A 72089-nucleotide genomic window follows, 5' to 3' on the forward strand; every position below is an offset into this window, starting at 1 on the left:
GCCCCATTACAACCAAAAAGACCTCATAAAGTGTGTGGAATCTGTTTGTGTAGTGAAGATAGAGTAAATTCAAAATTAAGAGTTGATATTGCATACTTTGGTACTGTGAGTGCAAACACTTTATGCAGTAAAATTATGCAGTAAAATTGAAATTAAACTCTTCTCTTCCCTTGATTTAAGTAGAATTGATCGGTCACCATTTCTATTAAGTTATGTCTTTCATCCAGCACAAATTCATCATCTCGGTAACACATTCGGTTGTTTTATTGCTTTTTAAGTTAAGTTTATCATATTTATTAATTTATAGTATTGCATTGCATTTGGTTTAAAGTTTATGTCAAAAGATCTTCTTTATGCTTCGATTTGGTAGTGTTAGTGTTGCAGGTTGATGCATAGGTTCAAAAGGACTAAAAGCTGAATGTTGGACGCTCCGGAAAGCCAAAAGTTGAAAAATCAGGATCAACACGGGCGCCCATGTTAATCAACACGGCCTGTGTTGATGGACCTGCATCAAAGAAAAAGTTACGTCAATCAATGAATCAACACGGGCACCCGTGTTAATCAACACGGCCCATGTTAATCAACACGACCCGTGTTGATAGGCCTGGGCAGAATTTCAACCTTATGTGAAACAGTAAATCAACACGGGTACCCGTGTTAATCAACACGGCCCGTGTAGATGAATGCGGACAGAAACTTCACTTTTTGATCTGTTTTACTCTGTCTTGTGTTAAGGGTACTTTGGACTTTTTGGGGACACTAAGACTGATGCTAATACTATTTAAACAAGGTTTGTGGAAGGAGAGATTACTTTTGACAGATTAGAGAAAAGAATACAATAGAAGATTGGAGAAAGCAAGGGTTTGGGAGAGAAGAAGACCTTCATGAACGGAAGCAATTGAAGATTCAATCTCCTCCAATTTCTTGTAATGTCTTTATTCATTATTATGTTTTCTTTGATTACTATGAGTAGCTAAACCCCCCAATGCTAGGGGGTGGCTCTGATTTAACTTTGTAATGACTCTGAGTTTGCAATTGCAATAACAATCATGTTTTTCATTGTTGATTTATTCTCTTGATGTTTCTAATGCTTTTCCTTTCGGACGAATCGAAATTGATTTATGATTATCATTTAGGTTGGACCACCATTGATAATGCTTTCATGAGAATATGCTATAATTGATATTACCTAGGACTAGGATTACCTTATAGCAACCGGATATTCTTGATAACTTAATTGCTTGATTTCATTGTAAATCTCTAAGGACTTAGGGTTTAGGATGAAGGATCAAAGGTTTTTTCACTAAGGACGTAGGATCAAACAACCTTAAGAACCGATAATTGATTATTGAAAATAAGTTGTTGCAATAGAAATTTCAGAGTTGTTACATTGTCAATCATCTACTATCCCTAGCATGTTACTCATATTTGTTAAAAAGTTAATTTCATTTACTGCTTATGTTACTTTTCGCTAAGTGATAATCACCAAACAAAACCTAATTGAAGTTTTTGTTTAATTGAACTGTGAATTGAACTCATTATTCCTGCGCAGTCCCTGAGATCGATATTTGGGGAATTTTCCCTATCATTACAAGAGGCAAAATAGTACACTTGCTATTTTACCGATCAAGAACCAAGTGATTTTCGAAGATCTTGATGAATCTCGACCCTGATCCTTCCTTCCCTATCCTCCGGTTGTTGCTAGCTTGTTGAGCGAATCACTGATCCCTCAAACCCTTAAGCACGATTGAATAATTGTGAAGCGAAACAATCGTCAAAAACCCCCAAATCGCATTTGATCTTAGAGGATAAAACCCTAAGATTTTATTCAAGAAAAACCCATTAACTCTCAACTCGAACAAGAATCGAGTTTACCGTCGAACCTTATCAACGCAAGTTCCTCACCTTGATTGATAAAGATTGTTATGTGTGATTATCATTCAATGAGTGAAAGGTTAAAGATGATGAGAACTTTGTGTCTATTTCCACTTTTCTTGTTTTTCTATGAAATTATCAAAGAACCTATTTATATGTTCTCAAACACAAGGCACAATTAACATCAGCAAAAACCATTTTCTGAAGCGGTGAGTCGACCTCCCCCACTGAGAGAGCCGACCTGTGCTGAGTCTGGGCGCAGAATAATTGAAGAAAAAGAACTGGTGCGTCGACATACAATAAGTGTGCTTCGACCTGAAGATGTTTATGTGTCGACCTCAAGGTCGACCTGTGGTGTCCAGAGGCTGCATCAAAGTGTTATGTGTCGACCTGAATAGGGCCATGCGTCAACGGATGCTATTCTATGAAGGATCATAAAATGAGTGGACCCGAGGGTCGACCTGTAGCAACCCGAGGCAAACACAAAGTGACATGCGTCGACCTGTAAGATGCATGAGTCGACCTAAGTTTTCCAACTTTGACAAGGACCCCATTTTTCAGTCAGTGTGTCGACTTATAAATAGAGCGGGTCAACCTATTCCTGTACATTTCCAAAATTACTATTTTTTTGATGTTTCTTCTTGTTTCATTTGTTGGCATGTTGACTTGTAGGTTCACCAATATTGAGTAGCAAGTTTTGTCATCGTTAAAACACATTGTTGTCCTCACATACTCCCCCTTTTTGATGATGGCAAAACTTGTCAACTTGTCCTTATGAGTCAAGCAAAGACACAAGAAAATTTTTGTATCATTCGCTCAAGAAGATTATACACATGGAAAATTTTCCTCCCCCTGTCTTGGTGCACCCTTGAAATGGTCGTTGCATGATTTATTTCCTTCCTTAGCTTTAAAATACTTCTCCCCCTTTGACAATATAAAAAAGAAACCAAGTAATGCGTGAGAGAGAGAGACTACAATATTCATTTATCTATGATCATAACATTTGTGATATGCATTCATAATCTCTAACTATGAATCACATAAAAGGATAGAAGAGAAGAAATTTAAGAAGGGATAATAACATAAATAAAACAGATTTCATATGAGCATAGGCTCGATGTTTTAACCTTACCACAAACACAAAGTAAAGATATGGATTATCCACACATAATATTACAACGCAACAAACAAGCATAAAAGAAAAAAACATAAACAGACAAACAAACAAACAAACAAATGGCAAAGACTCTAGGCATCATCATTTCCATCTCCCTCTTGCGGTGGTGGATTAGTTTGTGCTGGCGGAAAGGGATAGTATTGCATGAGGTTGTTGGTGAAAAAGTTGAAGTTGTTTGCTTGAGAATTTATCATGCCATACAAAGTGTTGTACCAATGTTTTTGGTTGATGGAATAGGCCGTGAATTGTTCACCTTGTTCTGAAACACGAGTGGCCAAGTTGGAGAAACGCTCATTCATTAGATTTTAATTCTCCACTTGTTGAAGAGGCATGGTTTCAAGCAAGTGCACAATGTGTGAGGTATTTCCACCCAGAGTTTCACGTTCATCTTTATCCATAGACACAACATTTTCTTCATTCAATTCATTTTCTTCATCACTAGTCCCCCTTTGAAGGTCAGCATTTGTGCTCCTAACCACAACTGTGTATTCCTTGGAATCCTTATTCCAAAAGTACCCCATCATGTTGATAGTTTTCTGAGTGAATTCTTGTTCGGGAGGAATTTGTAGCATAGGGAGATTTGGAACATTGATGTTGGCTTTGTTAAGCACAAGTTGAATAAAATATGCATAGCATAATGTGGTTCCTCTTTCTGATTCCTTGAAATGAAACATTCTTTTAGCAAAATAGTGAGGCCAATTCACTCTAATCCTGTTTTTGATTAACCAAACCAAATGAACTTCAGATTGATCAACACGAGAGTAGCCACCACTCTTGGGGTGAATGATGCGCGACACAATCCATTGAAGGATCCGATCAAGCGGTCTTAAAAATCCGGTGGTAATGGTTCTTGGAAATAGGTTGCTTTGGACCACATTTTCAGGATAGGGACGCCTTAGCATAGAGTTTAGGGTAACTTTGTAATCATATCCCCCAGCCAGATTGGTGTCGGTTATTTTCACCGCTACTGGGCTTGGAGTGAATAGTCCAACCTCCTTCCAAATACTATCAATAAGAGCATATACCATATTTTCCATTTTATAACAAAAAGTGCTACCTTCAAACTCATCCTGCATGCTATTGTAGAACATTTTAACTAATTCTTCATTATAATCATGACACAACTCTAAGAAAGTACTCAATTTTTGAAAATTCAACAGTTCCATTATCTCATGAAGATGTAGTCTTTCTAAAGTTCCACTATAGAGCAAGAATTGTTTCACAACCTTCCTTTTCCTAAAATCAGATCCATATGAATCTACCAAATCATCAGAGAGTAAAGAGAGATCATTTACCGGTTCGTTTCGATGATTGGAGGTGCTACCCTTCATTAATCTCCTCTTAGTTTCCCTTTGTGCCACCATTGTTGAAGGTTGAAAGTAAGTTTGGAAAGGGATGAAGATTTTGAGTTTATAGGGTTTGTGGTGAGTGGACGGCGCAAGAAGAAGAGTGGAATAAGCCAAGAGAAAATAACCATTTATTTTTAAAAAATTGGAAGTCTACGTACGATGCGTCGACGCATAAGCCTAAAATTTTTAAAAAAATTTCTTCGAATGGGTCGACCTATAGAAATGGGAGGTCGACCTAGGCCTGTCCAATTTCCAATTTTTGTTTAGGAAAGAACATTTATGCATGTTGCGACATATATAAGAACTCAAGCAAGTATCATATAACACAAGACATAATAAAAACAAGTATACCATAGATTGACATGTATCGGTATTGATTTTACCATTTTTAAGAGTCAAGCAAGGGATTTTAAGTTGAAACGATATTACCTTAGCATTAGGAGATATGACTTTGCCCTTACATATTATAAATATACAACTTAAAAAAATTTATGAGAGCATGGATATGAATAAATAGAGTTGATGCAACTATTATAGTTGCATCCTATCCAATATGTCAAGAACACCGAGTTCCCAACGAATATGTACGAAAGGCTCGGTTGCTAATGGTTTTGTAAAAATGTCAGCAAGTTGATTTTTACTTTCGACATGCTCGAATACAACATTACCTTTCTCTACATGATCTTTAAGGAAATGGTTGAAGGATAGAAATACACTTAGAAAGGGGGGGATTGAATAAGTGTGACTTTAAATCTTGGACGATAAAAATAAATTGCACAATTATTTTTATCCTGGTTCGCTGTTAACGAAGCTACTCCAGTCCACCCCCGCAGAGATGATTTACCTCAACCTGAGGATTTAATCCACTAATCGCACGGATTACAATGGTTTTCCACTTAGTCCGCAACTAAGTCTTCCAGAGTCTTCTGATCACACACTGATCACTCCAGGAACAACTACTTAGATACCCTCTAAGACTTTTCTAGAGTCTACTGATCAACACGATCACTCTAGGCTTAGTTCACTCCTAAGACTTCCCTAGAGTATTCTGATCAACACGATCACTCTAGTTACAAACTGCTCAGCCAACTGCTAAGACTTCCTAGAGTATACTGATCACACGATCACTCTAGTTCCTTACAACTTAATGTAATCTATTCAAGAGTTTACAAATGCTTCTTAAAAGCGATAATCACAACTGTGATATTTCTCTTAACGTTTAAGCTTAATCTCACTAAAATATTACAACAGCAATGTAGTGAGTTGATGAAGATGAAGATTCTGAGTTTTGATTGAACAGCGTTTCAGCAAGTTTGATGTTCACAGAATAGATGTAGAAATTGGTAACCTTGCTTCTCATCAGAACTTCATATTTATAGGCGTTGAGAAGATGACCGTTGAATGCATTTAATGCTTTGCGTGTTCCGTACAGCATCGCATTTAATGTTATACGCTTTTGTCAACTACCTCGAGCCTTGTTCACGCTGTGTCTACTGACGTAGCCTTTAGTAGCTTTTAACGTTCCTTTTGTCAGTCAGCGTAGTCTGCCACCTGTACTTCCTTCTGATCTGATGTTTGTGAATACGACGTTTGAATATCATCAGAGTCAAAACAGCTTGGTGCATAGCATCTTCTGATCTTCTGACCTTGAAGTGCTTCTGAGCGTGATACCATCTTCTGATCTTCAGTGCTTCTGATCTCATGTTCTTCTGATGCTTCCATAGACCCATGTTCTGATTCTGCTTCGACCATCTTCTGATGTCTTGCCAGACCATGTTCTGATGTTGCATGCTGAACCATTTGAGATACAACTTCTGAGCGCTGAATTATGCGTACTCTTTATATATTTCCTGAAAGGGAAATTGCAATGGATTAGAGTACCATATTATCTTAAGCAAAATTCATATTATTGTTATCATCAAAACTAAGATAATTGATAAGAACAAATCTTGTTCTAACAATCTCCCCCTTTTTGATGATGACAAAAACATATATAAATGATATGAATTTGCGATCAGAAAGAGTAGACGGCAAAAGACAAATTACACAGCTATAGCATAAGCATATGAATATGTCTCCCCCTGAGATTAACAATCTCCCCCTGAGATAAATAATCTCCCCCTGAAATAAATACTCGAAGAACTTTGATAAAAGACTTCCCTGATTATTTCGGTAGAGACGATCATATAAGCTTCTGCCTTCAGAGAATTCATAGCTTCTGACTTCTGCTTCCATTGGACAGCTTCAGAACTTGAATTTCTTTAGATCCTTAGAACACTCACAGCTTCTGATTCCTGCTTCCATCGTGGACAGCTTCAGAACTTGAATTTCTTTGATCTTCAGAACATTCACAGCTTCTGACTTCTGCTTCCATTCAGGACAGCTTCAGAACTTGAATTTTCTGGATCTTTTAGAACATTCACATCTTCTGATTTCTGCTTCCCTCGGATAGCTTCAGAACTTTGAATGTCTACCAACATCACTTCATGCTAGATTTGTATCAGAACATTGTTGAATGTACCAGAGCATCATCAGAGCATCTCTACATCCTGAAATGTTACAGAACAAAAACTAAACGACAAAAGTCAGCATGAACGAGTTAGAACATAAAATGTATGTTTGAACACATTATATGTATCAGAGCCATATAGGCTGAAATAATGTATCAGAGCAAATAATGTATCAGAGCCATAACATTATATGTATCAGAGCAAATAGAATTTTGTCAGAACAGGATAGACAATGATATTTAAATTCTATTATCAGTGCTTCTGATTCATTCTTCTTTCTTGCTTCTGATCTCTGAAGCTTGACAGCACTCAGCTTGCTTCAGTTTCCATGGTTTTGCTTCTTGTGTTTGCTTCTGAAGATTCACTTCACTTCTGTACCTGCAAAACACTCAAACCATATAGAACTTGTAGTTCTTGTTAGTGAATGTGTGGGAGCCTTTACCCAGCAACTGATAGATTAATCAAATCATTTATCATTTATCTTCTCCCCCTTTTTGTCATAACATCAAAAAGAAAATTTAAAAAGATTCAGATGTATAAAACGACAAATAGAATCACTGGAATGTAAATCAAAGAAACTTTTTCATTGATAATCAAAAGATATTACAAAAGGTTCCTATGTTTATCAAGATGAAAAACATTCCTAGCAAATACAAAGTAGAATTTCCAAAGAGGAAATCACTACAAAAATTAAAAACAGAACCCTAGCTAGACACGCTCTGTGTCAACCCATCAAGAATCCCGGAGGACTTCTTGTCTTCCAGACTGAAACCTCCACTGAAGGAGAGATCCCAGAACCAAGGAGGAAGTGAGGGACAGTTCACAGACAGAGAGCTAATGTTGCAAACGGGGCTTTCCCTCAACATAGAAGTCAAGAATATCATTCTTAACCTCCTCCCATAACTCAAGAAAGTCTTCTGTCTTTGGATGAAAGTTGATAACAACATCAAAGAAGAGTCTGACTTGAGCGGTATTAGAAGAGCCATCCCGAGATGCACAGAGATCTGTCGCCTTTGAGTCATGGAGCTTCAACAGACTTAGAGTGAACGCTAGGTTTTGAGAGAAGAAATGAAAAACGAGAGAGAGAGAGAGAGAAGAAAAAAACTTTAAGAGGAAAACAGAGAGATAGGAAACCAAAAACCATTTTGAAGAGTATTTAAAAAGAATTAAAATGAAACGAATGATGACTAGCATTTAATGTTACGTGAAAAGAGGAGAGATAATAAAGACAAATGAGGTGACTAGCACAGTTACCTATGGACGGCGTCCCTTCAACTGCACGCACGTTTATCCATGAATAGTAACGACAGGTTTACCATCCCGAGATAAAACGTAACAGCTGTTTTGCTTTAAAAGAGGTTCTGAATCAACTTAGACAATGAAACGTTAGTAATAACCGAATCATAATTTCTAAAAGATTTCAATCAGAACTTCTGACTAAAAAAATGTTCCACATTCATTTCAGAAGATACTCATACATGAGAACTTCTCATCTTCTCATTCTGGGCATAAATCCATACTGATGTTCTTCAGAATGAACTTAAACCTATCTTCAGCCAGGGGTTTTGTAAAGATATCAGCCCATTGATGGTCTGTATCAACAAAGTTTAAAGATATGACACCCTTCTGAACATAGTCCCTTATGAAATGATGTTTAATCTCAATATGTTTAGCTTTTGAATGAAGAATAGGATTCTTAGATAAACATATAGCAGAAGTATTATCACAGAATATAGGAATGTTACTCTCAAATATCTGATAATCTTCTAACTGACTCTTCATCCAGAGCATCTGTGTACTACAACCAGCAGCAGCTACATATTCTGCTTCTGTGGTTGATAGAGCAATAGTTGCTTGCTTCTTGCTGTACCAGGAGATCAAATGACTTCCAAGAAATTGGCAACTTCCTGAAGTACTTTTTCTTTCAATTCTGTCTCCAGCATAATCAGCATCGCAGAATCCTACTAAGTTGTATTCTTTAGATTTTCTGTAAACTAAGCCAACATTAGTAGTACCTTTCAGATACCTTAGAATTCTCTTAACAGCAGTTAAATGAGATTCTCTAGGATCTGATTGGAATCTAGCACACAAACAAACACTGAACAGAATGTCAGGTCTAGAAGCAGTCAGATATAGAAGAGATCCAATCATACCTCTGTATAACTTCTGATCTACCTTCTTACTTACCTCATCCTTACCTAGGATACATGTTGGATGCATAGGAGTTTTGGCTTCTTTGCAGTCCAGAAGATTAAACTTCTTCAGAAGTTCCTTCACATACTTGGTTTGGTGAACATATGTTCCTTCTGATGTTTGATTTATTTGTATTCCAAGGAAATACTTGAGTTCTCCCATCATGCTCATTTCAAACTCAGCCTGCATAGACTCAGCAAACTCCTTTCCAAGTGTAGCATTAGATGTTCCAAAAATAATATCATCTACATATATTTGACAAATTAAAATATCCTTTTCAAAGGTTTTACAAAAGAGAGTAGTGTCCACTTTTCCTCTAGTGAAACCATTATCTAGAAGGAAAGAACTTAAGCGTTCATACCAAGCTCTGGGAGCTTGCTTCAATCCATATAATGATTTCTTTAGTTTAAACACATGATTCGGAGACATAGAGTCTTCAAAACCAGGAGGTTGATGGACATAAACTTCTTCATCTATATAACCATTTAAGAAGGCACTCTTAACATCCATTTGATAGAGAGTGATGTTATGTTGAGTGGCAAAAGAAATTAATAGACGAATAGATTCTAACCTGGCCACTGGTGCAAAGGTTTCTGTATAATCAATCCCTTCTTGCTGACTATAACCTTGAGCCACCAGTCTTGCTTTGTTTCTTACCACTTCACCTTTCTCACTGAGCTTGTTTCTGAAGACCCATTTTGTACCAATTATATTGAATCCATCTGGTCTAGGAACAAGATCCCAAACATCATTCCTTGTAAACTGATTCAGTTCTTCTTGCATAGCAATTATCCAGTCTGGATCTTCTAGAGCATGATCAACAGAAGTTGGCTCGATCAAAGATACAAGACCTAATTGACAGTCTGCATTGTTCTTAAGGAATGCTCTTGTTCTGATTGGATCATCCTTCTTTCCAAGAATGACATCATCTGAATGACCAGAGATGAGTCTGGATGATCTTCTGACAGATGGTTCTTCAGAAATACTTAGATCCTCCAGAGAAGCTGATACTTGATCTTCTGGTTCTTTGCTTCTGAGGAGCTCTGCTTCTGATGCGTTGCTTCTTGGCTCAACAACTTCTGATATATCAATATCACAATCTGCAAAATTATCAAACTGCTTTGGTTTTTCAGAACCAAGCTTATCATCAAACCTGATATTGATTGATTCTTCTACAACCAATGTTTCAGTATTGTATACTCTGTAGCCTTTTGAGCGTTCAGAATATCCAAGAAGGAAACACTTCTGAGCTTTGGAATCAAACTTACCAAGATGATCTTTAGTGTTCAGAATAAAGCATACACATCCAAAAGGATGGAAATATGAAATGTTGGGCTTTCTATTCTTCCACAATTCATAAGGAGTCTTATTTAGAATAGGTCTGATAGAGATTCTATTCTGAATATAGCATGCAGTGTTTATTGCTTCTGCCCAGAAATGCTTAGCCATATTGGTTTCATTTATCATGGTTCTGGCCATTTCTTGCAGAGTCCTATTCTTTCGCTCTACAACCCCATTTTGCTGTGGAGTTCTAGGACAAGAGAAATCATGGGCAATACCATTTTCTTTGAAGAATTCTTCAAAGGATCTGTTCTCAAATTCACCACCATGATCACTTCTGACCTTTATGATTTTACACTCTTTTTCAGATTGAATCTGAATGCAGAAATCAAAGAACACTGAATGAGTCTCATCCTTGTGTTTTAGGAATTTTACCCAAGTCCAGCGGCTATAATCATCTACGATGACTAATCCATATTTCTTTCCTCTGACAGATGCTGTTTTGACTGGTCCAAACAGATCAATGTGCAAGAGTTCTAATGGCCTTGAGGCAGAAACAACATTCTTAGACTTGAATGCAGGTTTGGAGAACTTGCCCTTCTGACATGCTTCACAAAGAGCATCTGATTTGAATTTCAGATTAGGGAGTCCTCTGACCAGATTCAGTTTGTTAATCTGAGAAATCTTTCTCAAACTAGCATGACCTAATCTTCTGTGCCAGACCCACTGCTCTTCAGAAACAGACATAAGACAGGTCACCTTCTGACTCATAAGATCTTGCAGATCTGTCTTATAAATGTTGTTCTTCCTCTTGCCTGTAAATAGGATTGAGCCATCCTTCTGATTTACAGCCTTGCAAGACTTTTGATTAAAGATTATATCATAACCATTGTCACTCAATTGACTGATAGATAAGAGGTTATGAGTTAGTCCTTCTACAAGAAGTACATTAGAAATGGAAGGAGAGTTACCAGACTTTATAGTTCCAGAGCCAATTATCTTGCCCTTCTGATCTCCTCCAAACTTGACTTCTCCTCCAGACTTAAGCACCAGGTCTTGGAACATAGACCTTCTTCCTGTCATGTGTCGTGAGCATCCAGAGTCCAGGTACCATGACATGTTGTGCTTTGTCCTTCTTGCAGCCAAGGATATCTGCAATAGGAATAATCTTATCCTTAGGTACCCACATTTTCTTGGGTCCTTTCTTGTTAGATTTTCTCAAGTTCTGATTGAACTTGGGTTTAACATTATAAGCAATAGGAGGAACAGCATGATAATTTTTAATGTGAGTTTCATGATATTTCCTAGGTTGTGTCACATGCTTCTTGGTGTGTGTTATGTGAAAATTTTGAGCATGTGAAGTGTGCCTAATATCATGAGAGTGGCCATACTTGAACTGATCATACAATGGCTTGTATGTAATTTTCATTTCATCAACAGGTTCAAGTTTGTATGGGGTTTCACCCTCAAAACCAATGCCAACTCTTTTGTTTCCAGATACGGCATATATCATAGAAGCTAGCTGACTTCTGCCAATACTTCTAGATAAGAACTTCCTGAAACTTAAATCATATTCTTTCAGAATATGGTTTAGACTAGGAGTGGATTTCTCTGAATCAGAAGGAGATCTAACATTATTGGATAATTTTAAAAGTTTTTCTTTTAATTCAGAATTCTCCAACTCAAGCTTCTTTGTTTCAAATTCAAATTGCTTTTTCAGCTTTTTGTATTTGAGACTAATCTGAGACTTGAGTTCCAGAAGTTCAGTTAGACCGGAAACTAACTCATCTCTAGTAAGTTCAGAAAATACCTCTTCAGAATCTGATTCTGATGTAGATTCTGATCCGTCATCTTCTGTCGCCATCAGCGCACAGTTAGCCTGCTCATCTTCTGAATCATCTTCTGACTCATCCCAGGTTGCCATAAGACCTTTCTTCTTATGAAACTTTTTCTTGGGACTTTCCTTCTGAAGATTTGGACATTCATTCTTGTAGTGTCCAGGCTCATTGCATTCATAGCACATGACCTTCTTCTTGTCAAATCTTCTTTCATCAGAAGATTCTCCACGTTCAAATTTCCTTGAACTTCTGAAGCCTCTGAACTTCCTTTGCTTGGTCTTCCAGAGTTGATTTAGCCTTCTGGAGATCAGGGACAGTTCATCTTCTTCTTCAGATTCTGATTCTTCAGGATCTTCTTCTCTGGCCTGAAAAGCGTTAGTGCATTTCTTGATATTTGATTTTAATGCAATAGACTTACCTTTCTTTTGAGGCTCATTTGCGTCCAGCTCTATTTCATGACTTCTCAAGGCGCTGATAAGCTCTTCCAGAGAAACTTCATTCAGATTCTTTGCAATCTTGAATGCAGTCACCATAGGACCCCATCTTCTGGGTAAGCTTCTGATGATCTTCTTTACGTGATCAGCCTTGGTGTATCCCTTGTCAAGAACTCTCAATCCAGCAGTAAGAGTTTGAAATCTTGAAAACATCTTTTCAATGTCTTCATCATCCTCCATCTTGAAGGCTTCATACTTCTGGATTAAGGCTAGAGCTTTAGTCTCCTTGACTTGAGCATTTCCTTCATGAGTCATTTTCAAGGACTCATATATGTCATAGGCCGTTTCCCTGTTAGATATCTTCTCATACTCAGCATGAGAGATAGCATTCAGCAAAACAGTTCTACATTTATGATGATTCCTGAAAAGCTTCTTTTGATCATCATTCATTTCTTGCCTTGACAGCTTCACGCCACTGGCATTTACTGGATGTTTGTAACCATCCATTAGAAGATCCCATAGATCACCATCTAGACCCAGAAAGTAACTTTCCAGTTTATCTTTCCAGTATTCAAAGTTTTCACCATCAAATACCGGCGGTCTAGTATAACCATTGTTACCGTTGTATTGCTCAGCAGAGCCAGATGTAGATGCAGGTGTAGATGTAGACTTTTCACTTTCATCAACCATCTTTTAAATGAAGCGTTTTTCTCTTCCTGAATCTTTTCTAAACACGGTTAAGTGCTTGCACCTTAGAACCGGCGCTCTGATGCCAATTGAAGGATAGAAAAACACTTAGAAAGGGGGGGATTGAATAAGTGTGACTTTAAATCTTGGACGATAAAAATAAATTGCACAATTATTTTTATCCTGGTTCGCTGTTAACGAAGCTACTCCAGTCCACCCCCGCAGAGATGATTTACCTCAACCTGAGGATTTAATCCACTAATCGCACGGATTACAATGGTTTTCCACTTAGTCCGCAACTAAGTCTTCCAGAGTCTTCTGATCACACACTGATCACTCCAGGAACAACTGCTTAGATACCCTCTAAGACTTTTCTAGAGTCTACTGATCAACACGATCACTCTAGGCTTAGTTCACTCCTAAGACTTCCCTAGAGTATTCTGATCAACACGATCACTCTAGTTACAAACTGCTCAGCCAACTGCTAAGACTTCCTAGAGTATACTGATCACACGATCACTCTAGTTCCTTACAACTTAATGTAATCTATTCAAGAGTTTACAAATGCTTCTTAAAAGCGATAATCACAACTGTGATATTTCTCTTAACGTTTAAGCTTAATCTCACTAAAATATTACAACAACAATGTAGTGAGTTGATGAAGATGAAGATTCTGAGTTTTGATTGAACAGCGTTTCAGCAAGTTTGATGTTCACAGAATAGATGTAGAAATTGGTAACCTTGCTTCTCATCAGAACTTCATATTTATAGGCGTTGAGAAGATGACTGTTGAATGCATTTAATGCTTTGCGTGTTCCGTACAGCATCGCATTTAATGTTATACGCTTTTGTCAACTACCTCGAGCCTTGTTCACGCTGTGTCTACTGACGTAGCCTTTAGTAGCTTTTAACGTTCCTTTTGTCAGTCAGCGTAGTCTGCCACCTGTACTTCCTTCTGATCTGATGTTTGTGAATACGACGTTTGAATATCATCAGAGTCAAAACAGCTTGGTGCATAGCATCTTCTGATCTTCTGACCTTGAAGTGCTTCTGAGCGTGATACCATCTTCTGATCTTCAGTGCTTCTGATCTCATGTTCTTCTGATGCTTCCATAGACCCATGTTCTGATTCTGCTTCGACCATCTTCTGATGTCTTGCCAGACCATGTTCTGATGTTGCATGCTGAACCATTTGAGATACAACTTCTGAGCGCTGAATTATGCGTACTCTTTATATATTTCCTGAAAGGGAAATTGCAATGGATTAGAGTACCATATTATCTTAAGCAAAATTCATATTATTGTTATCATCAAAACTAAGATAATTGATAAGAACAAATCTTGTTCTAACAATGGTGTCTAATTTCAAAGTGTTTAGTGCGCAAGTGTAAAACAGGTATTTTGTTTAGATTGATAACACTTGTGTTGTCACAAAATATGGGAATATGATCGAGCTTTACATTGAAATCGAGCAATTGTTGTTTAAGCCATAATATTTGGGCACAACAATTACCGGCAGCCACATATTCCGCCTTGGCGATTGACAAAGCAACATATACTTGTTTTTAGCTATGGCAACTCACTAAGGAGTTTGAAAAAAAATGACATGTGCCACTAGTGTTTTTCCTATCTAACTTGCAATCGGAAAAGTCGGAATCGGAGTAGCCAATCAAAGAGAATTCACTACCCTTGGAGAACCATAACCCATACTTAGTTGTACCATAAAGATGCCTAAGTATGCGCTTAACGGCTTTTAAGTGAGACTCCTTAGGACATGATTGATATCGTGCACACATACAAACACTAAACAGAATATCAAGACGAGAAGTGGTAAGGTAAAGAAGAGACCCTATCATACCTCTATACCTTTTTACATCAACCAACTTACCATGTTCATCCCGATCAAGATTGACCATGGTAGGCATCGGAGTGTCAATAACCTTTGATTTAGTCATGTCAAAACGCTTGATTAGCTCTTGACAATACTTCGTTTGGCTTACGAAGGTACCTTCCTTTAGTTGCTTTATTTGAAGTCCAAGGAAGTAGTTTAATTTACCTATCATGCTCATTTCAAATTCTCCCTGCATAAGCTTAGAAAACTCCTTGACTAGAGTCATGTTAGTAGACCCAAAAATAATATCATTTACATAAACTTGAACAAGTATAGAGTGTTTTTCATGTCTCTTAATGAAGAGAGTTATGTCTACTTTTCTTCTCGAAAAACCTTGATTGATAAAAAAATTGCTAAGCCGCTCGTACCAAGCTCCAGGAGCTTCTTTAAGACCATACAAAATACGTTTAAGCTTGTACACATGATCAGGATAATCAACGTTTTCAAAACCGGGAGGTTGAGATACATACACTTCTTCATTAATATGGCCATTTAGAAAAGCACTCTTTACATCCATTTGATATAGTTTAAAATCCTGTGAACATGCATAAGCTATCAATAAGCGTATAGCTTTGAGTTGAGCGACCAGAGCGTAAGTCTCCTCATAGTCGATTCCTTCCTCTTGACTATACCCTTGAACAACAAGTCGAGCCTTGTTGCGAGTAATAATTCCATTTTCGTCTAGTTTGTTCCTAAACACCCATTTAGTGCCAATTACTTGATGGTCTCGCGGAGGAGGGACAAGGTCCCAAACCTCATTTCTCTTAAATTGGTTTAGCTCTTCTTGCATAGCTAAAAACCAATGTTCATCGATTAAGGCATCTTTATAGTTCTTAGGCTCAATCTGAGAGATGAAAGAATAATGAAAACAAAAGTTACTTATCTTTGACCGTGTTGTTACCCCTTTTGATATGTCTCCTAGAATATTCTCCATAGAATGGTCCTTTGAAGATTTCCATTCAATAGGAAGATCACTTTTATTACTTGGGTGATCTTCCACTTTCTTTTCCGGTGCATGATCCACTTCCTCCTCAATTTTCTTAGGTAAGAGGCAACCTTTTTCTTCATCAAGCTTAGTATCCGGATCCTTAAGTATGCTCTCAGTTAAGATATCTGCACCATCAATAACACTACCTTTTCCGACTAATTTTGGACAAGACTCATCAAAAGAAACATGTACAGACTCTTCAACGATATGTAACCTTTTATTGTATACCCTATAAGCTTTACTTGATTGAGTGTATCCTAGAAAGATACCCTCATCCGCTTTTGCATCAAATTTACCAAGTTTTTACTTTCCATTATTTAAAACAAAGCATTTGCATCCGAAAACGTGGAAATGTGAAACGTTTGGCTTTCTTCCTTTTAAGAGTTCATATGGTGTCTTGTTTAAAATAGGTCGTATTAGGATCCTATTTAAAGCATAGCACGCCATATTTATGGCATCGGCCCAAAAGTATTTTGGAAGCCCATATTCATTAATCATAGTTCTTCCAAAACATGATTTTTACGTTCCACCACTCCGTTTTGTTGTGGAGTACGTGGTGCGGAGAAATTATGATTAATGCCATGATTTCCACAAAACTCTTCAAAAAGATGATTTTCAAACTCACTCCCAGGATCACTTTGAAGGGAAACTATGCTAGTGTTCAATTTATTTCGAAACATTTTGGAAAACTTTTCAAATGCGGGGAAAGTGTTACTTTTGCTTGCTAAGAAGATCGTCCAACAATACCTAGAGAAATCATCTACTATGACAAACCCATAATAGTTCCCACCTAGAATTTTTATTCTAGATGGTCCAAAAAGGTCCATATGAAGACGTTCAAGGGGTCTCGTTGTGGATACAATATTTTTCGATTTAAACGAGATCCTTGTTTGCTTCCCCATTTGACACACATCACATAAGTGATCTTTGGAGAACTTGATTTTAGGTAGGCCAACTACTAGGTCTTTTGAAACGATTTTATTAAGCAGATCAAAATTGACATGAGCTTGACGTTTATGCCAAAGCCATGAGTCTTCTGTCATAGTGGCAAGACATTTGGCCTCAATCATTGATACCTCATTTAGATCAAGCATGTATACATTATCAACCCTCAGGCATTTGAACACATCATCTTTCTTATCATTGTTTCTAATTGTGCAACTTTCTTTTGAAAAATAGACGGAGTATCCTTTGTCGCACAATTGACTAATGCTAATAAGATTGTGTTTAAGGCCCTCAACTAATAGGACATCTGAGATAGTAGTAGAAGAGGGATTACCTACAATACCTTTTCCGAGTATAGAAACCTTGTTATTATCACCATAGATCACAAATCTTTTCTTCTTAGCCACAAAGTCATAGAATAACGATAAGTCACCCGTCATATATCTTGAGCATCCGCTATCTAGGAACCATATTTTCTCGGACGACTCAAGACATTCCACCTACAAATGTAAACAAGAGAAATAGGTACCCAATTTTCATTGGGTCCTTGTGTGTGAGTGAAATAAATGTTGCTCTTGGGAATCCATTTGAATATGCCTTTAGGTACCAAGAATCTCCTAAAGCGACATTTTCTAATGGTATAACCCGATTTGCAACAATATAGACAAGCCAAGTTTGTATGGTGATTACATTTGCTTGATTGATCTTTTATCACATAATTATATTTTTGATAAGGATTTATCATGCTTTTCCTAAAATGTGATTGATCAATAGCAAAGGTAACCTTTGGTTGTAAGGCTTTGTCTAATTTGGTTTTAAGAGTTCTAACCTCTCTTTGCCAAATATGACAAGATTCACATCCACCCAATTCAAACCAAGGGCCTTTGTCATTCTCGCTTTTGTCTTTGATACCTTCTATCATAGATTCCTTGATAATTTCCACTTCCTTTTTGGAATCGGAAACCTTTTTCTCAAGGTATGAAAAAACTTTCTTATTTGAAGCCAAGCGTTTGAAAGCATCCTTGGCTTCATGATGTAAAGTATCAAAGGCACGTTGTAACTCAAAATAAGACATTTTATCAACATTATTATACTTGTCGTGACTTACAATCTTTTTCTTCTTTTGATGTGCCATGAGACATAGGTTGACCGTCTCCTCTTCATCACTTGAGCTATCTTTGGTAGATGAGTCATTCTTACTTTCCCAAGCAATATAGGCTCTTATACCTTTTGTTGACTTGTTTTGAGTTTTATTCTTTGCCTTATTTTTCTTAAGCGAGGGGCAATCCGACTTGTAGTGACCAGGCTTACCACAGTTGTAACAAGAACCTTTAGATTTAGCTCTCTTACTATTATCTTGCTCGTTAGACTTTGATGGACGTCTATAGTTGACAAGATTGTTATTGGAATGCTTGATTTCATTCTTACAAAGATACCTATTGTATTTTCTCACGATTAGTCCCATATCTTCATCCGGACTATCATCTTCGTCTCTAGATTCACTACCACACGCATCTTTGGTGGATGACTTTGAACTTGAAGCCTTTAAGGCAGTAGACTTCTTTTCGGTGTCCTTTGAATTCTCTTTCTTTTCTTTCTTTTCATGCTTGCTTATATTCATGAGATCTTTCTCATGTTCTTCAAGCAAGATCTCATGAATCTAAGCAAGATCTCAAGATCTCAAAGTAGTAAGATCGTTGGCTTCTTTGCTTGCCGTGACCTTTGGTTGTCATTCCCTACTAAGACATCTCAAAACTTTATTAGTAGCAACATCATTTGGAGTAATATGTCCTAAAGTGTGTAAGCGATTGATAATTTGAGAAAATCTCTTTTGCATTTCCGCAATGGTTTCACCTGGCTTCGTGTGAAAGAGATCAAACTCTTGTGTCAAAGTATTGACTCTAGCTAGCTTAACATCATTTGTTCCTTCATGGGAGATTTGTAAAGCATCCCACATTTCCTTAGCTATTTCGCAATGTGATACGCGAAAATACTCATCAACCCCTAAGGAAGCTATAATCATGTTTCTAGCTTTCTAATCATACGCATAATTCTTTTCATCTTTTTCATCCCATTGTGCTTCCGGTTTAGGTCTTGTAACACCCGCGTCGTTGGTTATGGTTATAGCCACAGGACCATCGATGATGACATTCCAGATTTTTCTATCAACGGTGTCATACCCCAAAATTTTCCCATCTCATTCCATCTTCAATGACTCAAGGCTCAAGGGTTTATTTAAGCAACATTCTCCTAATCGAGGGTCTCTTAAATTAGGGTTTACATTTTATCAAAAGAGCTTGAATCTCTAAGGCCTCAAATGGATCTCCAGGTGTCTCATATGTCTCAAGGCATCTCCATGTCAAAAGTCAAGCTTCAATTCCAAGGACTACTCACTCAATGACTCAGATGACCCACAGTCGACTAGTCTGACCTAAAAGGCAACTATAGCCAAAATACAGTCAAACTTCAAGACTTTTGGTCAACATAAATTATTTAAGATTATATCCATCAGTTAATCAAAGGTTGATCATGATCCATCAATAAAAACTCAGAAATGAACAAATTCAAAAGGTTCAAATTAGGGTTTTCATAGGAGAAAGTCAACTCAACTTTGACTGGCCATAACGTTCACATGGAGTATCAAAAATTTCCCAACCAAAGCCTATTTTGAAGGAAATTTAATTATCTACAACTTTGCCTCTCACAAGCCAAGGCCAGAAATGCTTCATTTGGGAGATATGGTGGAAAAGATTATAGGTCCTCCAAAAGGTCAACAAAAACACCTTTTGGGTCAAAGCTCATAACATGAACATGGAAGCTTAAATTGAGATGAAACCAAAAAGGTCATTTAGAGGACTCTTTAAGCTTTCCAAAAAGTCCAAGAACACCTCCATATGTTAAAAATTAAAAGAGTTATGGCTTGCACAAGTGGGGCAATTTTGAGAAAATGCACTTAACACAAAGTGGCTAATATTAGATTATTAAACTAGTGGTCCTAGGTTTGGGTTTCTGAACATGATCATGAGTGCATTAGATGTAACACCCCTTTTTATACCCCATAATATATAACATATAATCAAAGAATAGCATGCATATAAATCTAAAGGGCGTCACATCGATGCTTTTAGAAGAACTACAAAACCTAAAAAAAAAACTGACAGCATTTATCTACACAACACAATACACCTGGTCATTATAATAACACTCAATATAAAATCACAATTTAACCTGGATATGCATTCACAGCGGAAATATATGATACTCATGTGATTCATAATGATACATGTCCCATACCATGATCATACATCGATTAATGGTCTCAATCCAACATAAGACATAATCAAAGGTTTGGCTTATAAGCCTCTCAAAATGACAAGAATCCAACAACAAGTCATAAGTCATAGCATAATACATTAGCAATATAACATGAGTTTCAATACACCTAGTCTACCCAGTGTTACATGACCAGAACATTGACTCACTACCTAGTCTCCAATAACCAAGGAAGAACCTCCGGCTAAGTCCCGCACGAGCTACTAAACTCAAGAACCTGCATGTCGCCAAACGAGGGCAACATTAAAACAGAAGGGTGAGAATACAAACCATTATGAAGAAAGTATAACAGAATACAATGGTTAAATCAACACATCAAGTAATTAATCATACTATGTAGATAATAGTAATCAATCCATACTTCACATGTTATCGAGTATACAACAAACTTGAATAGTATAATATTTCAATTCTACCACTATATTCTCAATTAAGTACACAATCATAATTATCACATATTCATACATTCAATCAAATATGTTTTCAAACTTGACTTGTTTCAATTATCAATCTCATACCCATATCACAACTACAACAACTTCACATACTCAACTATCGCATAATTTAATGTGACTCAATGCAAAATATGTGACGCTATGCATGTGGTACCGAATTGTGAACCCAAGGTTTCACCGCTTTCCGATTCAATATCTAGAATCCAAGCCACGCTTCCGATCCGGACAAGACCAAAGCCCACCAAAATGTAAACATATAGTCTACCGCTTCCGATTCACTCTAGAATCTAAGCCTCGCTTTTGTTTCAAAGCAAACCACCTTTGTTTCAAGGCACACCATGATATGAATGTATGTACAATGTTAACAACATATGCAATTAAGATCATCTCTACCATCTTAATATTTAGCATATCACAATAATCCACTCTATGAATTATCTACAATATTGTACACCACATTCTCATCACATAAGCATTATTCACATATAATAGCCAACACACACTTTCAATCCGCCATTTCAAGTAATACTAGTAATTAATACTATTACATGTTAACTCACAATTTGTCAATTTTATATGATTTACTCACTTTCATATTAAACTAACAAGTCATTAGGATTTATGCCATCTAGCTATTCAAAAAAAAAATTTAGTTTTAGAACCATAATAGAAGCATACCCATATATCATTTTATCATGAGTGTACTGTTGTTAACATAGAAGCCAATTTCATTAACTATACCCATTGCCAATTAATCTATATATGTATCTATCCAAAGTTATTACATAAACAAAGTTAATATACATTCTAATTAAATAGATTAATATACATTCTAACTAACCTATACATGGTATAATACACATTCTTTGCCAATTAATTACACATGTGTCTATCACCTAATTTCATTAATAATATATAATGGCTATTCACGTTGGAATTTGACCAAAATCTAAAAAAAACAATAGCCAATGAACAGTAACAGTGGCTGCATCTATCTTAAGCATGTTGTCACGTTTTTAATTGGCCTATGATGTAACACCCCAAATCTACCCCGCAATTGTAAGAGAAAATCAGAGTGCATTTAAAATTATTCATCAAACGATGGGATGTCACAATTCGACTTAACCAAACAAACATGCTTATATTGCGTTTAATAAAGATACATAGCATTCGGAAACAAAACTTTATCCAATAACTTCCAATTTCAACTCATAGACATCTTTCAATTCAACTTAACACAAATATCATCATAGAATAACCCAATCAAGTAATAACTACTAATCCCCCCGAGTGCTACGTATCAGAGCAATGAACACCAACTCGACTTGCCATAAAGTAACATAAAGACTTCACATCAATAACCTCGAACATCCATGACTAATCTTGAGTACCTGCCCATTTCCCATGGTAGGGGAAATATCAGCAAAGGGGTGAGATATCTTACAATATAAAGGAATGCATGATAAATAATATAGGAGATATAGATCATACATAATTTCACCACTTCGCATCACAAAACATCTCACAACAAGTTTCCTAATAAAACAACTTATCAATATAATACAACTTTCAAAACGGAAACGATGTCATTAATCACATATTCAAATATACAAGTATGATATCAAATACATCACAACAAACATATCATTATCTCATCACAACAAACGCCTCGTCATCTCAACAATCCAAACACAATTCAAATGCAATTCAAATGCGACTCGAATGTGACTCAAACTTATGCATATGCATGTGGTACCATTGGAGTAAAACTCCCGTCTCAAACAGTTTGCCATTAGGCTGTCTTAAACATTTTCCACAAGGGTCGTCTCAAACATTTGCCACAAGGGCCGTCTCAAACATTTGCCACAAGGGCCGTCTCAAACAATGCAATGGATGCGACTCAAATGATGCACATCCACAAACCCAACTTAAACCACTTAATCAAATTAAACGACATAATCAACTTGAACGACATAATCAACTTAAACAACATAACCACATCAACTAAACAACATCAACTCAATGCCAAGGTTCTATGGCAATAACCGTATAATAGTAATTTACCACATCTCAATCACATCATCACATCATATCGGCATACAACATCTATTCAACTTCATTCTTATCAACATAATACAAATTATCATTAGTGACCATAGGGTCTACAACAACAACAACAATTTCCACATACTAGCGACAACGACAACAAATTCATCATGTTAACAACAACCACAAATTCATCATATAATAACAAACATCAACAATTCATCATATTGCCAACAAAATCAACACGTGCATCATATTCCTTAATTCAAGTAATCATCATAATACGTTATATTCAACTTCATATACATTGTTAATTCATCACATGGCATCATCGTCGACTCATACATATCAAATTCGCACAATTAATCGCATATAGCATACAACATTTTATCATTATGCATATCATCATATACATCATTATCTCAGCATAAGGAAGGTACATATCATCATCTCAATAACATTGTATCATCATAAGAAAACATACATCAAGTTATACTATAACATAGTTATGTCAATTCGTCGTAAAGAGCATACTTCATATGTTAACACAACATAGTTCATCACTTAATCCTAATAAACATAATAGGAAACTATATCATATGGATCATTTTATTGCATCATGGTGTAGTTCATTGCGTTAGCTTTCCAACGCTTCGAACGGCGCCTAAAACGGAGTTACGGATCAAAAGTTATGGTCTTTACAAACGCAAGCTCAGTTAGGTCGACTCAAAACTCCTCTAGGCCGACGCAAGCTCAGTTAGGTCGACTCAAAACTCCTCTAGGTTGACCTAACAGAAGGAAAAATAGATTTTTGGCATTCTGGACTATTTAGGTCGACTCAGGTTCGGCATAGGTCGACTCAGGCTGCGTGAAAACTCAGATTTCACCATTTTTCTTCCCTAATCCCCTCATACAACACCCATTAACCCATATACAATCCATACATCAATTGAAACGAATTTTAGAACACATAGAAGGTTCCTAAACTTATTTCTAATCATGGGCTCACACACAAACATCAACAACATGATTAATGACACAATTTCATGGATTCTATCATAAACCCTAACAATTTCAAACTCACACATGCATGGAGAATAACATACAATCTAACCCACCATAAACATCACCATGCCAACCCTTAGAGAGTAAGAACCCCACCCTTACCTTAGCAAAGCCTCATCTTCAATGGAGTCATCCCTTTCTTCATGCCATAGCTTTCTTCTCTTCCTCTCTTCTTTCTCTTCTTTCTCTTCTTTCTCTTCTTTTCCACAAAATGAGTTATGAGGTTTAATCTCTAAAACCCTAACTCTTACTATCTTTTCTCACTAATGGGCTTAACCCATAACCCACCCATTGTGTTATATTCTTTCCACTTAGGCCCAATTCATAACATCTCTTTAATCACTCAATTAATCCGAATAATACACGTAATTGAATAATCACATAACATAACGAATTTTATTCCCAATAATATTCCCCAAATACAATTGCTCCTTAACTTAATTAATACCAACTCGCAATTGTACTTCTCTGACTAATCCGACTAATAAATCCGACCACAACTTAACTGCTCAAAATAACATATTAATCCAAATTACGCCTTTAGAATAATACCGATAAACCTCTACTCCAACTAATTCCAATGAATAAATCCTCGATCAACTTAATTAAATAATTAATTAAATTCGGGGCGTTACAACTCTCCCCCACTTAGAATATTTTCGTCCTCGAAAATCCATCCGACATAACCGTCCTCAACTTCGCTTCCAAGTCTCCAATTCTCAATTGCGTTAGACAACACTTCGACTACCAAAATAACTCAACCTGACTTAAATCCAGTGTCAATTATTCGACATCTCTACGACATACTCGTTAACAACTTACCAACCATCTCAGGAATCTCTCGACTTATTAATACTTATGGTAGCAACAACCTTAATTCGCTTATACATGGAGATACAATCTCACTTTATTAACTTAGCAACAGAGTCATCACTGCTCAACAATACCTTGACATATGATCCTTAAGGTAGTAACAATCATAATCCTCATATACTTGGGTGTTCAACTCCACACTATCATCATATTAACAACATTCTCAACACCAGAACACATACTTACTTCCTTTCTCATAATAATACATGATAATCTTAAACAAACACCAACAACTCTCTCTCCGCCTTGTTGTGTCACTCCTATAATGATATCAACGTAGCCATCATACTCAACTCAGTCATAGTACAAAAATATCACTTCTTACTTACAGAGTCCAACAACAATATAACGACAACAGAAACCAAATTACTATAGCGTCAACTTAACAAGATTACTCGATGAATACACTCAACTCCACCATCAACTAACATCCCTTATATCATCCTTATAAACTCGGCAAGTATTCACGAGAAAATACCATATTCTGGCACGTCGTCCTTACCTCAATAGCCACCAACTCAAACATGTAGATCAAGACATACCATTCTTCTAGGCTTCTGATACTTGATTTTCTACCTCTAACAAACACACATGCATGACAACTGTGCCACATTACACATCCGCTGCGCAACTCTGATAATCCATCTTAAGTCACCGTCCACGTTAAATCTTTCTATCAATTGTATGGTTCATAACTCTTAATCTAGTTCAGACTTCTTTAAACATCCATCACAAAATCGATGCTCACTCGACATTCTCAATCCTTCACTTTGCGATGCTATCTCGCCTATAAACCAGCTTCTCTGACCTGTTCATTACTTCTCAACTATTCATGGATACTTTTGCGTTAATTCCCACCAACTAGAGAACAACTATCTTCACAACGTAACATTCATCCCTTTATGCACTATCAAGCTAGCAAGACACGTTTATACCGTTCAATCACGATTTCGTCTACTATCAACAAGAGATTAAGGGTGATCAAGTCCTCGATTTGTCAATAGATAGCCGACAACCATAATGGAGTATAAACCATCATTACCAACATTAATAATGTTCTTTTCCAACTTGTACTCATATGATCAGAAGTAATATGATTCCGTAATTCACTAATCTTCCAAAATCATCTGAACAAAACTAACACCGACGTCTTGCAGCTACTTCCTTAAGCACCTCTGACGATACATCAGAACAAAATTCATGTACACCATTATCCACACTTCTTATTATTGAAATCATACTCATCATTTCGCATTACCAATTCTTACTCACGCTTCAAAAAGTTTCGACAACTTCAACGGCTTCTACTACTGCCTCAATCACTTGCATCAATCTTACAGCAATAATTCTTTTAATCACTGATCCCACATCGACATCTTACGCAAGTTTGCTCAACCAATAACTTCACAGTCCATTAGCAGCACTGGAACATCGCACTTTCTAAATTCCATCTTCTAGAATTTATTCTCGTTACTTACAGTTACCTTTAGACATATCAGGAACTTGCACCATGCTCGCATACCAAAAACCGCTACATAGCTCCTCATCCTTCGAGAAGTGAACATCAAAAACTCCTGCTCATCCTCTTCCTCGAGATGCTCCACTTAATTAGCAACAAAAATCTTAAATCCAAGTCATCTTCGATTCAGGAAACAACAAACTCCAAAAACACTTGCACTGTCGCCCTCAGTAGCATACTACATCCTACAACTGAAACATAACCGAGAAGCATAGCTTCTCCCCCACTTAGCTTCAAACCAACTCCTGCAGACAAACGATCAGAAGAACAACAAGTACCGACAGTGTTTCACACACTCGTCGTGTACACGAGAATAAACATCATTAAACAACATTGGCCGGACGGACCGACCTGCTCTGATACCACTATTGTAACACCCCAAATCTACCCCGCAATTGTAAGAGAAAGTCAGAGTGCATTTAATATTATTCATTAAACGATGGGATGTCACAATTCGACTTAACCAAACAAACATGCTTATATTGCGTTTAATAAAGATACATAGCATTCGGAAACAAAACTTTATCCAATAACTTCCAATTTCAACTCATAGACATCTTTCAATTCAACTCAACACAAATATCATCATAGAATACAACAATCAAGTAATAACTACTAATCCCCCCGAGTGCTACGTATCAGAGCAATGGACACCAACTCGACTTGCCATAAAGCAACATAAAGACTTCACATCAATAACCTCGAACATCCACGACTAATCTTGAGTACCTGCCCATTTCCCATGGTAGGGGAAATATCAGAAAAGGGGTGAGATATCTTACAATATAAAGGAATGCATGATAAATAATATAGGAGATATAGATCATACATAATTTCACCACTTCGCATCACAAAACATCTCACAACAAGTTTTCTCATAAAACAACTTATCAATATAATACAACTTTCAAAACGGAAACGATGTCATTAATCACATATTCAAATATACAAGTATGATATCAAATACATCACAACAAACATATCATTATCTCGTCACAACAAACACCTCGTCATCTCAACAATCCAAACACAATTCAAATGCAATTCAAATGCGACTCGAATGTGACTCAAACTTATGCATATGCATGTGGTACCATTGGAGTAAAACTCCCGTCTCAAACAGTTTGCCATTGGGCCGTCTTAAACATTTGCCACAAGGGCCGTCTCAAACATTTTCCACAAGGGCCGTCTCAAACATTTTCCACAAGGGCCGTCTCAAACAATGCAATGGATGCGACTCAAATGATGCACATCCACAAACACAACTTAAACCACTTAATCAACTTAAACAACATAATCAACTTGAACGACATAATCAACTTAAACAACATAACCATATTAACTAAACAACATCAACTCAATGCCAAGGTTCTATGGCAATAACCGTATAAGAGTAATTTACCACATCTCAATCACATCATCACATCATATTGGCATACAACATCTATTCAACTTCATTCTTATCAACATAATACAAATTATCATTAGTGACCATAGGGTCTACGACAACAACAATTTCCACATACTAGCGACAAAGACAACAAATTCATCATGTTAACAACAACCACAAATTCATCATATTATAACAAACATCAACAATTCATCATATTGCCAACAACATCAACACGTGCATCATATTCCTTAATTCAAGTAATCATCATAATACGTTATATTCAACTTCATATACATTGTTAATTCATCACATGGCATCATCGTCGACTCATACATATCAAATTCGCACAATTAATCGCATATAGCATACAACATCTTTATCATTATGCATATCATCACATACATCATTATCTCAGCATAAGGAAGGTACATATCATCATCTCAATAACATTGTATCATCATAAGAAAACATACATCAAGTTATACTACAACATAGTTATGTCAATTCGTCGTAAAGAGCATACTTCATATGTTAACACAACATAGTTCATCACTTAATCCTAATAAACATAATAGGAAACTATATCATATGGATCATTTTATTGCATCATGGTGTAGTTCATTGCGTTAGCTTTCCAACGCTTCGAACGGCGCCTAAAAGGGAGTTACGGATCAAAAGTTATGGTCTTTACAAACGCAAGCTCAGTTAGGTCGACTCAAAACTCCTCTAGGTCGACTCAAGCTCAGTTAGGTCGACTCAAAACTCCTCTAGGTCGACCTAACAGAAGGAAAAATAGATTTTTGGCATTCTGGACTATTTAGGTCGACTCAGGTTCGGCATAGGTCGACTCAGGCTGCGTGAAAACTCAGATTTCACCATTTTTCTTCCCTAATCCCCTCATACAACACCCATTAACCCATATACAATCCATACATCAATTGAAACGAATTTTAGAACACATAGAAGGTTCCTAAACTTATTTCTAATCATGGGCTCACACACAAACATCAACAACATGATTAATGACACAATTTCATGGATTCTATCATAAACCCTAACAATTTCAAACTCACACATCCATGGAGAATAACATACAATCTAACCCACCATAAACATCATCATGCCAACCCTTAGAGAGTAAGAACCCCACCCTTACCTTAGCAAAGCCTCATCTTCAATGGAGTCATCCCTTTCTTCATGCCATAGCTTTCTTCTCTTCCTCTCTTCTTATTCTTCTTTCTCTTCTTTTCCACAAAATGAGTTATGAGGTTTAATCTCTAAAACCCTAACTCTTACTATCTTTTCTCACTAATGGGCTTAACCCATAACCCACCCATTGTGTTATATTCTTTCCACTTAGGCCCAATTCATAACATCTCTTTAATCACTCAATTAATCCGAATAATACACGTAATTGAATAATCACATAACATAACGAATATTATTCCCAATAATATTCCCCAACTACAATTGCTCCTTAACTTAATTAATGCCAACTCGCAATGGTACTTCTCTGTCTAATCCGACTAATAAATCCGACCACAACTTAACTGCTCAAAATAACATATTAATCCAAATTACGCGTTTAGAATATTACCGATAAACCTCGACTCCAACTAATTCCAATGAATAAATCCTCAATCAATTTAATTAAATAATTAATTAAATTCGGGGCGTTACATATGGTACCTCACTATGGCTTTTTTTTATCCTATAGCATTTACTATGACTCACCTTTATTAATTGGACCAATAAGTAATAATAAGTGGCACTTCTATCACCAAGTATATTGGTGCCCCATGTTAATAATTACACTGATAGTAGAAGTAGTCACTTCTATAGATTAAAGTAAGTCAAAATAGTGGTTTTCCATTCAAACAAAAGTGTGTGTTGGTTCATATTCCAATTGACCAAGTGTTAATTACTGTAGCTAAATAAAAAAAAACTATGCATAGAATCTACCACTTAGCAGCGGTAACATTTCTATCACAGAGTGTATGGTGCTTCACATGTTTTTCTTACACCAATAGTTGGCAGCGGTAGCGTGTTCCACCAAGTGACCACATTGGTGACTCATAGTTTCTTTTGACCAAGTAAGAAACAACAACGTTTTTTTTGTTTAGATATAGTAAGTATAATATGTTGGTCAAGTAATACAATACACATGAATCTATATTAATTGTTTCGAAAAAAAAATACTCCCTCCGTCCCACAATGAGTGACCCAGCACACCATTTCACACAGATTAAGAAAAATGTAAAAAAGTAAGAGAGATAATATTGTTTTTACTATAATACCCTTATTATGTATTGTAAATTGTGAACTTTTTAATAATTAGAGGGTAGAATTGGAAAAAGTGTATTGGAAATTGTAATGGGTCATTCATTTTGGGACACCATTTTATTCCAAATGGGTCACTCATTGTGGGACGGAGGGAGTAAACTAATGGAAACAGGGTACGTTCTGTATCAACACGGCAGCAGTACCGTCTCTCAGTGAGTGTTTTCTTTCATTTTCTACTCACTGTTAGCATATACTCTCCGCAAGAGTTTGTATTACACACAAAGGCATCAATTTCCAGCATTAACTAATTAGGTTATCACCATAGTATTTTCATGAAATTAAACCAATAAATCTTAACATGTCAATCTACCCATTATTCCAATATACTAACCCATAATGATTAGGTATTCTCCCCCTTACCTCTTGATTTCTCCTCCAAACCCTAGCTTTTCTCTTCTTGTTCCTCTCCTCCACTTCTATTTCTTCAAAACCAGCAAAATGAACTAATGATTCTCCTACTCCTCATTTCCTCTCTTTCTATCTTTATTTATTATATTGGGCTTTAAAAAAATAACACCTCCTAATTGCTTAACTCCAACAAATAGGCCCAATTAATCTAACTCTCTAATAACTTAATTAACTGTATTAAACACAAATACACTCAAGTTTAATTAATTAAATTAATAATTAAATCTCATAACGATTAAATAATTAATTAACACACCAAAGAGTATAAAATATTATAATAAAATAAATACTAAAAAAAACGGGCTGTTACAACTCTCCCCAACTTAAAAGATTTTCGGCCTCGAAAATTACTTCAAACGAATAACTCCGGATACGATTCCCTCATCTTATCCTCGAGTTCCCAAGTGATGTTGCCATTGGCGACTCCGCCCCATACCACTTTCACCAAAGCGATTTCCTTGCCACGAAGCTTCTTCACTTCACGATCCTCAATCCGCATAGGTGTTGTATCAACTGTTAAATTATCTCTTACTTGAACATCATCCAACTGAACAACATGCGATGGATCCGCAATATATCTCCTCAATTGAGACACATGAAACATCATGGAGATTAGAAAGAGACGGTGGCAACGCAATCCGATAAGCCACTTCACCCACCCTTTCCGAAATTTGGTAAGGGCCAATAAAACGTGGCGCCAACTTACACGACTTCAACGCTCTACCAACTCCCGTTATTGGCGTAACACGGAGAAACACATGATCATCCTTCTCAAACTCAAGGGACTTCATCCTCTTATCATGATAACTCTTTTGACGACTTTGAGAAGCCTTCATCTTCTCTTGAATCATCTTAATCTTATCCGTAGTCTCTTGAATCAACTCGGGTCCAACCACAGCACTCTCTCCCGACTCAAACCAACACAAAGGAGTTCTACACCTCCTACCATAAAGCGCTTCGAAAGGTGCCATTCCAATACTTGAATGGAAACTGTTGTTATAAGTAAACTCGATCAAAGGCAAGAAACTATCCCAATTTCCTCCTTGTTCCAAAACACAAGACCTTAAAAGATCTTCAAGTGACTGAATAGTCCTCTCCATTTGACCACCAGTTTGCGGATGATACGCTGAACTCAAACGCAACTTCGTACCCAACGCACTTTGCAAACCTTCCCAAAATCTCGAAGTGAACCTCGGGTCTCTATCCGAAACAATGCTCGACAGAATACCATGCAAGCACACGATCCTCTCGATGTATAACTTAGCAAGTCTCTCCATCGAATAATCCATCCTCATCGGGATAAAATGAGCACATTTAGTCAACCGATCCACAATTACCCAAATTGCCTCACAATTACTCAATGTCCTCGGCAGACCATAGACAAAATCCATGGATATACTATCCCATTTCCACTCGGGAATAGATAACGGTTGCATCAAACCAGACGGTTTTTGATGTTCAATCTTTGACTTTTGACAAGTCAAACAAGAATACACAAATTCTGCTATGTCCTTCTTCATACCTTGCCACCAAAACATCTTCCTCAAATCTTGATACATTTTAGTAGCGCCAGGATGAATACTCAAACCACTTCTATGTCCTTCCCCAAGAATCCTCTTTCTCAAGTCCGCAACATCTGGAACACAAACCCGATCACGACACCTCATAATACCATTCTCATCAATTCGAAAGTCACCGCCTCTTCCTTGATTAATCAATGTGAATCGATCAACCAAACCCAAATCAGATTTCTGTCCCTCTCGAATCTCATCCAAAATACCACTAGTAAACTTCTACATACCAAGCTTCACACCACTAGAAGTCTCTTCGCATAACAAACTCAAGTCTCTAAATTGTTCCAATAATTCAAACTCTCGAACCATCAACATAGACATGTGTAATGACTTCCTACTTAATGCATCGGCTACAACATTCGCTTTACCAGGATGGTAGTTTAAACTAAAATCATAGTCCTTCAAGAACTCCAACCATCTTCTTTGTCTCATATTCAACTCCTTCTGATCAAACAAGTACTTCAAGCTCTTGTGATCACTGAACACATCAAACCTTGATCCGAACAAGTAATGTCTCCAAAGCTTTAACACAAATACCACAGCTGTCAACTCCAAATCATGTGTAGGATAATTCCTCTCATGAACTTTGAGTTTCCTTGAAGCATAAGCTACAACTTTTCCTTTTTGCATCAGAACACCTCCCAATCCCAACAAAGAAGCATCACAGTATACCACGAAAGGTTCTAACGGATCTGGTAAAATCAAAATGGGAGCAGAACTCAATCTTCTCTTGAGTTCTTGGAAATTCTCTTCACATTGCGAAGTCTAAATAAAGGTTTGACCTTTTCTAGTCAACTGCGTCAACGGTAATGACAACTTAGAAAATTCCTCAATGAACTTCCTATAATAACCAGCCAAACCAAGAAAACTTCTAATCTCAGCAACAGGCTTAGGAGCTTCCCATTGAGATACAACCTCAATCTTTGAAGGATCAACAGAAATACCACCACTTGAAATCACATGTCCAAGAAAGCTTACTTCACTTAACCAAAACTCACATTTAGATAGCTTAGCAAACAACTTCTTCTCTTTCAACACGGACAAAACAACCCTCAAGTGCTCAGCATGCTCTTCCTCACTCTTAGAGTAAATCAAGATGTCATCAATGAATACCACAACAAACTTATCCAGGTAGTCATGAAAGATCCTATTCATATATTCCATGAACACGCCAGGTGCATTAGTCACACCAAACGGCATCACAGAGTATTCGTAATGACCATACCTCGTTCGAAAAGCAGTTTTCTGAATATCCTCAGTTCTAACACGAATCTGATGATAACCAGACCTCAAATCAATCTTGCTAAACACACATGCTCCAACCAACTGATCCATCAAGTCATCGATTCTCGGAAGTGGATATCCGTTCTTAATCGTCACTTTGTTCAATTGTCTATAATCAACACATAATCTCATCGAACCTTCTTTCTTCTTGACTAATTGAACAGGTGCGACCCACGGCGATACACTAGGACGAATAAATCTCTTCTCAAGCAACTCTTCAAGTTGACTCTTCAACTCTTTCAGCTCAGAAGCGGACATCCTATATGGAGCCATCGATACAGGACTAGTTCCAGGAACTAAATCAATCGAAAACTCAACTTCTCATTCTGGTGGTAAATCAATTATATCATCAGGAAATACCTCCGCAAATTCACAAACTATAGGCAATTCCTCAATGGTTCTCTTCTCGCGCACATCTAAGGTTGCTAACAACATAAACAATTCAGCTCCATCTTGAACTGATTCGTCGACTTGCTTAGCGGATAAGAATAAATCTTCTTGAATACAATTCTTAGGAAAGATGACCGTATTATCAAAACAGTTGATATACACACGATTAAATTCCAACCAATTCATGCCCAAAATCACATCGAGTTGTTCTAAAGAAAGACAAACTAAGTCGATCCCAAAACCTCTACCAAAGATACTCAATGGGCAATTCAGACATACATAAGAAGTAGAAACAGAACCCATAGCAGGTGTATCAATAACCATGCTTCTACGCATATCAGATAATACAAGATTCAATCTCCTAGCACAATCCAAGGAAATAAAAGAATGTGTCGCACCGGTATCAATAATAGCAATCAAAGGTGTACCGTTAATGAAGCACGTACCTTGAATTAGCCTCTCATTAGTAGTGGCTCCCGCACCAGACAATGCGAACACTTTTCCTTTTGCTTGCTCCTTCTTTGGCTTGTCACATTTTGTACTAACGTGGCCTTTCTCTCCACAGTCTAAACAAGTCACATTCGAACCACCTCTATAATTAGTAGCTATGTGACCATACTTGCCACACTTGAAACAAGTAGTAACCTCTTTCTTGCACTCAGCAACTTTATGACCCTCAACACCACATTTGAAGCACTTAAGTGAAGTAGAAGATCCTCCCCAACTTGGCTTCTTGCCAAAACCAGCTTATTTCCTCTTGTCATCATACGGTTTCCCACGATGCTGATTCTTTCCTTTCAAACTCTTGTAGAGAGAAGCACTCTCTCTACTATCTTCATCATAAATCCGACTCTTGTTAACCAATTCAGTAAAACGGGTAATCTGTTGGTAACCAATAGCCTTCTTGATATCATGCCTCAAACCATTCACAAACTTCAAACATTTAGACCTCTCAGCATTAGCAGTATTATAGTGAGGACAATACTTGATAAGCTCCTGAAACTTAGCAGCATAAATAGCAACAGTACCATTTCCTTGCTTCAACTCAAGGAACTCCACCTCTTTCTTCCCACGACAATCTTCTGGAAAATAGTTCTCCAAGAAGACATCACGGAAAAGATCCCAAGTAACCTCAATGCCATCTTCTTCAAACCTCTGAAGAGTGTTGTTCCACCAATCTTCAACTTCCTTTTCTAGCATATGGGTACTAAACTGCACTTTTTGAGCATCAGTACAGTTCATAACTCTGAAGATCTTCTCAATCGCCTTCAGCCAAGCTTGAGCTTTATCAGGTTCATGTTCACCCTCAAAGACAGGAGGATTGTTCCTCTGGAATCTCCCTAAAGCACGGTACTCATCATCATCCCCGTTTCGGTTACCCGCATTCGCTAGAGGAATCTGACCAATAGCACCAGCCAACATCGCCAATGCCTCAGCAATAGCATCATCATTCCTGCCTGCAACCATCATCCTAAACAACCAAACCACCATATAAACAGTATTGATCGTGTCAGATACACAAATCAAATACAACAAGATAAGAAAACATTAACGACTATTGACCAACTGGTCAACCAGGCTCTCATACCACTAATGTAACACCCCTTTTTATACCCCAAAATATATAACATATAATCAGAGAATAGCATGCATATAAATCAAAAGGGCGTCACATCGATGCTTTTAGAAGAACTAAAAACCTAAAAAAAACTGACAGCATTTATCTACACAACACAATACACCTGGTCATTATAATAACACTCAATATAAAATCACAATTTAACCTGGATATGCATTCACATCGGAAATATATGATACTCATGTGATTCATAATGATACATGTCCCATACCATGATCATACATCGATTAATGGTCTCAATCCAACATAAGACATAATCAAAGGTTTGGCTTATAAGCCTCTCAAAATGACAAGAATCCAACAACAAGTCATAAGTCATAGCATAATACATTAGCAATATAACATGAGTTTCAATACACCTAGTCTACCCAGTGTTACATGACCAGAACATTGACTCACTACCTAGTCTCCAATAACCAAGGAAGAACCTCCGGCTAAGTCCCGCACGAGCTACTAAACTCTAGAACCTGCATGTCGCTAAACGAGGGCAACATTAAAAAAGAAGGGTGAGAATACGAACCATTATGAAGAAAGTATAACAGAATACAATGGTTAAATCAACACTTCAAGTAGTTAATCATACTATGCAGATAATAGTAATCAATCCATACTTCACATGTTATCGAGTATACAACAAACTTGAATAGTATAATATTTCAATTCTACCACTATATTCTCAATTAAGTACACAATCATAATTATCACATATTCATACATTCAATCAAATATGTATTCAAACTTCACTTGTTTCAATTATCAATCTCATACCCATATCAAAACTACATCAACTTTACATACTCAACTATCGCATAATTTTAATGTGACTCAATGCAAGATATGTGACGCTATGCATGTGGTACCGAATTGTGAACCCAAGGTTTCACCGCTTTCCGATTCAATATCTAGAATCCAAGCCACGCTTCCGATCCGGACAAGACCAAAGCCCACCAAAATGTAAACATATAGTCTACCGCTTCCGATTCACTCTAGAATCTAAGCCTCGCTTTTGTTTCAAAGCAAACCACCTTTGTTTCAAGGCACACCATGATATGAATGTATGTACAATGTTAACAACATATGCAATTAAGATCATCTCTACCATCTTAATATTTAGCATATCACAATAATCCACTCTATGAATTATCTACAATATTGTACACCACATTCTCATCACATAAGCATTATTCACATATAATAGCCAACACACACTTTCAATCCGCCATTTCAAGTAATACTAGTAATTCATACTATTACATGTTAACTCACAATTTGTCAATTTTATATGATTTACTCACTTTCATATTAAACTAACAAGTCGTTAGGATTTATGCCATCTAGCTATTCAAAAAAAAAAATTCAGTTTTAGAACCATAATAGAAGCATACCCATATATCATTTTATCATGAGTGTACTGTTGTTAACATAGAAGCCAATTTTATTAACTATACCCATTGCCAATTAATCTATATATGTATCTATCCAAAGTTATTACATAAACAAAGTTAATATACATTCTAATTAAATAGATTAATATACATTATAACTAACCTATACATGGTATAATACACATTCTTTGCCAATTAATTACACATGTGTCTATCACCTAATCTCATTAATAATATATAATGGCTATTCACGTTGGAATTTGACCAAAAGATAAAAAAAACAATAGCCAATGAACAGTAACAGTGGCTGCATCTATCCTAAGCATGCTGTCACGTTTTTAATTGGCCTATGGTACCTCACTATGGCTTTTTTTTATCCTATAGCATTTACTATGACTCACCTTTATTAATTGGACCAATAAATAATAATAAGTGGCACTTCTATAAGTATATTGGTGCCCCATGTTAATAATTACACAGATAGTAGAAGTAGTCACTTCTATAGATTAAAGTAAGTAAAAATAGTGGTTTTCCATTCAAACAAAAGTGTGTGTTGGTTCATATTCCAATTGACCAAGTGTTAATTACTGTAGCTAAATAAAAAAAACTATGCATAGAATCTACCACTTAGCAGCTGTAACATTTCTATCACAGAGTGTGTAACATCCCAATTTTTATTAATATTTTATTAATTATATTAGTAATTACATTATTTGGTGTTTTTAATAATTATTTGCTTAATTTAGTCATTTCTGATGTTTATTGAAATTTTCGCTTTTTGGGACGATTTAGTCGGTATTAGTTCGAGATAGCGGATCGATATATAATCGAAAATTTTAATATTTTTAGCCTTAGAAATATTAATGAGTTAATATTTAGCGTTTTGAGAATTTTCCGAGTAATTAAGATTTGACCGAAAATATGAGACATTGAGCTATTAGAGGATTTTAGCAGTATTTATTTTATTTTTTATTTAATTAATTTGGTGTGTTATTTATTTATTTAATTAATTGGTGTGTTAATTGATATATATTAATTAACTTGGTGTGTATATTTGTGTCTATTTAATTATTGGTGTTATTTAATTTAGGAACTAAAATAGAAATAATAAATAGTATATATTTTATTGGACTTAATTATTGATGTTAGGAGTAAATAGGGGGTGTTATATTTAGGCCCATTAGGTATAATTAATAAGGGTTAGTGAGTGAGGATACCACATTTTTTCTTTCATTTTCCTTTTCATTTTCGGAGAGAGAGAGAGTGAAGCTGAGAAAGAAAAGAAGAAAAAGGGAAAAGAGAAAAGGGGAAGAACAAAGAGGAGCTAGGTTTTGGAGGAGACATTAAAGAGGTAAGGGGGAGAATCCCTATTATTATGGGATAGTATAATTGGGTCTTTGGGTAGATTAACATGTTAGGGCTTGTTAATTAAATCTAGAAAAATGCTATGTTGATGCTGATTTGATTATTTATGGAAAATAAAATCTGCTATGAATGTTAGAAATGGATGATGTTACTCTTGCGCTGTTGTTTCTATAATACTGGAAATCTGAAAAAATGAGAAAATAGAATGTAACACCATTTTCTTTCATATCACTTAGTTTATTATTAATTGTTCTTTTGAAATGAGAAATAGAATGAATATGAATTAATTAGTATATTTAAAGAATTAATATTATATTATATGTTTCTTAACTTACTGCAGCAGCGTAACAGTAGGGCCAATGTGAAGAGACAAAAATAAGTAGTGCTATTATATTTAAATAGTTCCGTTTAACCGAATAGCGGAATTAAGCGGTATAATTAGTTGTCCGGAATTTGATGAAAATTTACGTGGTAGCTAAGTTTAATTAGTAGATTAACATGGTGGTGTTATTTTGTTGAAAATGTGATATTTACGAATAGACCAAAATAGTGTGAATTGAAATATCTTTTTTATTAAATATTGGTTTTGGAACAGAAAATGAATTAGAAACTTGGAACTAATGTAGTGTAATTATTAATTAGTTGATTTACCTAATAGTTGAATTAATTTCAATAAGTATAATTGATTGGATTATAATAAGTATTGAAATTTATTATTCGTTTGTCGGTAAATTACGGTATTTTGAAAATTTGTCCGTAATTGTATTTTTGGCTCGAATATTTATGTTGAGAATAATATATTGCTATGACAATGATGTTGTTTTGATAATGTGTATATTCATATTTATGTGGTAAATGTGAATTGACATGAGATAATATGGATACTAGTGTTAATTGGACTTTGTGAATCGTAATTGATTAATTGGCCTTTTATATGTGAATGGTATGTATGTGTTGAGAATGTTGTGTACAATATTGTGGATAATTCATAGAGTGAATTATTGTGATATGCTAAATATTAAGATGGTAGAGATGATCTTAATTGCATATGTTTGATTAACATTGTACATACATTCATATCATGGTGTGCCTTGAAACAAAGGTGGTTTGCTTTGAAACAAAAGCGAGGCTTAGATTCTAGAGTGAATCGGAAGCGGTAAACTATATGTTTACATTTTGGTGGGCTTTGGTCTTGTCCGGATCGGAAGCGTGGCTTGGATTCTAGATATTGAATCGGAAAGCGGTGAAACATTGGGTTCACATTGCGGTACCACATGCATAGCGTCACATATCTTGCATTGAGTCACATTAGAATTATGCGATAATTGATTATGTGAAGTTGATGTAGTTGTGATGTGTGTATGAGCTTGATAATTGAAATGAGTGATGTTTGAATGCATATTTGATTAAATGTGTGAATATGTGATAATTACGGTTGTGTGCGTAATTGAGAATATAAAATTGGAATTGAAATATTATACTCTTTATACTTGTTGTATACTTGATAACACGTGAAATATCGATCAATTATTATTATCTACATGGCTATACATAGTGTGATTAATTACTTGAATTGTTGATTTAACCAGTGTATCTTATTATACTTTCTTCATAATGATTCGTATTCTCACCCTTCTGTTTTAATGTTGCCCTCGTTTGGCGACATGCAGGTTCTGGCGTTTAGTAGCTCTTGCGAGACTTAGCTGGAGTTTCTTCTGTGTTTGTTGGAGATTAGATAGTGAGTCGATGCTCTGGTCATGTAACACTGGGTAGACTAAGCGTGTTGAACTCATGTTATATTTGTTTATGCATTATGTTATGACTTGTGAATCTGTTTTTTGTTTACTTGTTATTCGGGAGGCTTTTAAGCCAAATATTATGATTATGGTTTATTTTATGTGGAGATAATTATTGAGATGTGATCATGGTATGGGACATGACTCATTTTATGAAATACATGAGTATTTTTAGTACTTTCCGCTGTGAATGGATATTCTGTATGAATTGTAATTAAATGTTTAGGTGTTATTTGGAATGACCAGGTGTATTGTATATTGTGGATAAATGCTGTCGGTTTTTAAAAGCTTTTAGTTTTTGAAAACGTCGATGTGACGCCCTTTTGAATTATATGCATGCTTATTCTCTGATTATATGCTTATTTATTTTGGGGTATAAAAGGGGGTGTTACAGAGTGTATGGTGCTTCACATGTTTTGCTTACACCAATAGCTGGCAGCGGTAGTGTGTTCCACCAAGTGACCACATTGGTGACTCATAGTTTCTTTTGACCAAGTAAGAAACAACAACGTTTTTTTTTTAGATATAGTAAGTATAATATGTTGGTCAAGTAATACAATACACATGAATCTATATTAATTGTTTCGAAAAAAAATAAACTAATGGAAACAGGGTACGTTCTGTATCAACACGGCAGCAGTACCGTCTCTCAGTGAGTGTTTTCTTTCTTTTTCTACTCACTGTTAGCATATACTCTCCGCAAGAGTTTGTATTACACACAAAGGCATCAATTTCCAGCATTAACTAATTAGGTTATCACCATAGTATTTTCATGAAATTAAACCAATAAATCTTAACATGTCAATCTACCCATTATTCCAATATACTAACCCATAATAATTAGGTATTCTCCCCCTTACCTCTTGATTTCTCCTCCAAACCCTAGCTTTTCTCTTCTTGTTCCTCTCCTCCACTTCTATTTCTTCAAAACCAACAAAATGAACTAATGATTCTCCTACTCCTCACTTCCTCTCTTTCTATATTTATTTATTATATTGGGCTTTAAAAAAAATAACACCTCCTAATTGCTTATAACTCCAACAAATAGGCCCAATTAACCTAACTCTCTAATAACTTAATTAACTCTATTAAACACAAATACACTCAAGTTTAATTAATTAAATTAATAATTAAATCTCATAACGATTAAATAATTAATTAACACACCTAAGAGTATAAAATATTATAATAAAATAAATACTAAAAAAAATGGGCTGTTACATTAGAAGCCCATAATTCCATTCTTCCTTTTTTACTTATTTATTTTTATTATATTGAATTTTTTATTCATAAAAAGTCAATATAAACTAAATGAATGGTAAAAATAATAAAAGATTGGAATAAGATCTTATTGCTATCAAATTTGGAGAAATATATTGAGATCAAATCAAGGAAATTTCGTGGAAAGAGAAAGAGATATGATGGAATCAAAAATAGCATGTTTTGCATGATTTTCTCAATCAAATATTTCTCAAGCCAATCATGGATTTCTTTCATGTTCCCAACCCTAATCTGATTCATATATATACACACTACAAGGGCAGACCCAAGGGGACGAAATTTGGTCAAGAAAAATAGGGTTTTCACAAGAGAAAAAATCTCTAAAACTAGGGCATGATCAAAGATATTTCCCAGCAAGTTTCGAGCCAAGCCAGGTAATTATTCATCATCCTGAGTCCCCCAGGAACGCTTACCAGTCATGATGGAAGCTTCAAAACGCTCAGGACCGTCCCTCTAAACTTGCACCGATCGGTGAATTTTTACAACTTCTAAACTCATGATTCAATCATATTTCGTGGCATGCTAATCATTAATAGAGTTACTATGGACCTTAAGACTGTTTCTGGGCTATGGAATCGTCGTTTTCACGTATGAATAATGTTCCTCCATTAGTGCACCGTGTTTGTGTTTCTGCTCGTATCCCGTTTTGCAGGAGGTTTCAGCCAAAAACAACACCGCCATCGTGTTCGTAGACCTTGATTTAGGGGGGCAGGGTATCCCTTTCGTATTTATGGTGACTATTTGCAGGTGTGGAATTTTTGCAAATCGGAGAAGATGACCGGCGTTTTGCTCCGGCGTCGCTGACTCGAGTGGACCGGCGAAGGCACGCGTGGCAACTGGCCACTGGTTCATTTAAAATGTGAAGGTTTTGGTTTGTGCGCGCGAGACCATCATTGGTGGGTCAAAAAGTCTGGTCCCTCTCTCTCATATTCATTGGCTCGTGTATGTGACTGTGGGTCCCCGGTTGACTAACCCTTTGAAATTACCATTTATTTTTTGTCTTCATATATTTGTTTTCTGGTCCGTTACATTATCAGCGTAACAACATGACACAGTTGGTAAAGCTTACACATAGTTATCCACCAAGTCTTGAGTTCGAGCCTTGCAGATGCCAAAAGGTTTTTTTTCTTTTTTAAGTTGATTGCTTGCAGCTATGAGGGATCCTGCGCGCCCAGCCAACACAAGACTATCACGCACCCTCAGCATCAGCCATAGGATCTTCAATAATCCAGATCTAACGTACACAAAGCTGAAGGTTTACCATGCACCCTAAAGGCCATCCACACAGGATTGGTGCCAGGTTTTTATATATATAATTTTCCATTTTATTATTTAATTGTTTAGATTATATATTAATTAATATGTTTAGTTTAATCAATTAATATAATTATGATTAGGACTATAATTATTTAGGATTTTCCTGATTATTCGATTTAATTTATTTTAATCTAACTTTAATTATAAAAAACCATAAAAATCCTAGGAGATTGTTATCGATGCATTAGGGTTTGCCCAATCCCACTGGCCACTTGGACAAAGTATTAGGAAATTAATTTATTATTCGTTTCGACTGAATCTATTGGTCGTGATGGGTAATAATCAATAATCAATTATTTAATCATTTAATTAAAATTAAAAAATAAACTTATTTTGCTAAATGGTTTTAACCAAATCCATTGGTTACGATGATTAGCATTTCCTCTTCATCAAATTCGTTATTATTTGTAATCAAACCTATTGATTATGGGATAACAATAAATTAATAGTTATTTAAAATACATTTATTTGCTATTCGTGATAATCGAATCTATCAATTAGAATGGTTAGCAATCCTTCATTCAATCTGTTAATTATGGTGATCAAACCTATTGATCATCGCAACTAACGGTAACATATTAAAACCAGGGTTATACGCCATTTAAAACACTCAAAACTCATCTCTTCAATACTGCGATTTCCAAAACTTTGATAAGGTAACTCAAAATACCTTCAAACCACTTCATATCAAATTCTAAGGCGTACAACCCTCCCGCGAACTACGTTGACTCTGATCCTCCATAAGGAGGTACGTAGGCACTTGGCAACAAGGCGAGTCCCCTTCCCTAAAACCTCAATTTAGTTAACTCTCACTTTTCGCCCTGTTCATTTCCTTAGCTATTAAACATGAATATTTTAGCCATAAACCTTTACCTTAGATCAAACCTTAGGAAAGGGTTAAGGGTGCCTAACACCTTCCCTCGACCTGAATATAGTATCTTACCCCGATCTCTTAACTACGTAGGGTTTCCTATTCGCCCTGGTAGAAAAGGTGGCGACTCTAAAAACCTTTATATTTAGGGCAGGTTGCTACAGCTGGCGACTCTGCTGGGGACACACTTAATGGTGAAATACTATGCTCCTATAGGTTTTGGCAAGGTTTAGGTTTTGGCAAATTTTTAGGGTTTGGCTAATTTGCCATTTTTAGGGTTTATGGTTTTTTTATAAATATTTAAATTTTGTTTATTTATTTATTTATTTATTTCTTTTCCATTTCATTTATTTACAGCAATTCCATTTATTTACAACAATTTAATTAAATATTTGTTTATTTGAATATTTGTTATTTCATTGCATTTTGGGTTATATATAAATTGTTGTTAAAACATAAGTGTGGGAATTATCCTTAAGACCAGGGGGACTTGAATCGTCTACGAGTCTTATTGATAATTCCACTCAGAGTGGGTTGAATATCCAGAAATGTCCAAAACGAGGCTTGATTTTGTTGAGGGCAGGACTGGGTATTCAGCTCATCTCTCCGAGAACCTACCCCTAAAATTCGAACCTCATGGATAAAATGAGTTGTTCTAAAATTCAAAGAGACAAAAAAGTCTCGGAGGCTACGAACGACCCCATGAGACCTACTAGAACATACCAATGAGAAGGGTAGACCCCCTAAGCCGTCATGCCGAACCTATGAACTTAAGGCTTATGTGCTTATGTGCTTATTATGTGTGTGCAATTTATATACTGCGAATGTCTTGCGTTTTAATTTTGCAAGTATTCCTACGCGTTCCCCGGCCTGCAGGGACTCTATTTCCAAGACCATGTCCTTCCCACGAAGGACACCTCCATTTACGCACGTCGATTGGCCTCTCGATGGCCATGAGATTTAGTGACTGTCTTGAACGGTCACCCCGTGCTTGCTCCTACGCATTCCCTAGCCTGTAGGGATTCTATTTCTAAAAACGCATCCTTCGTGCGAAGGACAACTTCGTTAGCATTCGTCAATTGGCCTCTCGATGGCCATGAGATCTAGTGACTGTCTTGAACGGTCACCCCATGCTTGCTCTCGCGCATCCCCTAACTTGTAGGGTTTTGGATATTCATTAATGCATCTTTCATTCCTAACCTGTAGGGATTTCACTTTGCCTGATATCATCCGTAGACAGGTTGTGTTCCGCATAGAGAACCTTCCCACGAGGGACAACTTCATTAGTGCACGTCGAACGGCCTCTCGATGGCCATGAGATTTGGTGACTGTCTTGAACGGTCATCAACCGCTACTTTCCGCATGCTCCCTAATCTAAGGGATTTCCTTTGACGTGTCCTAACATATAGCTTGCAAGGATTTCACTAAGGTCTAACGCCACCTCTAAATTCGCATAGGCTATCCTTAGGATTATATCTGTCACACGTCTGCATCGCATTGCATATAAGAAGTCATAATACAAAAAAAGGAGTCTTTTGCATACGCATGCATTCGCATTTTCATGCATTCATACATCTACATTCCCATTTCTATCTTCGCCTGCATCCATACTTACCGTGCTAGCCGATTTCCCGAGACTCACGAAGAAGACCAAAAAGAATCATAAACTATGGAGAAAGGAGGATAAATTATTGGGAATGAGCTTGGTCTTACGAAGAAAAAAAGGATGCCTTTCGCCATGCCAGTTACATGTCCATGCCTTTTTGTAACAAGATTGTAAATACAACAAAGGTTATCATCGAGCAAGGATTAGTTCAACAAAGAAGTTCCCTTATAGACACACTTAAGAGGTATCTAGTCATTAAGGGGTTCATCTTAGAACATAACGAAACTTACAAGGATGCTCTACAATAACTTAAGGGCAAGGGTCGGTCCAACTGGGGTAATATCCTTAACAAAGGTGCATAACCATGATGGAAGAAAGGCAACATATGTTAACCCCCACCAAGGGGCAAAAGGGTCATAGGTTTCTTTATCAATCTACAAACTCTGAAGGTTGCGATTGGTGTGATACTATCCTTAGGAAAACCGGCGCTCGTGATACCACTTGTTAGACGATAAGGTGGATCTAGAGGGGGGGTGAGTAGATCACCGTTTTCAAATGTAGCAAATTTTTGTGTTTAGAACTTTATTGCCCCGGAAGGAAAAATATCGTCTAGAACGACCTTAGTTATTGGAAGCCGGATATGCGTGAACCAATGGACAATCGATGAATTTAGAATTATGCAATTTGACGAAATTATCAATTATTGAAGTTGCACACTAGTGGTTATTACTCACAATATATTGTTTGTTAGAAATGGTGGCGAATGTTGTGTTTGGTATTTCGTCAAACACTTGGTGAGCAGTATGTCACCTACTTCAACTCTTCACAAAACACAAAATTTGCAACACACAAAAGCTTAAGAAAAATGCGATAACGAAAAAGAACACAGAGTTTGTTTAGGCAGTTCCCCTTGTCGTTCTCGCGTAGGGTATGCTGCCCCTAATTCCAAATAGAATTAGGATAAATTGTATTGAATGCAAATTGTTCACAAGAGAAGAAGTTACCAATCACCAACTACAATTATGTAGTAAAATTGAAATTAAACTCTTCTCTTCCCTTGATTCAAGTAGAACCAAGTGATTGTCGAAGATCTTGATGAATCTCGACCCCAATCCTTCCTTCCCTATCCTCCGGTTGTTGCTAGCTTGTTGAGCGAATCACCGATCCCTCAAACCCTTAAGCACGGATGGATAATTGTGAAGCGAAGCAATCGTCAAAAACCCCCAAATCACACTTGATCTTAGAGGATAAAACCCTAAGATTTTATTCAAGAAAAACCCACTAACTCTCAACTCGAACAAGAATCGAGTTTACCGTTGAACCTTAACAACGCACGTTCCTCACCTTGATTGATAAAGATTGTTATGTGTGATTATCATTCGATGAGTGAAAGGTTAAAGATGATGAGAACTTTGTGTCTATTTTCACTTTTCTTGTTTTTCTATGAAATGATCAAAGAAACTATTTATATGTTCTCAAACACAAGGCACAATTAACATCGGCAAAAACCATTTTCTGAAGCGGTGAGTCGACCTCCCCCACTAAGAGAGTCGACCTGTGCTGAGTCTGGGCGCAGAATAATTGAAGAAACAGTACTGGTGTGTCGACCTACAATAAGTGTGCGTTGACCTGAAGATGTTTATGTGTCGGCCTCAAGGTCGACCTGTGGTGTCCAAAGGCTACATCAAAGTGTTATGTGTCAACCTGAACAGGGCCATGCGTCGATGCATGTTGTTCTATGAAGGATCATAAAATGAGTCTACCTGTAGCAACCAGAGGCAAACACAAAGTGACATGCGTCGACCTGTAAGATGCATGAGTCGACCTTAGTTTCCCAACTTTTCCAAGGACCCCATTTTTCAGTTAGTGTGTCGATCTGTAAATAGAGTGGGTCGACCTATTCCTATACATTTCCAAAATTACTATTTTTTTATGTTTCTTCTTGTTTCTTTTGTTGGCATGTTGACTTGTAGGCTCACCAATATTGAGTAGAAAGTTTTGTCATAGTTAAAACATATTGTTGCCCTCACAGTTAATGTATTGGCAGGTGTACTATGGCCCGTAGAGTGACTAGTTACCAAGAGGGTGGTGAGTGGTTATTTTCCATTATTGAGTCTTGCTTTCTTTGTGTATGTATGTTGGCATCCTAGGATTTTTATTTCTTTAGTCATATGCATGTGGCATTTGTGAAAACACCCCTAAGTCTTTGGGACGAATGTTTGAACTCGCTGGTCGTACCCTAGACTCTTCGTTATCTTTCATAATAACAAAGGAAACATATAGTTTAATGAAAAAATTGTCTTTTCTTTTTAATTAAATGATTATAATTCATTATGATCATTTGGTCTTTATAGAAAAAATAACTTGAACTTAACATAACTTAGAATTTAACATAGCCAAATGGTTGTGCTACCACTTGTCGGAAATTAGATTCCCGATAGTGGTTCTCAGCTTTGTTTGAATCTTCCACTTATGCTCATTTGGACGAGACAATCAAGGACGCAATATTGATTTCCAAAACTTTAACATAGACTTTCTTATGACCCAATTAACCTTTCCAGACTAGCGGCTTAAATGCTTCTTTCCTTCATGCTGACGGCCATTAACTCGACAATCTTTATTTTAATTTTTCTCTTGGAGTGGTATCTTGCCTTCAATGAGCCCCCCATTTATGGGAGAAATATACTAATGTTTTACGTTGTTCCATCTGTCTTCCTTGCTGCTTATCTTTTTGTCTTTTTCTCCCTACCATAGAGTCAACAGTTTTCTTGAGGGATTATTTCCCCTTGGGCGAGTCTTATCGCCTCCTCTTGTTGTCCTTGGTATACTCGGACATCCCCTTTATTTATTAGCCCTTCAATTGCAGGCTTCATTTGGATGCAATTTCTATTCATGCGAAGGTGACTCTTGTGAAAAAGACAATATTTGGACATATCAGCTTGTGCATACTCCAAGACACGATATGGGTTCCTTATCCCGACCTCCTTAAAATCCATATTGGCACACTCCTTCGAAGTCCTCTCATGTGAAGTGTTCAAGGGAGTATACATGTCAAAATTAGGGTGGGATCTGCATTCACTTTTTTCCTTGGACCTCCCAAAGTCCTTCTCAAATAGTCGACTATGTCTGGCATTCCTCCAAAGTCGTCTACCTCTGTCACCCATAAGTTTTTCTTCGTAGTTGATGTAGTGTTATGACCTATTGGAAAAATATTTAAGTAGATTGTGCCCTATCACTTTAGACTTTCATATGATCCTCCAAAAACTACTTTCACCTTGATGTAATGATCATTATATCCGTGCAGTGTTTCCATGTTACTGTTAGTGAATCCACTAAGCACGACCATGGTGGTCGGCGTCCTCTTCTTATAAGTGAAATGGCTAGTGAATGCCTCACATAAGTCGAATCAAAAGTCTATACTTCCATCCAAAAGGGACTTTTACCATGCTATGATCGATTCAATTCGGTTTATTGCAAAGAACTTGCGTTTCACGGCTCCGTCGGCATGATAGTAGTCCAACTACTCTACATGCTCGATATGCTTATATGGATCACCAATTGGTTGTAGCCTTGGAGTTTTAGAGGCTTCTCCCTCTAGTTTGGCATTTTACTGCACAAAATGGGGGAAACATGGGGTTTTTCTTCATCTTTTGAACGAGAGCATCTTCCTCATAACTTCCCTCCTCCTATATCGTCGAATACTTGGAGACTTTTGGATCCCTTCTTTGTTCGGGAATGAAAGTTTTATGTGAAGCCTATTTTTGTGCAATGTTATTCCTCAAATTGGTGTTGTGTAAACTTTCTTCAATGCGAGATAATTTCTCCGCCAAGGCTTGAGAACTCTATTGCTGAACCATTTGGTAGATGATTTTCAACAGTTTGTTGGTTCCCGACAACCCAAGATTAGCCCGTAAGATTGAAATTCAAAGAGTATTTCTAGTCCTGATATTATAGGCAGTGATAGAGTTGTGAATGAAGGTTCACCTAGGCAAAACTAGGATGCATATCCGAGGAAAGATATTTGTCGTAGCTTCGGCGGCTACAACAGCTTGTCGTTAGATGACGGAGCAAGTAGCTTTGAAAGCCACCATCATTGACAAATTCAATGGGGGAGACTTGAATTTGAATATGATAGACTTAACCATGAAATAGAGATATGACTAGTTGAAACAATGGTTGCAAAAGAGATTGCCTTCTTGTTGGAAGGAGAAAAAGTTCATATATTTTTCGCCGAAAGTTACCATGTTTCATCATTGGACTTCCGTATTTTTTTGCCTTATTAGCGTTTCACAAACGCATGCACATGCACACATAGAGACTTAATTGTATTTTTGGCACCATTACTTTTTTAAAATTAAGAAAAATAATTTTCTCATTTTATAATTAAAGTTATTAGCCTTTAATTATTATATTTATTGCAATTTTAGTTTCAACTTAGTTAAAAAAAATTGAAAAATGACAATTTTTAATCTTTAAAAGTTGTGATTTTGTTGACCCAAATTCAAATCTCAAGGAAAAAAACATCATTTTTAGGATCAAAATTGATCATTTTCAAAACCTAAAATTATAATTTTAGAGTAAATATTAAAAATTGCAAAAGATAAGATGATTATAAAACTTAAAAAATCAATCTTAAAATCGAAGATTATTTTCAAGTGTATAATTAAATAGAGGAAAAAACAAATAAGTCTTGTATGAAGTTTTCCAAATAAGTATGTAAGCTGAGTAATTTGCTACACACACTTGGAGGAGGAGTTTAGATTTGCTCCATTTGTTAAAGTATCCAATTCTCTTGGAGGACAAGGTGAAAACGAGTGAACATCTTTCCCATTTCCCTATTTCTCTATTTTGTGTAATATTAAAATTTTGAAAATATTAATGTAATAATGTGATATTTGATGAGTGTCAGAATTTTTTGAGTCATACATGTAATAAATTAATGTGTTAGGACCATTATTTAATTAGCCAAATTAAAGTGATCCATTTAGTGTAAGGTTTATGGCTAAGGATGTAATTGTCATGAAAAATATTGTGTAGATATAAAAAGTCTTATTTTAATACCTATTTTCACCCGTGCCATATGGGGTTGGTTCGAAAAATCCCCGCCAAAAAAAGTTGCAAGAATTCCCCTAGCATTTAAAGATTCTCTCGTTTTAAACCTTGTAAAAATTTTATTTTTGAAATCAACCTTGCCACTTGAAGGACTCTATCATTTTGAATCCATTAAATAATTTTTTAGTAAAACCAACCTTGCACGTCATATTCCAAAGGGTTTTAAATAATATAATTTACAAGATTATAGGGTTCAAAATGACCGAATCTTCAAATGGCAAGGTTGGTTTTAAAAACAAATATTTTACAAGGTTTAAAACGAGAGAATTTTCAAATGTTAGAGGAATTCTTGCAACTTTTTTTTTTGGCAGGGGGATTTTTCAAACCAACCCCATATGGCTGGGTTGAAAATATGTATTAACCCTTTCTATTTTTGTGATGGGTAAAATTGGAATAAGAAACCTTGAATAATCATGATCCTTTATGAAAGGGCATGAGATTCTAAATTTGAATAAACACGACTCTTTATGAAAGACATGTAATTCTTATAAATAAGGGATTATGGTCCTCAATTGTAGACACTAGAAAATATCATAGAATATTTATTCTCTTTATCCCATTGAATGAGAAATTAAAGAATTACGAAATCTTGAATTGGAAGGTCATTGTCCTTTCAAGATCATTGCCTTTTCATTAGAATTATATCGATTTTAAAGGTACGCTTCCGCTTTATATTTCATCTTGAGTTGAGTATGGGTTCATAATAAAGTTTTAATTAATTAAGAAAATTTCCAAGAAGTAGTATGAGAGCCTCCCATACTAAATTCATGTTTGAATTTTTTAAAAAATAGATAAATAAGTTTAAATATTAAGATTTTAAAAGGGAAAATTTTTTGTGTTTCAATTTTTTATTATTCTTGTATCCTGGTTGACGAATTAATAAAGAAAACAACTCATTTATGTATGATGGAGTTTCATCTAGTTATTATTATTATGTTTACGTGGCTAACGATTCAGTTTCGTTTTCAATAATGCATGAGTTTTTATACTTTATTTTGATTGTGATTAATTATTATGCTTGCATGATTACAATTAATTATTAATTCTGATTGTAATTATGATAAAGAATGTATTATTATGTTTAAGTATGATTATGATTTTTTTTTTAAAGCAAGATATCATTAACGGAAAAATTAGGGGTTCTTCAACCCGCTTACAAAAGAAGGTAAACTCCGGTCAAAGGAAAGATTACCGACCAAATTACATTTACGAAATAAAGAACACAGGGTCCATATTGAACTCGTAAAACGTATAATTGGGATGAGTAATATTCCCACAAAAAGACCACTTCCACACAAGCATTTTAATATTCCAAATGGCATTGTTGACACTCCATTTGTCCTTCCTAAAACACACCCCATTCTCAAGAGCCACATGTACCATGTTGTCGCAAGCCACACAATCCCCTCCTTCCTATGTCTCACTTTGTTGCCTTCAAAATAAGAGTGCCAATCCATGAAATTAGCTAAACAACCTTCCTCCCTATTTTCCTTCTTGCCCACCCAAATAGCCATCTCCCTCCAAATCCTTTTCACCACTGAACAACTAAAAAAGAAGTGGTTTCTATCCTCCATACAACACCCACACAAAATACACAATAAATCATCATGAGAAAGGGATATACCTCTATTCGCCAAAAGGTCCTTTGTTGGAAGTTTGTTGAGAAAAAGTCTCCAACCAAAAGCTTTGATTTTGAATGGGACATCCATTTTCCGAAGCAAACCAAAAGCTTCATCGCACTTGTTATTCGGGCCTAACGGAATGCACAAATTTTCATAAAAATTGTAGCAAGATGCCACCGAAAAAATCAGACTCAAATTATCTTGCCACATTACTACATCCTTTCCTTCCATCCAACCCTCAAAACCTTCCAACCGCTCCTTTAACGCGCAAAATAACTCCCTTGTACCACCATTCTCCAAAAAGTCGACCGAAATACCAAGATTACTCCAATACCAAGTACCTTCTCTCCACCCTCCCATCGCCGCTACCGAAACATGTTTCAAACAAGAAGCCTTGTATAATTCCGGAAAATAGTCTTTCAACACAGTATCCTCCAACCACCTAGCTTCCCAAAAAGGAGTTTTGTAACCATCATGAATTGTAAACCTACATTTCTCAACAACAGGGTCAAACAAAGACAAAGCACCAATCTTTAATAAATCCTTCCACCAAAAGGAGCAAGAAGAAGGAATATTATAGTCTCTTTCTACACAAAACACCTGTCATACCCCAAAATTTGCCCACACTTTTAAAAAATTCAAAACTATTTCAAAAATTGGATTTTTATAAAATATCGGGTTCATTTACATTTGACATTCTGAATTTTATAAATATTCGGTTTAAAGTCTATTTTAAAAATATAATAGTTTACCCTTAAATTGTTATATTTTAATAAATAGCAAAATGCTGACCGATGCTTCATAAACTTTCAATTGGCTTTTTATTTCGAATAAATAATATAGCACAATTGGTAAGGAGGTAAGGTTTACAAGTACAAGGTCATAGGTTCGAATCTTACAGCTAACATTTTTCCTTTTTCTTTTGTTTTTAACCTTAGTTCTAGCATTTCACTTTTTATTCAAAAAAATCACAAAAAAAAAATTTATTATTTAAATGTCATTTTTGTATTTCTATATTCAGTATTTAAAAAAAAATGTTTTTTCCCCCCACTTTTTATTCACAAAAATAACCAAAAATTGTTATAAAATAAAAAAGAATCAAACAATATTTTTTTGTCACTTTTTCCTTAGTTTTTATTACTAATAGTAGAATTTTTTTTTTATAATTATGTTATTAGTAAATTTCAAAAAACTTTCCAAAACATGTAGAGACAAAATCTCCAAGCATTCCAAAATTCCCAAGACAAAGTGGTACAAGAGCCATATTTCAAGAAACTAACAATTGTGACTTGATTTTGAGACTATAAAAAGAGGTACAAGAGCCATATTTCAAGAAACTAACAATTGACCCTTTCAAATCCTCACACCACAAGTTTATAGATCCCACAATAACAACAATTCTTCACTAAAAAAAAACCCATTCCATTACCATAAGCAAAACTTTCACACAAAACCAATATTCATTATTCTCACCGAAAAATCTATATCGTCAAATCAAACTTCATCAATTCAACCTCTAACAAAACCAACACCTTCAGATCCATTCACACTAACAAACCTTTTACTACAAAACCAACAAAGCCAGCCACATAATCGACACCAAAAATCACTTGCAATTTTCTATTTGTTTTTGTTTTTCAGGACATGAAGAAGAGAGGAAGCATGAAATAGAAGAAAACCAAAAATCTAAAAAAAAATGCTTTTTATTATCTCACGCCTGATGCATATATTGGTTATATTTATTTTGTTTTGTATTCTAAATAATAGCCATGTGTCACGTAACCATTGGTTTGTGGTATAGTTGAAAAGTCAAGGAAAGCATTTTTAAATCCTTTGTTTTTACGAATCGTGGAAGCTACAGGAGAAAGAATTGGTCCTTGTTTCATCTACCTTTTTTTTTCTTCCTCATTTTTTGTTTTAACATTTCTATTATTTATTTCAATTAATAATTTAATTCATTTAATGTGTTTTATTGTAACATTAGTTCTTGCATATCTATTATTCAAAATGTAAAACTTTTTTCCTTTAAATTATTTAGTAGTCATGTAATTAGATACTTTAATTTTCTCTTTATTTCTTTTTTAACATTTTTTAGAGTCTTATGGATTAATTTCAACTTTCTCTTAATTAAATTTTTTTTTTCTTATCAATATTTGTCCGTGTTTTATTTTGTCATTTATTCATCTATTATTTTATGCATTGTCACTAATATTTTATTTTGATTATAAGGTACTACACTTGAGGCTTTCGGACTTTTACAGACATCTACAGTCTCCATTTCATTTTTTGAACATTTGTCTTTTCATTTTCATTTGGTTTTGTAATAATTGTAATAATTTTTATTCCCGTTTGGCAATTTGTAATCCCCCTCCCGAAGCCATGTAATAGTGTAGGAACTCTACTTTCCGTATTTTAATTTTTTGTACAAATATTAACTGTTAGATGTATGGTTAATAGGATTGCATGGAAAGACTAAAATTGAACATAGCTAACTAACTCAAGATAATAAATAATTGAATCTAAAACACGTGATTGCCGCACACACTCACCTCTAGGGTACGCCCCTCTTTGTTGCCTTACAAATTAAACGGTCATGTCCCTCGAATGTGAGGATACTCTTAGCAGGGTTACCTACGAATAAAAATCATCATAAAAGATCATAGACCCTTCGAGTTGCCTACGGTAAAAATGATCTTGTCCCTCGATGTTGCCTTTGATTAAATGATGATAGTCCCTTCGAAATGCTAAAGTATCCTCATAAGTTGCCTTCTATGACCACTTGATGACCCTTCGATGACCCGCACGTCCAATATAACAAGGATTTCCTACTTCTATATAGTATGGATGATCCTGAGAATCGTAAAAAGTTTAGAAAAAGACCAAGTAGTTAGGGTAGTGCTCTTAACCTGCCTAGCTCAATAAAAGAACATCTCTTCAGTACTATTTCAAAAAAACTAAGGCTATGCATTTACGCTAAAGTCCTTATGTTCCTTTCAAAACAAACAAAACATGAGCTAAGCAAGTTAAGAGCCCGTAGATAACTACGGATGAAAAGGGTGCTTACACCTTCCCTTTTCATAACTTACCCCCCCGAGCCCGTTTTCTTTCAAAAGGGTCTTTTTCTGTACTTTTTGCCCTTCCTAACATTGGACAAAATAAAAGTCGGTGGCGACTCATGCTCACCGCAACATTGTTGCATCTTATAAAAATAAAAGTCAGTTCACCGAGTTACAACACCTTAGATGATAAATCTCCATATCGCGATTTTAAAACATCAAACCACAAAGAATTTTGACCTTGAAGAATCCTCCATCTCCATTTATTAAGAAGAGCTAAATTGAAAAAAGCCATATTTTTCACTCCAAGACCCCCTTTAATAAAAGGAAGATTAACTTCCTCCCATCTCACCTAATGAATGGTTCTTTTATCCCTCACTCCCCCCCCCACAAGAACTTACTTTGGATACTCTTGAGTTTTTTTACAATGGTGCTCGGAGCTTTGTAGAATGATAAAGTGAAAATGGCTAAGGAACTAAGCACGGATTTTAAAAGAGTGATCCTACCTCCCAAGTTCAAGAAGCGATTCGTCCATCCTTCCAAGCGATTCTTCAACCTTAGCACAAGAGGGGTCCATGTAGATTCCTTTCTAGGATTGAAACCAATGGGGATGCCAAGGAAATAAAAATTGCTATCTTCCATCCTACATGAAAACAAGTGAGAAACGGCCTCCAAAAAATAACAATTTGAGTTAATACCAATCAATTTGCTTTTGTGGTAGTTTATGCCTAAACCCGAAACAATTTCGAAGGCCCGGAGAACCGCCTTTAACGCCCACACGTGTCTCCAACTACCATCCCCCACCAATAAAGTATCATCCGCAAATTGAAGCAAATCCACCTTACAACCTTTAATATCAAAACTATTAAATTCTCCAAGCTCGATGGATTTTCTCACGAGACCCGCTAGACCTTCCGCCACCACAACATATAAAAAAGGAGATAAAGGATCGCCTTGCCTCAAACCCCGGGTAACCACGAACTCCTTTGTGGGACTACCGTTAACCAAAACCGACATGCTACTATTGAACACTAAGAGCTCCATCCATTGCATCCATTTCTTACCAAACCCCATCCTTTTTAACATATATCTAAGAAAGCTCCAACTAACTTTATCGTATGCCTTTTCAAAGTCAACTTTAAAAAGCATGCAATTTTTACCTTCTTTCCTTGCATAATCCACCACTTCATTCGCCACTAACACGCCATCCAACAATTGTCTTCCGGGAACAAACGCACTTTGACAAGGGGAGATGATGGAATTAAGTACCCTTTTAAGTCTCCCCGTCAACAATTTTGCCACCACCTAATACAAGCATCCCACCAAGCAAATAGGCCTATAATCATCCAAGCTTAAAGGGTTGTTAGTCTTCGGAATCAAAGAAAGAAAAGATGAAGTGATAGCCTTGGAAACGGATTTTCCATAAAAAAAATAATTAAAGAACTTCAAAAAATCGTTTTTAATAAAAGACCAACATTTCTTTATGAAAAGAAAGGAATACCCATCCGGACCCGGGCTTTTATCCTCCCCACACTCCCAAACCGCTTCCTTATTTTCTCCTTCAAGAAAAGGTTTTTCTAAATCCACTGCTTCCTCCGCACTAATGGATTTAAAGAAAATACCTTCCAACACCGGTCTATCCTCCTCCGTTTCGATGAATTTATAGCCAAAGTGATTCCAAACCTCTTCTTTAACCTCCTCCACCGATTCCTTAATACCTTCGGGTGTGTTAATCGGACCTAAATGATTTTGACGTTTTCTTTGTTTCATCACTTTGTGAAAAAAACCACTATTAGCATCTCCCTCTTTTAGCCACTTAGTTCTTGAGTTTTGGATAAACATATTTTCTTTGATCCTAAGGTTCTTCCAAAAGTTTCCATTTGCCTCTTTTCTCAACTCAAGATTAGCTAAGAAGGAAGAACAAGAATCCGTGTCCAACCTATCATCCGCCAAATTTAAATCACGCACACACTCTTCCAACTCCAACTCTATCCTCCCAAACACCTCCTTGTTCCACTCCTTTAATTTATCTTTTAAAAGCCTAAGTTTTTCCTTCAATACGAAATCACCTCTTCCCTCCACCTCCATTCCCTTCCATTCCTTCTCCACAAATGGTATAAAAGAATCTAAGGAGAACCATTCATTGTTGAATTTAAATGGTTTCGGTCCCCAATTAGCAACATCCGTCTTTATCCAAATCGGGCAATGGTCCGAAATATCTCTATCCCCTATCAATTGACCCACCACCTCCCATCTATTGATAATGACACTAGATAAAAGAAATCTATCAATCCTACTCTTCGCCTTTCCATCCCCGCTAAACCAAGTGTATTTTTTCCCTTTACATGGTACATCCACCAAAGAAGATCTATCAATAAATTCCACAAACAATTCCACCTCTCTAATATTTACCATCCCAACCTTGCCCTTTCGTTCTTTCCTATCTTTCACGGCGTTGAAATCTCCTCCCACAATTCATTCCCCATCTTTGTATGATTCCTCCAAAGTTAAAATTTCCTCCCACAAAACCTTTTTTTTATGTAAATCACATGAACAGTACACGTTAATCACATAATAAAGATTATTATTCCACCTCAATTTGATTCCCAAAAAAGCTTCTCCCTTGAAACTAAACAAAACTTCCATGTTGTCGTTGTTCCACAATGTAAGTAAACCCCCCGATCTTCCCATCGAGTTAGAAAAGGAATAACCAACATTCGGATGTGTCCAAAAACTCTTTGCAATCTCTTCTCTCATGCTTGTCACCTTTGTTTCTTGGATTAAAAAAATATCCGTTTTTCCCTTCATGATAAGAGAGCATATCCTCCTCCTTTTGAGTGCATTCACTCCCCCTCTAATATTCAACGATCCTAAAATCATTGATTATCGCAAATGACCTCCTTCCTTCCTCCATCTCCTATGTCCCCCCCTTTTCTAACTTCTCAATTTTGGACTCTAGATTCCTACGACCCTTCCTATCGACCACTCCCAACGCCACCATAGCCGACCATAATTTTTCGGTCATATTGTTCTCCAAAAACTTCAATTGTCTATCGTTATTCCTATCGCTACCGCGAAAAATGGATCAGAGCCGCCACTAATATATTTATCCCATCGAGGGAAAGGAATACCAGGAAACCTAACTCAAACAAGAACAAGGTCTTTCGACCAGAGAATCTAGGTACGGGAGTCGGTTACGCGAGGGGAAGGTACTAGCACCCCTCACGCCCATCGTACTCGATGGTATCCACCTATGTTTGTTTCTATCTAAAGGGTGCGTATCTATGTCTGAAACCTAAATGCGAATGAATGCAAAAGAAATACGGGGAAAATAAGGAATTATTTACAAGTGTGCTCGCTTAGGCCCCGCGACCCAATGCCTACGTATCCCTTACAAGGAATCAGAGCGACCGTAGTTCAGCTCCATAGTTTCCATTTGTTTTGTGTTTTTTAGTTGAACAGAGGTTAAGGTCACAATCCACGATGCTCGACCTTTGGAGACTTATACGCCTACTTTGGAATGGACTCAACATGTTCTTAAGCGTCTAACAAGGCAAAAGAGTGAACTTGGGTTTGTGTTTTTTATGTAACTACATGATGAACAAAACCCAATACAAGGTTTCGCACCACTTCGTCACTTTGTTTTAATTCGAGCCTTTATTAGGTGTTTTAAATGTTTTTGGTTGAGTATTTTTTAAGGGGATTTACTTTGCGATTTGAATCACATAAGAATGTATAATGATCGAGAAGTAGATTAGGGAATGAATCCCACTCACTTCTATCCCATTATATAATGTTCAAGAAACAGATTAGGGAATGAATCCCACTCATTTCTATCCCGTTAATTAATGTTCGAGAAACAGATTAGGGAATGAATCCCACTCATTTCTCTCCCATTAAGTAGTGACCGAGAAACAGATTAAGGAATGAATCCCACTCATTTCTATGCCACTAAGTGATTGAGAAACAGATTAGGGAATGAATCCCACTCAATTATCTATCACTTTCTTAATGTGATTCACATCTCTATTTGTTAATGTTTTAATGTTGAAAAGAAAAAAGAATGAATAAAGGGGAACTAACCTATTCTCTAATCTAAGTTATTCTAATTCCTATTTCTAAAGTTAACATGGTGACTAAATTCTAAAAGGAGCATTAAAATGGTATTAACAAAGTAGGCCAAAAATATGGCCAAAGGCTAAGCAACAAAATCACACAACAATTATACAAAAATAACACAGGAATAGTACAAAAACAATTCAAGCATTAGTACAAAGTTAACCTAAAAAATACTACTATTTTTATGACCTTTTTTTTTTGTGTTATGGGAATTCTAATTCAAGTCTAAATTGTGCTAAAAATCCTAAATTTTAAAAAGCCTAAACTAGTATTTTTTTTTTGAGGTTTTTTATGTCATCTATTACCTAAAAGAAATATGAAGCTAACTAATTAAAACAATTAAATCTAAAATGATTTTTTTCATGAATCAGGGGGGTGAAACACTAGAAATATGGTATATACAGCAATGAGGGCGCTAGGCCCAAGGGGTTAAACCAAACAACATGTTTTTTGTTCTTTCATATTTTCTCTATGTCCAAAACGGAGGTGTGATGGGCCAGGTGGGGTGAAGTATGGCCAATTCGTGTGAAGCCCAAGCTAGTCCATCATCAGATTTTCTAATCAGATCCAATTGACTCAAATCTTATGCTAATTTCTAATTAGTATTCATTAATTAATATCAATCAAATAATTAATTATCTAAATCTCAATTCAGATTAATTCAATAAAAAAACATATGCTAAAAAAATATATAGAATGGGGAATCAGGGTTATATTACCCTGTGACGAATCAGCTTCTCCGAGCTTCTTCTCCCTCACTCGCGAGCAAGCGGCGGCCGGCGATACCTCTCCCTTTCCGATCGAGAACAACTCGCAAACGCGATTGACCTCTCTCTCCTCTCGTCTCTTTCATCTTTCAATTCGTTTCTAGAATCTCAATCTATCTCGTTCCCCTCTCACGTCGCCTCGCTCTCGACTCACGTTATCCTCTCAATCGATTGTAAAACGCACTCAACGAATCGAAGACGGAGGTTATGGTTCACCAATCGGAGTAATTCCGGTGCTTCTCCAAATTGACGAACGGTGAGAAGTCCAGCGAACAGTCTCCAAGGTCTCAAGTATGCTTCGCTTTTAATTCTTCTTCTTCTTCTTCTTCTTATTTTGCTCGTTTCTGGATCTTGACGTGATGCTATTGTTGCTCGCAGATTGAAGATTTGATGAGACTGTTGAAGAACGTTGCGACGTTGCTGAAGATTATGCTGATGAAGATTGTGGTGAGATTGATTGAAGTTGCTGCAGAGGATATGGACGGAATCGGTGATGATATGGAGAATTAAAGAAGCATGTGTGCGAAGCGTGTGATAGTTTTCTTTTTTTTATTTCTTCTGCAGATCAATGATTGAGTGGTGAAGATGCAGTGGTTCGAAGAAGTCTGTTATAGATTGTTGAAGATTGGAGGAAGAGATTGAAATTGATTTTCTAGAAATCTTTTGTATGATGAAGAAGATGAAGAAGGTTGAAGATGATATCAAGGAGTTTGTTATCGGTTCAAGATTTTCAGCCAGAGAATTCTGTTACCGATTTTTGTTGATCAAAGAAAGATGAAGAGAGTGAATTTTGAAGGATGAAGAAGAGATAAAGATGTGTGAATCTGTGGAGAGAAAGTTGGTTGAGTGATGATTATTATGAATGAAGAAGCTCTGTAGATGATGGAGAGTGATAATGGTGGGAGAGAAATGAAGATGAAGGTGGTGAAAATGAGAGAAGGGAGGAGATGGAAACAGAGTGAAGAATGGTTGAATAGAAGAGTGAAGATGATGAATGGAAGTGAAGGGTGTGAGTGAACGATGGTGAAGAATCTTCTGGATTGGAGGGAAGTCTGTTTATAGAGGTTGAAGGTTAGTTCCACTTCTCTTATTTTTCTGTTAGGAATCGGTTGATGGTTAGAAATCAGTTTGAGTCAGTTATGAATTCTATTTTTTTTAGTTTGTCATGTGACTGAAAGTTAGTTAGGGTATGTTATTTCTGTTAATGGTTAGTTAGGATATAGTTGGAGCTGTATTGAATGGTTAAGTGCAGGTTCTTGTTTGAATGTAGATTTTGGTGGGTATCTGAACTGATGTGAATATGGACTATTTTGAGTTGTACGAACATGTATGCCCTTCTTTTCTTTGAATTATGCTGAAGTTAGTAGCTTGTCTTGAATGCAGTATGTAGTTTATATGGTGTTATGAACTTATGTATTGGCTTGAAATAATGTACACTTGATGTGAAAGCTTTAAGTATGACCTGATGCCTTATGTACTTTGGCTTATTCCACCGATTAATTTCTCTTATGTATACTGACATGGCAAATTTTGGTGTCTTTGGTTGCAAGCCTGGTACAGGTACCTGCAGGTACAAATGAAGGTACACTTTGGCCTTCATGGAGATCTTGACATGAATTGGGACTTGAAAACACAGCTTGTGTACTTGCTGCCAATTAATTCGTAGAAGTCAAAAATGAAGATGACAATTGACATGGAATTGGAATTCAGGTGGCACGGGTCAAAGGGTAGCACATTGACTTTGGTCAAAAATGAGTTTTTTCTTGTAATCTTTTCTCGTAATGATGTATTGTTTTTCTTTTAGATTTTGTAATGGACCTTTGAATGTACTTCTTCAAGTAAGTTTGAATGTTGCTCTTTCCCTCCAATTCCTTTGAATAAAAAGATCTTCTTTTTCAAATTTTCACTTGATTATCTTTTAATGTAGACTCACTTCAAATCTCAATAAATGAATTCCAATCACCTTGCATCTTAAGATAACTTGATTCTCTTAACGAAGCTTCACCTCCAAGTTTTAATGACAAAACTTGAATCTTTATTTTTAATTCCTAAAATCCAAGTTAACTTGCAATTGAAGTAACGGGTGTTTGACGAGGATTGAAAGTCATATTGACCAAAACAAGTGAACGGGTCAATTTCCCATGACATTGAGGAATCCTTGATGAGAAGATACTTGAAGCTTAGAGGAACACCTTAACATGAAATCCCCTTGGTTAATTTGGACGAAGAATAGCCTTTGTAGCTTGATAAAGAAGAAATCCATAGTGCCCATACTTCAAACCTTAATTCCACAGCCCAATACTCAAAGAAGAGATAAATGAATCAAGCTCGAATTAAGTAGAAGCTCCAATTTTCCAAATCCTTGGCCAAGTTTATTGATTAGTGATGCATGATATGTTAGATGACCTAGGGAAGAGATGCATATGAATGCGAAGCCTAAACCAATTAGCAATAAATAAGTGGGCAAATTTTGGGGTGCAACAGCTGCCCCTATTCAATCTTCTTGGACCTGAATGTACAAACATCTTGGGTTTCGGACATTTGAGGTGTAAGTGGATTGAATACCAAATAACCCAAAAATTTGCGCTCTGGAGTAATAACTCTGAAGAGAATCTTGCAATTTTGATTTTAAAGGAGGACACCAGTTACCACTGATTCCAAACAAGGGATACTATTAAATGCTTGACATAAAGAAGAAACGCCAGTCAACTACTGGACCTTTGCCGATAACAACTGGACTTTGAAGGAAAGGACTAATAACAGTCAGACCTAACTGAAGGATGCCTCTAACCACAAGACTTTAAGGAAAAGGCTAGTAACCACTAGACTCAACCAAAGGATGCCTATAACCATAGGACATTTTGCTGGTAACCACCAGACTTTTGAAGGAAAGGACCAATAACAATCAGACCTAACCGAAGGATGCCTGTAACCACAGGACTTTAAAGGAACAGACTAGTAACAACTAGAACTGACCAAAGGATGCCTGTAACAACAGGACTTTTGCTGGTAACAACCAGACTTTGAAGGATTAAAGTAACAGACTAGTAACAACTAGAACTGACCAAAGGATGCCTGTAACAACAGGACTTTTGCTGGTAACAACCAGACTTTTAAGGATGCTTGTAACAACAGGACTTTAAAGGAACTGACTAGTAACAACTAGGACTGACCAAAGGATGCCTGTAACCACAGGACTTTAAGGAAAAGGCTAGTAACAACTAGCCTCAACCAAAGGATGCCTATAACCATAGGCCTTTCGCTGGTAACAACCAGAATTTGAAGGATGCCCATAACCATGGAACTTTAAGGAAAGAGATGCCAATAATCATTGGACTTGATAGAAGGAGACTGGCAATGACTAGATTCTATTGGGGATGTTGATGAACTGAAGGCGATGCCAATAACCATTGGGCTTGACTGAAAGAAAAACTAGAATCAATCAGGGGATGCAAGTAAATACTGGGCTTTTAAAAGCCATTAATGCTCGCGAAGCATAAAAATTACATGGATCCCTCAGGCCAAAGGCGGGGTGTAACCTTTCAAGGGTGGCAATCACTCGAATTGCCACACACATAGTATGGATTTCAAATGGTTGAAAAATGAGATGGGTTGAATGCCCACCCTCATTCGCACTCTATTATGCACGCGGCATGCAGGAAAATAACCAAAACAAGACTAGTGACGACTAGACTCGACACGCGGCTGACAGTAACCACTGAACATTCACGGAGATGTTGATGCTTGCGAAGCATAAGAGTTACATGGATCCCTCGGGCCAAAAGGCGGGGTGTACTCTTCAAGAGTGGCAATCACTCGAATTGCCACACACATAGTATGGATTTCAAATGGTTGAAAAATGAGATGGGTTGAATGCCCACCCTCATTCGCACTCTATTATGCACGCGGCATGCGGGAAAATAACCAAAACAAGACTAGTGACGACTAGACTCGACACGCGGATGACAGTAACCACTGAACATTCACGGAGATGTTGATGCTTGCGAAGCATAAGAGTTACATGGATCCCTCGGGCCAAAAGGCGGGGTGTACTCTTCAAGAGTGGCATTCATTCGAGTTGCCACACACCAAGTATGATTACCCAAATGATTGAAAAATGAGATGGGTTGAATGCCCACCCTCATTCGCACTCTAATTTGCACGCAGCATACGGGAAAATAACCAAGGCAAGCTTGCAAGAAGCAAGAGATATCCCTTATGCAAAAGGCAGTAAGGGGACTCACAAAAAATGAATACAAATAGAGGACTGGTGACGACCAGACTCTATTAGATGATGCCAGTAAACACTGGACTCTGAAGGAGGTATTGATTACTTAAGGAACATAAGAACTACATGGTTCCCTCAGGCCAAAAGGCGGGGTGTAATTCTACAAGAGTGACAATCACTTGAATTGCCACACACAAAGTATGGGTTATCCAAACGATTGAACTCAGCAAAAGGGAAATAACCAAATAGACAATGATCTTGATGAAGACTGACTCTATATCTAATCCACATTGGAGAGAAAGTGAGACTTTTTTTGGGGATATATTACCTTGTGCCTTTGGGAGCACATACAAACTTGGCTGATGCATTGATGCATGTTTGACTTTTCCATGGCGTAATGCTCCATATTCATGGGAATGCTACGCGTTTTTGTAGATGCAATGTGAATGCAATGATTACTATATGCAGAGATAATGAGGGCCCTTTAGAGGATATTCCGTTGACTTGCCGATCGAGCTTCGTCTTTGACCTCGGGAGATGTAAACACCAGGGAGAATCCCCTTAGTGTTTAAGAACTCTGTGGGGGCTCCAATAGACATTGGAATTTAACTTGCAAGATATACTTCTTCATTGTTGACTTGAAGAATAGTTTCTGACTTTTCACCATATGCCATTGCTTGGAGAATTTCGGCTTTGAGGAGCTTCCCTCAACTCACCATGGTGGGGATTAAAAATCCGGATAAGGAGCCCTTGTTGGGAGGATTGGAACAACTTCGAGGAGAAATAAACTCCTATGCTTGGGGAGAGACTTTTTCTAGGAGAAATAAACTCTTATGCTTGGGGAGAGACTTTTTCTAGGAGAAATAAACTCCTATGCTTGGAGAGAGACTTTTTCTAGGAGAAATAAACTCCTATGCTTGGGGAGAGCACTTTTCTAGGAGAAATAAACTCCTATGCTTGAGGAATGGAAATAACTCTCAGGAGAAATAAACTCCTATGCTTGGGGAGAGAGTAACTTGCTGGGGGAAAAGCATTGTGATACTTCTTCACTCTATGATGGACAACCGCACCCTACAGGTGAATAATGGTTTCTTCAATACAAACCAAAGGAGTATGCCCCAGGCCGCCTGACTTGTGAAGATATCTGAATTAACGAAGACATTTGCCTCGAAAGGATCCTTACACCACCATTACTTGAGAAAATTCTGCCCCAGCATATTCAAGCGTTTGAAATATTATTTCTCTTGATCAACGGATCCTTGAAGAGATTTTTCGAATCTCGACGTAATTGCCCCAGATTGACTGAATTTTAAGAGAGATGTCTTGACTTCACGACCTCAGATTGATTGAATTCACAAGAGAGATTCCTCGTCATGATTATCCTTGATTGATTGAATTTTGAGAGAGATGCCTCGACATCACTACTTCATATTGGTTGAAATCAAGAGAGAGATTCCTCGACTTGATTGATCCTGATTGGTCGAATTTTGAGATTTCAAACCTCGATTTGATTGCCCCAGATTGGTTGAACTCACGAGAGAGATTCCTCGTCGTGACTGCCCCTGATTATGTACATCTTATCAGAATCCTCAAGTTTTACTTCCCTTAAGATCAAACAAACTGTTGGAGCAACTTTATCATACTCAATGGAGTTTTCAAACTCTTACCCTCGGGGTATTTAATCAAAATGCATCCACTCAACAGCGTATTTAGATTTCTCCCCTCAGGGTAGTCAATCAAAGAAGATATCAAATTGTTCAGGCTCAACAAAGTATTCAACCCTTTCCCCTCAGGGTAACCAATCAAGAACAATATCAAACTGATCAGGCTCAGCGGAGTCTTTAGGAACTTGTCCCTTAATGATCAAACAACTAGGGCATCAAACTGCACATGCTCAATGGAGCCTTCGAACAACTTACTTTGATAATGAATCTCTGAAATGATTGCTTTTTACTCTACGGAGTTCTCAAGTCTATTTACTTTGACATGATCAAGCTCTTCATGGATTCTCATCATGGAAACTTCCTTGATGTTTAAGCAAATGTTTTCATACAAAAGAATATTAATTATAAGAATGACAATCCTAATGCAAAGCCTATGCTAGTCTTGAAGTTTAAACAAAACTTTTTATGCAATGAGGTGGCTACCTCTTGTGAATGAAATGTAAAGCGGGCATACAATACCAACATAGATATGTGTTATGCTTCATTGGGAGTCAGCTAAACGCTATCTCATTGGAGTGCGCTTTCGAAATAAACCCTACTTCAATTAGGACTTTTAAGGGTTATAACTTGGCCGGGTTCATGGTTTTTTGAAACAAAAGATTTTTAGGCTCAAAATTATTTGGTGCCCACCCCCTTCGTGATGTTCTCCACTCCTAAGTTCAATTAACTCAACATGAGTGCTCATCCCTCACAAGGAATTTTAAGATGGTTGAGGAATCGATGAGGTTTTTCAGACATGGCAGTCGCTCACCTTTTATTCTTCTGATTTATTATCACACGACTTTGTTCTTGCTTTATTTTCACCATTATTTTTTCTTTCTATTGTTATATTCTTTTCTTTCATCCTTTTTTCATCATTTTTTTGCCTTTTTTTTGCTTTTTTTTTTTGAACAAGTCGTGTAACCTCGCATTGTCTTTGATTTGTTGGAAGTGATTGTGACTGCCTCATTCCATGATAAATGGAGGATTACCATTGTCCTCTTGGTAGGTGAAGGATAATGATCGGTAAAATAGCAAGTGTACTATTTTGCCTCTGTAGTAATAAAGGGAAAATTCCCCGAATATCGATCTCAAGGACTGCGTGAGATTATAGAGTTAGTCGCACTTCAATTAAACAAAAAGCCTTGGGGTTTTGGTTTTTGTGATTTCAATTTAAATTGCAAATAAACTTAAAAAGGTTGAATTGGCCAAATATGAGTAACATGCCAGGGTAGGTGTGTGCATTAACATGCAACAATTCTGAACCCTTATTTCATTAACAAAGTTCAACTTATCAATTACCGGTTCTTAAGGGTATTTGCTCCTAAGTCCTTAGTGGGCAAACTTTTGAACATTGAAATCCTAATCCCAAAGTCCTTCGAAATTAGTGATCAAATCAAATATTATTATAATCAAGAACAATCCGGTTACTATAGGGTATCCCTAGTCCTAGGTGATATCTACTATAATATAATGGTATAAAAACCCTAACAATGGAGGTCAATCCTAATTGTCAGTCATAAATCAATCCAGTTGGTCCGACGAGGAAAGCATTAAAAACCATATACCATTAAATTGAATGTAAAAGAGAAATATGTTATTGAAATTCGGAATTCAAAATCATCACAAATGTTAATCAGGGACACCCCCTAGCATTGGGGGGTTTAGCTACTCATATCATCCAAAGAAATTACAAAGATATCAAATAAAGACATTACAATCGAGATGATGAACTTTGATCTTCAATGGCTTCCGCTCATGAGAGTTCTCCGTTCTTCTCCAATTGCATAGGCTTCTTTTCTCAATCCTCCAATTCTTCGTGTGGCATAAAGATCCCTAATTCATCTTGGAAACCCTCCTAAATAGTGCAGACTCACTTAAGTTGGTTGGAAATTCCAAAAACACCCCTGCAGGCCAACCACTGAACTAAATAATAAAAATCACTGAAATCAGCGTCATCACCCAACACGGGCCGTGTTGTGCAACACGGGCACCCGTGTTGGTCCCCTGGTATATTTATTTTTATTGATTGGTCCCAGACTTAGCAACACGGGCCGTGTTGAGCAACACGGGCACCCGTGTTGCACCACTGTTTTTCCTTTCTCTCAAACTTTGCTCCCAGCTCTCTTCCTGACACGGCCCGTGTTGGACAACACGGCCACCCGTTTTGTGCCTCCTGTAGCATGTTTTCTGAACTTCCTCAAAACTTCCGAGTTTCGCACTGATTTACTCTGATTTCTCCATATGAACCTGAAAACATTAAAACACACAACCAAAGCATAAAATGACGAATAAAGAAATAAAACACTCAATAACAAAACTTAAACATACTTAAAAACAACGATAAAAATATGTGTGAAAACCACTGATCAAACTCCCCCAAACTTAAACCGTTGCTTGACCTCAAGCGACAACTACAAAAGTTAATGACCTTCAAAGCGCACGGTGTTCATAGGTGAGATATCTGTCTGTATTGATCAAGAAACAGTTGGTTCGGCATTCACATGACGCGACGAGTTTTGTTACCACATTAATCCTGAAGCTCCCGTTTCGGATACCTCTCCAACTATGCTTTGCACTTAAGTCTCTTTCCGATTTTCCTCCTCTTTCATTCGGACAATCATATTAAGGCACTGCATTTCTTATAATAATCGTCACCTGCATGAGACGGATCAAGGCTTCTTATTATTTTTTCCTGGCACCAAACTAGCAGCATTGGCTACTTTTTATTACCGATGAAATTTTCAAACCTTGCAGTTATATATTGTCCTTTTGGACGACGTTTGGGGATCAATCTCCTTTGGGCTGAATAACCGGGTGAGGGTTACCCAACTTAGCGAGCCGATTGCCTTTTACCGCCTTTTCATCATTTGGTGCCAACTTTATATCTCCTTTTTTTTTTCTCAACCAGTCATCATGCAAGTGAATCTGAATTATGCCAGACTGTATCAATAAACTACTCGAGAAGTACTTCTCAGGAGACAAGTACTATGGTGCAAATCTACACGTTAGACTCGTATCTCTTCCAGGGAACCAAGGGTGCTTAAACAAACCTCTTGTCACATTATTCCGCACTTCCTGTCCTTAAACAATCCTCCCTTCTTCTCTATATACTATTCCCGATCGCTTTTTAAGATCAAAACTCTTCAACAAAAATTAAAATTTCGGTCAAAATTTGGGCAGAATTTACTTCATGGTTTCACATCATACCAGTAACATAAAAATAACATAAAAATAAAATGCAAAGAGAAGAGCCTCCCCCAAACTTGAACTAAACATTGGCCTCAATGTTTCAGAACGAGCCTGAGAGAGGTGACTCACAGAGGGTAATGCACTCTAATGATCACTTCCAAGCTTTCACCAGAGACGTCCTCTTTTATTTCCTGAAAATAAAATAACCAAACATAGAAATTAGCTATTAAAATCGTGGGTTGCCTCCCACGAAGCGCTTCGTTTAACGTCGCATGGCTCGACGGTCCATTACCCTCTATTATGGAGGGTATTTCCTTTTCCAAACCTTGTTGCTTGTCACTTTCGCAACCACTAACTCATGAAGACGAAAAGCATTCACCGCTTTTCTCTTTAATTTGCTTCCCACATTCTTCTTCTTTCCTTGCTCTTTCTCCTCCACCTTCTTCTTGACTTCCTTAGCTTTCTTAAGATTTTTGACAACTACATAAGATGGTTCCACCCGGGAGGCTATGCTTGACACTTTTTCTTGGGGCTGTTTAGACTTCTTGTTCTTTTCCTCACTTTCTGTCATACCATCAGAAGTTTGATCATTCACAACCGCCCTCTGTCTTTTGACTCCTAACATCTTCAACGTTACTTCTTCATCAAAAGATTTCAGCGTCAACGTTCCTTTTTCAATGTCGAGGTTGCAGCGGCCTGTCGACAAAAATGGCCTCCCAAGAAGGATAGGAGTTTCTTCGTCTTCCGGAATGTCCATGATGTGGAAGTCAACAGGGAATACAAATTTATCAACTTCTACTAGTACATCTTCAGCTACCCCATATGATTTCTTAACGGTGTGATCGGCAAACCTTAACTGGGTCTTACTTTCACTAATCTTTTCCAACTCAAGCTTTTTGAAAATGGACAAAGGCATTAAACTCACACTAGACCCAGAATCGAGGAGTACCTTTTTAAATGCTATATTCTTGATAGTGCATGGTATCGCCACCGCCCCAGGGTCTTTCCTCTTTATTGGGATCTTTCTTGCTGTCGAGACTATACCACACTTCTCGGTTGCAATTTTTGGCTCTCCTCCTAGTGATCTCTTTTTCGCCAACACCTCCTTCATAAATTTTTTATACAAGGGCATGTGTTCAAGTGCTTCAAAGAATGGTAGATTTACCTCTAACTTTTTGAACAATTTTGTAAACTTTTCAAAGTCTTTCTCTCTTGAAACCTTCTTTGTCACTCTGGAGGGGAAAGGTAGTTTTATCACCGGTTCAACGTCTTTCTTATTTTTTTCTTCAATTGGTTTAACCGGTGGCACCACGACTTCTGGCTCTTTTGGATTCTCTCTTATTTCCAGATCCACCTCTATTACCATGGGGTCATCTATTTCCTCTTTCTCTTTTTCTTTTTCAGATTCTGCTACTCTCCTACTTCTTGTAGTAACAGCATTAATCTTCTCTTGGTCTTTCGGATTTTTCACAGTTGAGCTCGGAAGGGTACCTTGTGCCTGTAGAGTGAGATGTTGTGCTATCTGCCCCACTTGAACTTCCAGATTTTTAATTGAGGCCGAAGTGTTTCTGTGGTTGTTTCTTGTTTCTTCTTGGAACTGAGAACACTGCCCAGCTAATCTTTCAATTGCCACTTCCCACTCTGCCTTCTGGGTACCTTGTTGTTGTTGATCTTTCCAAGCAAAATTTGGATGATTCTTCCACCCTGGATTATAGGTGTTAGAATACGGGTTGTTTTGCCTTAGGAATTTGATTTCTTCAATCTGCTTGGGAGTAGCGAAACAGTACACTGTTTGGTGTGGGCCATTACAGATTTCACAGCTGACAGGTTGAGCTTGTTGAACTTGAGCCACCTGTTGTTTACCTATATTCATAGCCTTCAATTTCTTTTCAACTCGTGCGGCTATCGCATCTTCAACCCGAGTTTTAGAAGTCTCCAGCTTGAGATCAATGATTCCTTCCGGTTTGCTAGCACACCTGTCATACAATTCCAAATGCTCATTTGCAGCTATTGCTTCAATTATTTTGATGATTCCTGAGGCTGTTGTGAAATTTGTCGAGCCTCCAGCTGCTGTATCAATTAACTGCTTTGTTTTGATTCTGAGCCCATTGACAAATACTTGCATATGTTCAGTCTTGTCCATGTTGTGAGTGGGACATGCCACTAGAATTCTTTTGAATCTTTTGTAGGCATCTCCTAAGGGCTCACCCTCCTGCTGCTTGAAATTTAGAATGTCATACCTCTTCCTTATAAATACCGAAGCGGGAAAATACACATTTAAGAAAGCTTTTTCCATCTCTTCCCATGATGTAATGCTGCCCGCTGGAAGGGAATAAAACCACTCTTCTGCTTCTTCTGCCAAGGTGAATGGAAACATTCTCAGCTTCTTGGCCTCTTCTGTATGACCTTCGATTTTTAAAGTTGTACTCATGGTCAGAAACCTCTGTAAGTGCTTGTTTGCATCTTCATTAACCTTTCCGGTGAAAGGCTTTCTTTCGAGCTGAGTGATGGTGCTTGGGTGCAATTGAAAATTAGGGACATTCACCGGTTGGTTGATAATTGTTTGTCTTCCCCCCGGTGTATTTGCAACTCCATAGTCTCCGAGGAGTCTCTCCGGTGGTGGTACCTCGCCCATGACTTCTTCTTCACTTTCAGAACCTGAATGAACTGTCACAACTTCTTCTTCGGATTCCAATTTAGCTTGATGAGCTTGTCTGCGCCTGGCGTGAAAAGTCCTTTCAATTTCTGCGTCAAAAAGAAATTCTGCTGAGGCCTTGCCTCGCATAAACAGATTAGACAATTATTAGAATGAGGAGAAAAAAATAATATAAATTTTTTTTATATTTTTTTATATTTTTTTTTTTTTGAAAATAAAATTTTAGTCGCAGAGCAACAAAATTCTAATTGAAATAAAACTAAAACTCTACAATTTTCGGCAGTCCCCGGCAACGGCGCCAAAAACTTGATCGGTAAAATAGCAAGTGTACTATTTTGCCTCTGTAGTAATAAAGGGAAAATTCCCCGAATATCGATCTCAAGGACTGCGTGAGATTATAGAGTTAGTCGCACTTCAATTAAACAAAAAGCCTTGGGGTTTTGGTTTTTGTGATTTCAATTTAAATTGCAAATAAACTTAAAAAGGTTGAATTGGCCAAATATGAGTAACATGCCAGGGTAGG

At 36.7% G+C, this 72089-nt stretch overlaps 1 long non-coding RNA gene across 1 annotated transcript; it reads left to right on the top strand.

The window, feature by feature from the left end:
- The first annotated feature begins 38087 nt into the window (after positions 1–38087).
- On the top strand, positions 38088–40070 carry LOC131633970 (uncharacterized). Its single transcript, XR_009293448.1, has 2 exons — positions 38088–38226; positions 39911–40070. It is a non-coding gene; the product is annotated as an uncharacterized LOC131633970 (long non-coding RNA).
- The last annotated feature ends 32019 nt before the right edge of the window (positions 40071–72089 follow it).

The sequence above is a fragment of the Vicia villosa genome, unplaced genomic scaffold (assembly GCF_029867415.1).
Source record: "Vicia villosa cultivar HV-30 ecotype Madison, WI unplaced genomic scaffold, Vvil1.0 ctg.001196F_1_1, whole genome shotgun sequence".
In the NCBI taxonomy this organism is placed as follows: domain Eukaryota; kingdom Viridiplantae; phylum Streptophyta; class Magnoliopsida; order Fabales; family Fabaceae; genus Vicia; species Vicia villosa.